We start from the raw sequence: 72,089 nt of genomic DNA, 5'->3' as shown, positions 1-72,089 counted from the left end.
TATGCTCTAACAATATCCCCCTTTGTCACTTTTAGTGACAAAACTATTAATACATATGGAATACAAAAAAGATAAACTTTAGTGGCTCCTATTCCATAGTCTAATCTTCAAAGTTCCCTGAAATCTTCGTCCTTCCAAGTACTCCAATGATCCCAAAGGTTGTGAGTTTAGCATCACTGGTGGGTTTTGAAAACAACCTACAAACTGACCTGCAAGTGCACAGGGTCAGTTGTAGCTAGTGATGGGAAGAAAGGGTTTGTCCACAGGGACTTGGAGGGGGCTATTGAAGTTTCCTAGATAGTCTGAGCTAGTGACAGGCAGTGAACTAAAGAATGAAGGTACTAGGGTCTTTGAATCTACTTCTTGATCCTAAACTAAGGCAGATACTAATCAACCATGTTCTTGTTTCATCTCAGGGCAGATTGTAATGGATGATTTATCAACTAATTTTACTAGCATACCCCTAGCATCAGCTGTCTTTCTACAGTACAGCTGATCACAGGTTTGCTTGCACAACCACTTAATCTATCAACTCTAAGGCATTTGGGCTCAATCCTTCTAATGTACTGAATTTTTAACCATTATCACTTACTTACCCCTAGCATCAGCTGTCTTTCTACAGCACAGCTGATCACAGGTTTGCTTGTTCAAATGGATACTAGCAGTCCTAACTCATTTGTAGCACTACAAGAACAATGACAAATTACTAACTATCTTAACATAAAATCAAGAGTTTCATCTAAACCCTAGCACATGAAATTAAAACATGATAAACATAATTAACATTTGAAATTAACTGACTTCAAAACATGAACTGAAAAGAACTTGGAGGCACTGGCTATTCCAGGCCCCTTGGGTGAAGCTCTGGCTAGCCCAGGCATGTCTTTAACACAACCCAACAATACATATTTATACCCACAGACCCAATTTCCCAAAACTACAAAATTAGGGTTCTTCCCCAAAAATCAGTTGAATTAGGGTTACCTAATTTTTTGAAATTGATCCTTGAAATCGTCGACCCATGCTTTGTAATTGCTCCCTGACCTCTTCTCATGCGCCAATTGCAACTCTAGGTTACCTAATTCATCAGTTTTTCACGCCTAGGGATTCAGGCAAAGAAGCGTGAAAAAGTGAGAAAATATGGAACTAGAGGGCTAGGGGGGAGATGGGTTTTGGTTGTTGGTCGATAGGGTGATGATGGTGGCGGAACTAGGGTGGCTGTGGCAGGGAGAAGGTGGTGGCGACAGTTGCAGGGAGAGGTGGTTTTGCAGCAGGGTAAGGTGGAGAAGAAAGAGGTCGACTGAGTTTGGGGTAGGGGGCGTTTGGTAGAGGTGTAGGGTGTTTGGTACTGTAGTGTTGAGCGGTTTCAGCGAGGGATGACGTTTCGCGATCTGGTCTGTGGGATGTGACGATGGTAGGTGGATCCAACGGTGAGATGGGAGGCTGTGGGTAGCGACCGTCGGATGGAGGAATGCAACGAAAAGGACGGCCCAAGATGGAGATGGGCGTTGCGATGTAAAGCGGGAGCTTCGGAGTTTGATGTGCGATGATGGAGCGACCGTAGGATGCTGAAATGCTTCGATCTGACGGCTGAAATCCGAGACGGGCTTGGATAGTGGAAATGGGTTTGAGAAAGGGTTTTGGGCCTTGGGTATACCAATCCCATATCTTCTTTAAGGACAATTCTTCTTCTTCAAGCCCATTCCTAGCCTCTTGGTCTTATGCACAACGTTCTTCGCGGCTTCCTTGCGTAACTCCTCCCGGCTTTTCACTACTTTTCTGCTCTATTCCGCTCCGCAATTCATCCATACTTGATTTATTACCTAAAAATGCAAAATTAAGTAAGAAAAATATTTATTCTTGAAAACAATGAAAATACAGAATATGGGATAAAATGTAGAATTAATGCACAAAAGATGAGTTAAATGCCAAGAAAAATATATAGAAATATGCACTTTTTAGGACTCATCAAATACCCCCAAACCTGAATTTTACTTGTCCTCAAGTAAAACAAAACTAAGGAAATCCTACCTATACCACTGTCGCTGGTCTCTCGAATGCATTTAGCGTATGCACTAAGCCTTTTAAACCACTAAGTGTCCCTAGTGGACGAGTCAAGTCTCGTGAAGGTTTGCTTAGAACGTACCTACAAAGTTCTAGGTCAAAATATAAGCTCAGATTCCATCAAATGTGACATGTGCAAGTCAGTTTAAGCTCACAGCAAAATGGAGATGTCAATCTAGCTATCAAAGGCACAATCCTAGCACTGATAACAAATAAAGACATGTGATAAGAGTGTAAAGTGTATCTACACATGTGTAAAGAAAGATCTGAAGTTATGACTACTAATCACCAAGAGATAGTTTCTCAGGCTAAGAACCAAGGTCGAAATCTAGCTAGCTGTCCGGACTTTACGAGAATTGTGAATGAGTTGGAGGTATTTCACAATTACTCGCGTTGTACATCAATGGCATACACCCTCCTTGCTTATTACAATGAAACAACAAAATGACTATTTACATGACTCTTATTTACATTGACTATTCTCTTTTTATTTTTGGAACAAGAGAGATGGAATTGATAAATACTTGATTTTTTTGTATTTTTCTGATATGTTTTTTTCTCATATTTTTTTTTTCTGAAATATACATCGTTTTTTTTTTTTTTTTTTTTTTTTTTTTTTTTTTGAGAAGGAAACACTTTGATACATACAAAAGAAACAAAAATTACATGACACTTTGCAAGAGGTAGCCCTTTTTGATGCACCCAGTTAAATTCGATGGTTGTTTTCTTAATGTAACCTCCACCTTCTATCCCAACCAACCAAAGAACAAGCTAGTCAAGTTTCGTTCAGTATTCTAAAGTGATTGGCAATCGTAACTTCCTATCAAACACCTTGAAGATCGAGGCCATACATGTATTGGTAGATCGTGCGCGTGCAAATTTCTTATCACTATGTGAATTGTGCTAGAATCAGGGTGCCTAAATATCTAGACTAAGACTCCTAATAAAAATACATATTTGCACAAGAGTCAACATTTCAAGGTAAATGAGCTCCATTTTTATGATTTTTTCAATTTTTTTTTTAATTTTTTTTGAAATTTTTCAATTTTTTCAAAAAGAAGAAGGAGTTCGTTTTCAATTATAGCATATTATCGTGGTATCTACTCTATACCCCCAAACCTAAACTAAACATTGTCCTCAATGTTTCAAAATATGGAAAGAATTAAAATGCATCATATGGAAAGGGACATGCTGAGTAGAGTAAAAGGAGAGAGAATACCCGATTTCGGCGAAAGCAGAATTAAAACTCCGTTATTCAAGGCAAAAATCCAACATATTTCAGCCGAGATCATATTGGATTAGCAAAATATATACAAAAGGAACAAAAGGGTTTTTAAGAAATTTTAACTACTGGATTATATACAAAAAATTCACCATACACCAAAAGTCTAAAAGTTGAGGATCAACCCAAAAGACAAAGTGTAGAGGTTTCAACAGCTTCAAATAATAATAGGAAAGAAACGCAAGTGAAACTGTGAAACAAAATGAGCTACCCCCAAACCTGGATTTTACAGAAGATATAATTTTGAAAACAAAATCGCGCAGTTTCGGGGGTTCATCATGCAAAAGGTCTAGCTCGAAATGAACTGTGCTAGGGACGGGCAAACATGCTAATTCCAACTGTGGTTCCTCAGATGTATTATACTTAGAAGCAAAATAGTCCAAGAGGACTTGGGAAGCACACAGTTCCAAACCTAGGTTGGGCATTCTCAGAAAAATTGGTTTTACAATATTGGTACAAACCAAATCTAGGTTGGGTGGAAGGCCATCAGATTGTGACTCGTGTAGGAGGATAGGCACATCATTACTAATCACATCAACATCTCCTAAGTCTTCTACAAGTGTCACAACATGCTCACAATCATCAAACAAATTGGCAAGATCACAATCAGAGTCATCAACATCATTAACAGATTCATTCTCATGCATTGGCAAATCAGGAGAAATATCACAATGTGACCTAGGTAGAGAATCAGACACATCAAATATATTTTCATGCATATTGTGTCTACAGAAGATTCAACTATTCCTATGTCATGTTCATCTTCACAGAATAATTGTACGAATCCCATGTCAATATCAAAATCATATGAATTACAATGAGTATTAGAAAAAACAACATTCATGAAGGTCGAGGGCGAGAAGCCATATGTTATTGAACCAACAGGTTCCACAATAATTTCATGTTCTTCTAACACATCATCATAATCATCATAATCATCATCATGGTAGTATGCATATTGGTCCTCATTAAAAGTTGTGGTGTCGTTAGTCGATTCATGTTCCTCTAAATTAGGTTCATATTCAACATCATTTACATGAATGGGACTAGACACTTCATTAGGGACAACATACATTTCCTCATGAATTTCCTCCTTTTGTAGGTGAAGCAAAATCTGATCTAAATATGCCTGAATTCGTGATGTAGATCTATCGAAGTTTTGCTCACTGAGTCTGAAAGCTTCTGTGGTGGAGTCTAAATTCATGGGAGTACAAAATTCTTCATGTTCAAATTGTGGTGATTGGTACATGTGTACATGGTCATTAGGGTTTATAAAAGATTGATCGCAACCCTCAAAGGATTGATTATGGTCCCAATGACTACCATTCTCACAATTTATGGGCATTTCATACCTTGGATTTTCTCTAGATTGCCTAAAATTATGCAAAATATGACAATTCTCAACAGGGTGGTCTAAACTACCACATGCGGGACATGCATAGATTTTAGGTTGCCTAAGAAAATTAGATGTGACAGATTCCTCATGTGATTGCATTTCTAAAGCTACGATTCGAGCTTCTAATTGATCCACAAGAGATGATTGTGTGAGTGAGGCACTAGCAAAATGTTCATTTTCACGTTGTGGCGAATGATGCATGTGTGAATAGTCATTAGGGTTCATGTATTGAGGCTCGGGACTTTGAAAATGTCCATAATAATTCCTATGACTATTGACATCATGGTCTGTGGGAGGTTCATAACGTGAGGTTTGTCCATACGCAAGTTCTCTAAGGGATTCGTTGTATTCCCCAACTGTAGAAAAAGATCTAGACATGATTGGGCTCAAAGGCTAAGTAAAGAGTTTATAAAGCTCAAAATTTGGTTTTTAAGGGATTGGACTTTTTGGAAAAATTTGGTTTTGTTGGGAAAAATTTGGTTTTGGCGGGAGACATTTGGTTTTGATGGGAAAAAGAAAAATTTTGGTTTTTAATGTGGGAGCAGAATAAAATTTGGTTTTTTGAATTTGGGAGCAAGTAAATTTTTTTTTTTTTTTTTTTTTTTTTTTAAAAAAATTATCCTATCATAAATTAGCACAACCCATAAAAACAACAATAATAATTACAAACCCATAAAAGAAAGAAAAAGAAGAAAAAGAAAATTATTACAAGCCCAAATAAATAAAAAAAATAAAGAAAAACAAAAATTATTACAAGCCCACAAATTAAAAATGGAAGCCCACAGGTTGGGTTCTCTTAATGGGTTTAGGCTTACCTTTGAAGCACAGCCCAGCTGTTCAGTTAGGTTGCAAAAGCCCAGTTGGGCTTTGGATCATCCTAAGCTTTGGCTTTTCTGAGGCCCAGTTGGGCTTTGGTTCACCTTCTGCAGCTTACAGCCCAGTTGGGCTTTGGTTCACTTTCTTCACCTTCTGCAGCTTACAGCCCAGTTGGGCTTTGGTTCAGCAAAGCTGCAAGTGCACAGGGTCAGTTGGCCTGGCACCAGGTGCAGCAGCTTTGGTTCAGCAACAGGTGCAACAGCTCACAGGATTCTTGGCCTGGCACCAGCAGGAGCACCACAGCAGCACAAGAGCATCAGCAGCAGCAGGTGGTTCAGTTCAGGGCTTGCAGGCAGGGCAGCAGCAACAAGGGTCAAGTTCTTACAACCCAGCAGCTTGGCAAGCTCAGCAGCAAGGTTAAGAAAGGTCTAGCAGCAACATGCAACAGTTAGCTAGCTAGCTAGCAAAGGATAGCCAGCAACAAGACCTGCACCAGCAAACAAATGCAGAGAACAGCAAACAAAGGTAGAACAAAAAAAAATCAAAATTCAAAAAAAAACAACAACAGCGCCGCTAACCGAGTCCCCGGCAGCGGCGCCAAAAACTTGGTGGGTTTTGAAAACAACCTACAAACTGACCTGCAAGTGCACAGGGTCAGTTGTAGCTAGTGATGGGAAGAAAGGGTTTGTCCACAGGGACTTGGAGGGGGCTATTGAAGTTTCCTAGATAGTCTGAGCTAGTGACAGGCAGTGAACTAAAGAATGAAGGTACTAGGGTCTTTGAATCTACTTCTTGATCCTAAACTAAGGCAGATACTAATCAACCATGTTCTTGTTTCATCTCAGGGCAGATTGTAATGGATGATTTATCAACTAATTTTACTAGCATACCCCTAGCATCAGCTGTCTTTCTACAGCACAGCTGATCACAGGTTTGCTTGCACAACCACTTAATCTATCAACTCTAAGGCATTTGGGCTCAATCCTTCTAATGTACTGAATTTTTAACCATTATCACTTACTTACCCCTAGCATCAGCTGTCTTTCTACAGCACAGCTGATCACAGGTTTGCTTGTTCAAATGGATACTAGCAGTCCTAACTCATTTGTAGCACTACAAGAACAATGACAAATTACTAACTATCTTAACATAAAATCAAGAGTTTCATCTAAACCCTAGCACATGAAATTAAAACATGATAAACTTAATTAACATTTGAAATTAACTGACTTCAAAACATGAACTGAAAAGAACTTGGAGGCACTGGCTATTCCAGGCCCCTTGGGTGAAGCTCTGGCTAGCCCAGGCATGTCTTTAACACAACCCAACAATACATATTTATACCCACAGACCCAATTTCCCAAAACTACAAAATTAGGGTTCTTCCCCAAAAATCAGTTGAATTAGGGTTACCTAATTTTTTGAAATTGATCCTTGAAATCGTCGACCCATGCTTTGTAATTGCTCCCTGACCTCTTCTCATGCGCCAATTGCAACTCTAGGTTACCTAATTCATCAGTTTTTCACGCCTAGGGATTCAGGCAAAGAAGCGTGAAAAAGTGAGAAAATAGGGAACTAGAGGGCTAGGGGGGAGATGGGTTTTGGTTGTTGGTCGATAGGGTGATGATGGTGGCGGAACTAGGGTGGCTGTGGCAGGGAGAAGGTGGTGGCGACAGTTGCAGGGAGAGTTGGTTTTGCAGCAGGGTAAGGTGGAGAAGAAAGAGGTCGACTGAGTTTGGGGTAGGGGGCGTTTGGTAGAGGTGTAGGGTGTTTGGTACTGTAGTGTTGAGCGGTTTCAGCGAGGGATGACGTTTCGCGATCTGGTCTGTGGGATGTGACGATGGTAGGTGGATCCAACGGTGAGATGGGAGGCTGTGGGTAGCGACCGTCGGATGGAGGAATGCAACGAAAAGGACGGCCCAAGATGGAGATGGGCGTTGCGATGTAAAGCGGGAGCTTCGGAGTTTGATGTGCGATGATGGAGCGACCGTAGGATGCTGAAATGCTTCGATCTGACGGCTGAAATCCGAGACGGGCTTGGATAGTGGAAATGGGTTTGAGAAAGGGCTTTGGGCCTTGGGTATGCCAATCCCATATCTTCTTTAAGGACAATTCTTCTTCTTCAAGCCCATTCCTAGCCTCTTGGTCTTATGCACAACGTTCTTCGCGGCTTCCTTGCGTAACTCCTCCCGGCTTTTCACTACTTTTCTGCTCTATTCCGCTCCGCAATTCATCCATACTTTATTTATTACCTAAAAATGCAAAATTAAGTAAGAAAAATATTTATTCTTGAAAACAATGAAAATACAGAATATGGGATAAAATGTAGAATTAATGCACAAAAGATGAGTTAAATGCCAAGAAAAATATATAGAAATATGCACTTTTTAGCACTCATCAATCACTGTTGTTGAAGATCCGTAGCTATAATAATGAGAGAAATCGAGATTCTCAATTATTATTATACAGTGTCATAGTATTATTATGTAATATCAAAGTCCAATTGTATCACGACTTTAACAATAATACTACGGTGATATGTATCACTCCTCCTTAGTCAATACTCCATCTCGATCATGGAAACCACTCCCCCTTACACAATGATCCGAAAACCATATGTATTTGTAGTGTGAACTACATTATTTCTCCCCCTTTTTGTCAATAAAATTGGCAAAGGTACAAGAACGGGATCATAATGAAATTTCCACAAGAGACATTTCATAGACTAAAAGAAAAATACATACCAACTTAATTTAGATGCAATCATAAAGCCGAAGCTAAATGCATTCATCAAGGAGTTTTAAGATACAAGATAACCCCTATAAAATTCCACAGCCGCACACCCCGTAAGATATTACCATTAAGCACAAGTTCAAAAGAACTCTCCCCCATTTGATGTCATTCCCGAAAGAACAACAAGAGCGACCTAAATTTCGAAAGAAAAGAAGGATTTTTTAATTGGACACCAAAAACCATAGGAATGATTTTCTATATCCAAAGCTCAACCAAATTAATCACAATTAAACCCATGATTAATTCAATTGAAAACGAAACTAAATCAAACCACAAAAGAGATCTATTTAATTGAAAGTGATCAACATAAGTAAACTTACGGAGCTACGACTAAGGTAATCATACGGAGATGACTAACTTAATCGTTCACATACTCAACATAAGGAAAACCTTACGGAATATACAACTACATTAACCAATAGAACATGATTAGTATAGCCGTTCATATACTCAACACAAGAATTTGTGGAATATATGAAAACTCAACTAGATTAATTACAAGAGAACCTATAATTAATCTAATTGGAATACAAACAACCAAACTAATCACCGAAGTAATCAATTTAATTATTTTGGGCTCAACATAAGAGGATTTATGGAACCCCGACTAAGTTCATCATAGAATATGACAACCTTAATCGTACATGTACTCGACATAAGAAAGAAAACTTATGGAGTACAAACTAAATAACCAAACTGGTTGATTAATTTAGTTCCTAATGCTCGACATATAGCATCATATGGAACAACCAACAAGCCAATAAGAATAATCGACTTAGTTGTATCGTGCTCAACATAAGACACTCCATGGAGCCTTCACGGTAAAACATAACAAGATGGATCAATGAAGATCAATACCGTGGATAACATACAAGGATCTAATCTATCTTTCCATCACTATATGCATAATGATATAATAGACTTTATCCTTGTCACACAAAAGATTTTATCCTATTTTCCATCAAGTAAAATGACTGCATAGGCATAACTTTTGTATTTATCAAAAGTCCATTCGTCCTTTCATTAATACGAATACCAATTCATGAACGACTTTACTTTTGACAACATATGGTACCTTCAAGTTCACAGAAGCAAACAATACATATCCCATAAAAATATTGCAATACTTTAAAATCAAACAGATTAATACTGCAAAAATCATCTCCCAAAAAGTTTTAGAATTTAAACAAATAAATCTAAAAACACGAAGATGAAAACGTTGGACATAGATATGTGTAATCACAATATTTGCTATTCCAAACTCTAGTAATCCTTCTCAAAAACAAGAATAAATTCTCATAAGAAGTTTCCTAGGCATCAAGACAAACTCGTAATGCACATATAAGATGATTTGTCCTTAGAGGGTAGAATCAATCTTTTTCGCCCGTATTTATACCAAGAATAGCTACCAAAGACGTATAAAAATAATTTCTTAACAAAGAAGAATATACAAATTCAATAACGACCATGCACCATAGTTCACATAGGATGATTGTGAACATTCAAGAATTCCATAGCACTGCGTACTACTTTCCATTCTTGAACATCCTTCTTTGTGATTCACCAACAACATTCTTTTAAAATCTACAACTTAGCTTAGAAGAGTAGTACTCCAAGAATCCAAGTGCCCAAGTTCAAGAGAAGTGGAACAAGTGCAACGAAACGGAGCAAAATACTCAAAAACAAGATACAGGACAAATACCAATCTTAAATCATCCAAATTCAAGGATTCTCATCTCCATTTTGAAGATAATTCAAAGAGGAAGAGAGTTAAAAAAGAATGAGGTCAATCCGAGTTCGGACGAAGAAGTTACGACCAAAACAAGTTTACCGAATATCGACGTCAAGTATGCATACAGGTTTGTAAAAGAATTTTCGTATCCTGGAGCAGTCTGCAGACGGGGTTTTGCGAACTTAAACACCTGGATTTTGGTTTTAAATGATGTTATGCATACTTGGTATGTGTACCATGAAGTCCAAACATCCCTAACTAATGTTTTCAAACCTAAACATTTAAGAACCTTAAACACAGATCAAGTTAGGTAGAAATGAACGATAAACAAGGTACATGTATCATTATAAGTACTCAAACAAGTAATAAAAACATAAAACTTGCTCAAGTTTAAAGAAATACCTTTTTAGAAAATTCCAATTGAATTCTACAGTCTTACCGAATATAATCTGTGTGCCCCAATTGTTGTGCTTCCCTCACCATATACATAGCAGGGCATTTCTTGGTGAGGATGCACTTTCAACACAAACAAGTTATGTTGAGGTGAACAATTTCTTGCTCACCATGGCACCAAGAAAGAGTTTCTTTCCAACAACTCTTAAATCTTGTAGTGTTGAGAAACACCCAAGGAACTGTTTTTATAAGTCTATCAAAGAACTTCAAGAGAACCCAAAAAGATTTGTGTTTCTGATTTCTTATTTTCCAACTTATAAAAAACAGTTTCTGCAGATAGTTTTTAGTACTGCGAAGGGAAACTCTTTTGATAAAAAAGAGACGTCCTAGATTCTTCCTAAAAGAATACAATACTACTATCTTGGTAGGAAGTATCAGGAATTGAGCAACAAATCAATTCATGCTTTGAGGTGATACACTCAGATAACTGAGATTTAAACTCCTCTTGTAATTCGTTTAGTTTATCACAACTAATTGGATTACGCAGAGGAGGAGCATTGCTCTCACTGATTAGTAAATCAATATCAACCTCAACATGAATATTATTCATCATAACTTGATTTATCCTGTCAAGAGATTCTTGCTCTTTCTGGAGGTATAACTCAACATCAAGAGATAAGCTCTCAAGCTTCTTTTCAAGCCCTGAAAACACTTCAAGGTATTTTAAACCCGATGGAAGTTTAGATAGAATTTCTTCTACAGATTTTATTAAATCAGTCATGGAAGAGAATTCTGAAATCCCTGGATCTGGTGGTGCATTTATAGAGATAGCACTACTGTCCATAGAGTCAGATCGCTACAAACACAGACTTGTAATGTCTTGAACGTGTTTGCTTGCTCTGATACCAATTGAAAAAACGGGGGTCTAACAACACTACCCAATAATTCGATTAGCAATCCGTATGGTCAAACTCCGAAATACTTTGCTATAGAATCAAATAGACAGTCAGACTCAATCTAGATTAAAGTATCTCAAGGAGTCAATATCTCTTACTTGTTTTGATTTACGAGTCTCAAGGAGTCAATATCTCTCAATAGCGAATCTTTAATCAAGGACAAGGAATAACTTGGAAGGTACCAAAGACCAATATCCAAGGATCAATCAATATCAATCAACAACCAAAGGTTGGATTTCCAATTGATGATCTTAACGCACAACCTGTATTATTTCAATTATATAAAATATAATGCGGAAAAGAAATAACACAGACACCAGAAGTTTTGTTAACGAGGAAACCGCAAATGCAGAAAAACCCCGGGACCTAGTCCAGATTGAATACACACTGTATTAAGCCGCTACAGACACTAGCCTACTCCAAGCTAACTTCGGACTGGACTATAATTGAACCCCAATCAGTCTCCCACCGATCCAAGGTACAGTCGTACTGCTACGCCTCTGATCCCAGCAGGATACTACGCATTTGATTCCCTTAGCTGATCTCACCCACAACCAAGAGTTGCTGCAACCCAAAATCACAGACTTGATAATAAACAGATATGTCTCACACAGAAAAGTCTATCAAAGGATAAATATATCTCCCACAGATAAACCCTAGGTTTTGTTCTGTCTTAAGATATAAAATTAAGGTGAACAGGAACCAATTGATAATCCGGTCTTATATTCCCGAAGAACAACCTAGATTAATCAATCACCTCTCTACAATCCTTCCTGACTACACAGGCGGTTTGTCGAGGAATCACAAACAGTGAGACGAAGATGTTTGTGACTTCTTTATGTTGCCTATCGGAGAACTCTCACGATCTCAAGCCAATCAATCGATTGTACTCGTACGATAGAATATGCAAGATCAGATCACATAACTACGATAAAGGTAGTATCGGTCTGGCTTCACAATCCCAATGAAGTCTTTAAGTCGTTAACCTGATTTTATATAAGAAAATCAAAGGTTAATGGAGATCGACTCTAGCGGGCGCACTAGTAGCTCACAGACGTGTGGGTATTAGTTTTGCACAATGCTAGATGTCTCCTTTATATAGCCTTCAAATCAGGGTTTTTCCTTAGTTACAAAGCAATCTATATTCACCGTTAGATGAAAACCTGATTTAGATTCAAGCTAATATTTCTCAACCATTAGATCGAAACCTGATTTAGATCCAACATACTTGGGTAGACGTTTACTGGGTTCGTGAAAACCATTCCCAAACGTGTACATGTATGTTGGTTCAACATAGTAACCCAAAAAGGTCAACCATATGAGCATTTCATATTAACCTTGTTCTTCTTCACCATAACTAGTTCAATTGACTCAAATGAACTAGTTAAAGAGTTGTTCAATTGCTATGAGATCTTATGTAACTACACAAGACACAATTGAAACAAAGATGATTCAATTCGATTGAATTGGCTCATGAACATTATAGCCACGGTTTTCTTAAAGCATTCCTTAGTAATTTAATGTTTCATGTTCAGAGCACATATTTAGATCATAACCTCTTAAGTTCACAAACAAGTTCGCGTACTTAAGTTAATCGGTTGAGTTTTCCAAACTCAGCAGAAATTCTCGGAAAGAGAATTTCCGCCAGTTAGCGAACTGGGTTCGCGGACTGAGTTCGCGGACTTAGCACACAAACGAGTTTTGGAAAATCCATCAGAAATTCTCGGTCGAGAACTGCCGACAGTTCGCGGACTGAGTCTGCGGACTGGGTTCGCGGACTTGGCAAGCCAATTTCACAATCCTCCCGATTTTTCTTGATCAACAAAGTTCGAAAACTTCGGTTCAAGGAATACATGGTTATGTAATCTAAACTCTCATTTCAATAATTGAGACATTCTCAGAGGACGCTATGTAACCGTTATTCACAGACCGATTCACGTCAGAGCAATTCTCAAAGTGATTGAAACTTTTCATGACTTTCGTCACTAGGTGAAGATAAACTTGATCAAAGCGAAATGCTTTACCAACACATGATTTCGAGATAAAAGATAAGCAATGAATGCTCAGCTCGAAATGTCAAATATGTATGATCTAGTCTATATAGCATACGACTTTTGTCTCATAAGAAGTAGGAGATAGAAGAGATAGACTTTTGAGTGATAGATAAGTTCAAGTCTCCACATACCTTTTTGTTGATGAAGTTCCACGGTTCCTTGTATAGATATTCGTCGTTGTATGATGAATCGCCATGAATTCCTTGAGCTCAACTACACTTTTCTATCCTAGTCTGAGACTTAGCTATGTAGGATAGAAATCAAGACTCATAGTTTTGATCACTAACATTGAAAAACATGCTTGAGATATCAACGCATGCGAGGTCGACCGAGCTATGCTCTAACAGGATGCTCCGGGATCTGCTGGTAACTCCATAGCCACTAGGACCAGGAAAAGAAAGGTTTCGGCTTAAGCAGCAACGCCAACACCTGCGGAGGTAAGGATTATATCCTAGCCATGTCGTTTTGCTTGTATGCTTCATATTATCTTGCCCTTAATCCTTGGCTTGCACATGTGTTTTTCCACAGTATTCCAAGAGAAAAGGCAAGTTGAAGGCTGTGATTAATCTTGAGGATCCCAAGGTTAATGAGGAGGTGTCGGATGACGAGGACATGGAGGACGTTGAAGATATTGCCTTTAGTCCCCATTTGGACGATATTGAGGAAGATTTTTCCAAGAATAGCCCCAGTCCTATCCGTGATGGCTCTATGGAGGGTGAGAACTTCCCAGTTGGTGGTGGTACTTCACTGGTAAACCTAATTAGTGTTCAAGCTGCAACTCCTGCTTCGTTTCCTAAGGTACCTTCGTTTTCTGCTCCAAGCAGTATACTGGATGTTGTCTCGGCTACTACTAGTGTTGTAGTTGTATCTTCCAAGAGCGTTCCATCATCTCTTGCTACTTCGCTCCATTCGAGTGGTTCGTCTGCGAAAAATGGTACTCCGGTGGTGAGGATTACAGCTCAGACTCTCAGTCGAAAAAGAAGGTTGTGATTTCACTGGCCAGCTTCTCCTTCAATGCTAGGCCCACCTCATTGGGGAGCGATCAGTCTGTTTCTACTGCCCATGTTAGCAAGGTTGTTGGACTTCCACCTTCATCACCAGATTGGACCGTACTGGGAAATATTTCTTCTGCTGGTGATATGGACTTAGGTGGTGTTCAAGATTTTTCTTCGGTTCCCAGCTCGTCCACCATGTCGTCTCTTCGTCGTGGTGAGGGTTCAGTACTCGTGCCCCACGCTCGGTCTCAAGTGATTGGAGGAGTTGTTGCTGAGTCTGAGAAGGGTAAGTTGTCTGAGAGCTTGAGCCTCGGGAGTTTTGACGATGTTATCCTTGAAGACATTCTTCGAGATTCAAAGGGTCCCTTTTCTGCTGAGGTTGATCGTCACCAACTGGCTGGTTCTTTGGAGGTAGCTTCGCAGTTAGATGTTTTGTCTGCTCAGTATCGTGTGGCTAAGGATCTATTCTTTGACCCGGACTGCCTTCGCTCTAGTCAGAGATTTGGTGAAATCCTCAGGGGTAGAATCCAAGATATGGAGGCCTTCATGGACACCTACGTTGATTTCCTTCATCGTCTTTCGCTGTTCTCAGTAAGTGATTCTTACCTTACTGTTTCATGTTTTTTTTTGAACCTCTATATGTTCTTATGCTCTGTTGTTTGCATCTGTGCAAACAAATCGATGTTGGTTGTACCTTTTTCTAGTTCTACAGGGCTAAGTGTACTCACTTGAGTGCTCTGTTGGAGCGTCCTTATCACGACTATGCCTTTTCTAGTGCACAACAACCTTCGTCCATTGGTATTGTTGTTGCTGCTAGAGTATCTTCGTTGGAGGATGATCTGAAAAAGACTCAGAGATCCTTGGAGACTTTCTTGTTGGCACTTGAGAGCGCTAACAATGCTTCTAAAGTTGTTGAGGATGGGCGCAAAGCTGCTGATTCTGCTCTGGCTGTTGAGTCCTCTAAAGCCATAGGTTCATTTCTTCTTTATCTTCGTTTTCATTTTTGTTTGGTTGCATAGTCCTGAGACAACCTACGCCTGCCAGCTGATATCTCTAGTGAGCTTAGACATCTCTGGGAGCAGGTATCCAAGTTGACCTCCGATGTTTGCTATTATCACAAGAAGTCTGACAAGTTGATGAACGTGATTGTTCATAACGAGGCCCAAATCTCTATTGAATCTGCTCATGACGCAGATCTTGTGAAGCATATGGCTTTGCTCCATGAAGAGCATGACAAGGCCCTTAAATGGAAATAGGGTCTCATTTTAAAGCAAAAGGAGGATATTTCCTTAGTTGAGAAACGCCTCTCAGCCCAAGAAATTATCTGTAAAAAGTATCATGCAGATTTCAAAGATGCATGTGCTTCCTTGGATAAGGTTACTACAGAGCGTATTGTTTTGTCTTCTGAGGTTTGTTCTCTTAAGAATAGACTTGTCGAGGCTGGATCCACGTCTTCTTCATGTCTCGTAAATCTTTACTAAAGAGATTGGAAGAGTTAGAGAATGTTTACCAAGTTTTATCCTCTGAGAATGCTTCGCTCCGGATTGATGTTGAGGATCTCCGAACTGAGCGAGATACCCTTGTGGAGGATCTCGAAGCCGCTGAGGTTGACCTTGCTGAGGCCCAGTATAGTTTAGAAGAATCCCTTAGCCATGCCAGAGGTAGCTTAGGGTTCTTATATTCTATCAGCATTCTTTGTGCCCTTTGATGCCTTTTCTTATTACTTGCACCTTTCGTATTCGCAGGTCTCCAGGAGCAGCTTGTGGGTGCAAATGCCAAGATTAACCGTCTTGAAGGCCAAATATCTTCATTGGAGATTTCTCGTCAGTTTGATGCTGCCGTTAAGTTCAAGGATGAGTCTCTCCAGCAGGCTAACGATCAGCTTAGCGCTCAGATGATGGATCTTCATCGAAAGTCAGCTTCGGATCTGGAGGCTCATTCCTCCCAGATGAAGGTGCAATTTGAGCGTTCGGCCATTTACTACACGAACAATGCCTTCGCGGAAGCCGAACTCCAAGATGAGGGTGTTGTGTTTACTCGTCGTATCCGACTTAGTTTAACCAGACTCTTTGTTGTACTGTGCCCCCAGTTGAGGTGCCCTTGTATTGTCTCCTTTCTTTAAAACAATGTTTTGTGATGGTTTGAACCTTCTTTATCTGCAACTTTTAAGACATGTTAGTCGTATTTTGGTAACATTATTATTTTACCTATGTTACTACATGTACATTTTTGTTTGTAGACGTATTGTGTCTAATTGATTGCAAAATCAAGTTATCACAAGGTGCTAAGGTATGTTTAACCTCTGGTGGAAAATTCATCGTCCTACCTAAATATCCTTTGGCCAGAAGGTACCGTGGGGGCGAAGGTTCCTACGTGGGTAATAGTTTTCCTGTAACCCTACGCGTTCAGCGCAAAGACTGTTTTACTTCGACAAGGTATCTCTACAGGGGATATCTTACTTTTTCTTATTGCCTAATGAAGGGAGCTATTACCCCGAGGATCCAAGTATTGACATATGCGCAGTTATGTCTTGCCTTTGTCTCATCGTCAATCCTGACGAAGGGTGTCTATTCTAACCCAATTATATTAATCAAACTGACTTTTTAGCAAAAAGTTTCTTTCATTGATTAGTAAGGTTCATAATACCTTTGATCAGGGATAGAACATGGTGGGTCATGGCCCGTTCCTTTCTTCTCCTGAGTAATCACCATTCTCTTATGGGTAGTACTTTTTTAGGTACATTGCATTCCAAAGGTGTTGTAATACTTCAACTTTTGGGGTCCTTAGGTAGTAAGACCCTTTTCCGGCGATATCATGTATGATGTAGGGCCCGTCCCATGTCGGAGCTAGCTTTCCTCTCTCCTTTTTTCTTTGATATGGTGGTATCTGACGTAGCACGTATTCCTCGACCACAAAGTTTCTAGGAATGACTCGTTTGTTGTATTTCCGTGCTATCCTTCGTTGGTAATTCACAATCTTTTGAAAAGCTACTTCTCGTCTTTCTTCAAGATCATCCAACTTTTCCAACATCAAGTATGTTTTTAAATTCTTCTATCATGCCTCCATTTTTGTTGTTGGAAGTATTATCTCCATTGGGATGACTGCTTCAGCTCCGTAGGTCCGTAAGAACGGAGTTTCTCCCGTGGATGATCTTCTGGTAGTTCGATGGGATCATAGGACGTTGTGCAGTTGTTCACACAATCTCTTCTTGTATGCTCATAGCTTCTTCTTCAAGTTCATTTGTTATGGTTTTGTTGGTCGCCTCCGCTTGTCCATTGCTCTTAGGATATATTGGAGTGGACTTGTTCTTCTGAATGTTGAAAGTATCAAACAACATGTCAATGTTTTTTCCTTGCAACTGCTTTCCATTGTCAGAGACTGTGGCGGATGGTATTCTGAACCTGCATATGATTTGCTCAAATAAGAATTTAAATACATATGTGTATCTAATTCTTGCCAAAGGTTTTTCTTCCACCCACTTGGTGAAGTAATCCGTAGCCACAATGAGGTACTTCCTTTTTGAGATTCCCTCTATCAAGGGTCCAACAATATCAACCCCCCATTTGAAAAATGGTCAAGGGATGATGACTGAATTAAGCTATGTTGTTGGTGCTTTGATCTTTCTGGCAAAGCGTTGGCATCTCTCACACCGCTTAGCCACGTTCTTTGAGTCTTCGTCCATGCTTAGCCAGTAGTATCCTTGCATTTTGGCTTTGACCGCCAAGGACCTTCTTCCGCTATGATTACCGACATCTCCGCTGTGTATATCGTGGAGTATTCTCCTCCCTTCGATTCGTGAGAGGCAACACATTAGAGGTCCGAGAAACGACCTCATATACAGTATTCCATCACGAAGGTTGTACATTGCTGCTTTTGATTCGAGTTTCCGAGATTCCTTAACATCGGTTGGTAAGGTACCTTTGTCGAGATACTGCTGAATTGGAATCCTCCAATCATCTTCCGCTTCTTCTTCGTTGCCTTTATCTGACATGGATTGGTCTTTGCAGATTCTTCGGCTTCGTTTTCTGATTCTATTATGTGTTCGTCTTCTTTTTCTTTATATACTTCTCTCATGGCTCGAGTTTGAATGGCCAAAGCCTCCTCAACACCTGAGATAGGTCCTTCTATCGAAGGTTCGTATATTCTTCCAATTTGTACGGCGGTGGTGTTTCTATCCCTTAGCATTGATGATATGAATGCTAAGGAATCTGCATGTCTATTATCTTTTCGACATAATGTCTGAATGTTATGTTGCTGAGTTTTGACGCATGCTCCTGATCTAGCTTTAGGTATGAAGATAACACTGGATACAGAGTTTGGTATTTGAGATCGATTTGTCTAATAACCAACTGTGAGTCACTAGTCAACTGAACATCTGATAATCCTAGTTTTCGTGCCAAGCATAGACCATGTATGACAGCCTCATACTCTGTGATGTTATTGGTGTATTGTTCGAATTCTAACCTGAATGCGTAGATGAGTCGGTATCCGGTAGGGGTTGTTATCACAATCTCAATGCATGCGCCTTCTCCGTTGGAGGAGCCATCTACAAATATCTCCCATCTTCGTGAATTCTGAGGTTCCAGGAGATCTTCTGGTTCTTGCTTGTCTTCCTCCATTCCTGGGATGTCGTCTATCTCTGCTTCGTCGCTGGGAGGTAGGTCTGCCAGAAAATCCGCTAAGATCTGTGATTTCTCATCCTTCCTAGTTTCAAAGATTATGTGAAACTGTTTGATCATGGCATTCCATTTTTCCACCCTCCCGATTTTCTCCGTGCTATCGAGGATTTGACCAATCCGATCCTTGGTGAAGACTCGGATGGTATATGCGTCAAAATATATCCTTAGCTTTTGTGTTACCACTACTATGGCATATATAAGTTGCTCCACCTTGGTGTAGTTACGCTCCGCTGAACTGAGCGTCTTGCTGATGTAATATATGGGTTTTTATCCTTTCCCTTGGTCTCGTACCAATATTGCGCTCACAGCGTAGCTTGTTGCTGCTAAGTATAAGGTGAGTATTTCACCTGGATCCGACTTCTGTAGGATGGGTACTGAATCCAAGTATTCCTTGATCTTTCAAAAATCTTGTTCGCACTCCGTGGTCCACATGAACCTACTTCCTTTCCTTATCGTATCGAAAAATGCTTTGCATTTATCCGATGACCTTGTTATGAATCTCCCTATGGACACTAGGATTCCATTTAGCTTTTGTACTCCTTTTAGCATATGTGGATATGGCATTTCCATTATTTCTCTGACCCTTTCGGGGTCCACTTCTATTCCTCGCTTAGTCACCAAGTATCCTAGGAATTTCCTGAGGTTACTCTGAATGTGCATTTCTCCGGGTTTACTTTCATGTGAAAGTTTCTCATGACTTCGAATATTTCCTTTAGGTCTGACAGGTGGTTTTTCGCCTCTTTGCTCTTGACAAGCATATCGTCCATGTAGACCTTCAGTATCTTGCCTATCCATGGCTTAAAGATTTTGTCTACCAATTTCTGGTATGTTACCCCGCGTTCTTTAGTCCAAAAGGCATCTTTGTATAGCAATACAAGCCTCGTGGGGTAAAGAACGCAGTATGCTCCTGGTCTTCTTCTGCAAGGGCGATTTGGTTGTAACCGGAGTATCCATCCATGAAGGATTGCCTCTGATGACCTTTTGTTGCATTGACCAGTTGGTCAATGTTTGGCAGCGGGTAGCTGTCCTTACGACACGCTTTGTTGAGATTGCTAAAGTCGATGCAAATGCGTACGCCTCCGTTCTTCTTAGGCACAATCACCATGTTGGATATCCACGTGGGAAACTTGACTTCTCATATGAATCCTGCTGCTAGAAGTTTTTGCAACTCCTTTTCTACTGCTTCCTGGTAGACATCCGCCACCTTGCGGATACGTTGCTTGAACGGTGTCATTTCCGGTTTGATCCGAAGGTGGTGGGAGACCAGATTCGGGTCAATCCCTGGAATGTCTTCCATTGACCACGCAAAGACATCTACGTAGTCCCTTAGTAACCTTTGTAGTTGCATCTCCTCTTCCTCTTCTAGTAAAGTTCCGTTGTTGATCATCTTTGGCTCTGCCTCTGTTCCGATGTTGATTATCTTTGTTGGTTCCACCGGCGAGAAGGTTTTCTTCTGAGGTCGTAGAGGAGTGCATTTCTGTAATTATCATTTGGCAGAGACGTTCACTCACGGAGTGGCGGAGGTGCTTGCTTCCGGAACTGAGGTGGCTTCGGTTACTAGAAAGGCCCCGTCCTTTACTTCCTTGGTGTTCGCTTTTCGTCTTTTACTTTCGTGTTGCTGTGCAGCGTCTCTTTCTTCGTTGAGTCTGACCTCTGCTAGATTGCATATCCTTGCATCCTGTTGATCACCTTTGATTTCCATTTCACCCACAGGTGTAGGGAATCAAAGGTACTGGTGATATGTCAAAGTTGTTCCTCATAATCGATGGACCCATAGTCTACCCATCATTACGTTGTAGGGAGAAGGTGCTTCCACAACACAGAACCTTTTATTGGTTACTAAGGGTCATGCGTGTACCTGTAAGAAATTTATCCTTTTGGTCTAGAGACTGCTCCGTTAAAACCGTATATTGTGCAAGTGGATGAATCCATTTGCTCAGCTGCCAAATCCATACGTAGGTAAGGTTCGTAGAACGATACATTTAATGTGCTCTCCCCATCAATGAGGACCTTCGTAACGTTCCATCCATGTATTGGAAGAGTGATCACAAGTGGATCATTGTCCATATCGACCTCCTGGTTGACATCTCTTGTTGAGAATGTTAATATCGTAGTCATACATTCTTCCCAAGTGCTACTAGGTGGTCCACTTAGTTTGAACACCTCGTGGGATTCTAGCTTTCTTCTGTTTCGAGCTAACTTGAGGATGTCTTCGAGTAGCTCCTCCTGGCCTCTGCTGGAGAAGGTGATCATGTTGATGTATTTGTTGTCCTGAGGTAGTTCTACTCTTTTCTTGGGGGCTACCTCAGTGTCAGCTGGTTGTATCTGCACGTACTCCATGAATTTTCCTTCCTCTATGAATCTCTGAATCATGTTCATTAGGTGATAGCATGTATCAGCTGTATGCCCATAGTACTGGTGGTATTCACAGTACTCCTTACCCTCCTTTGTTTTATTCGGTTGCTTCCCCTAGTGTTAGGGTACGGAAAGCCCGACTTTTCTCCTTCCTTGCTTAGAATATGGGATAATGTGGTGTTTAATTTTGTGTAGATCTTATCTACAAATTCTTCTCTACCGTTGCCATCTCCGTATTTTGATCTTTTGTCTCGAGAGCTGGTTCTTCCCCCGACTTCATTTTGCCTCTTAGGTATCTCCGGAATTGGTTCCAGAGAGTTGGTTCGTTGCGGAGCTATTGTTGTCTTTGCTTGTGCCCTGGGTTGTCCTTCTGACTTTCTTCAAGTCTGATGTAGCGGTCTTGGACAACCCTAAGCTCTCATTCGGAGTCAAGGGCTCGGTTGTGGATCTCCATGAAGATAGCTGAGGTTCTATCAAGTCTGTACTTATATCAATTAATGCTAATTTATGGATTGACTTTCTCGATTGCTTGGCATGTCTTCTGCCACCTGTCTGTGTATTGCATCAATGTTTCGCGAGGTCCGATAGCTAAATCAAATAGCCTATCTAACCCTGCCTTTGTTGACTTGTGATACATGTATGTCTCCAAGATCACCGTAGACAATTGCTCAAAATAGTCAATTGAGTTTGTTGGTAAATTGTCATATCATGCCAATGTTGACCCTGTCAAGCTTGCAGGAAAGTACCTACAAAGTACTACCTCATCTCATTCCCAATGGGAAAGGACACGAGTGTAGTATCGTAGGTAGGATGCTGGATCAGAGGTACCAATGTATGCCTGAAATGTAGTACTGGGAATTTCGCAGGGATAGAATCCCTTAAAATGCGAAAAGACAACGGAGATGTTGTCGCTTCCTGGAGCACCTCTTCTAGCCTTGCTCCTGCGTGACCGGTTTTCAATCCTTGTATCTCCTTCCGCATTTTCTCCATTTGCTCCATGACCATGTTCACGTTGTGAGCATCTCTAGAAAATGTATCATCATAATAAGACTGAGGGGTCTTGTAAGTTGGATCTATTTCGTTTGGATCATGTTGCGTTCTCCTGGATCCCCCTGGTGGGTTAGCCTTTGGTGGGTTAAGATCCATCCTTCGTCTTCCTGATATAACTCTGTTCTCACGCCTCTTTAACGGAGGGTGAGTTTGGGAACCTTCGATCTGTACATCCAGCATATCTTTTAGGTTCAGGTTCTCATGGGCCATCACGTGCATTGCATCCTCATGCTCCTTGTTACGGAGTAGCAAAGCTTCTGCTTGTGCTGCCATTTGATCTTCATTGTGGATTCCACCACCCTGAGGAGTGCTGTCGGCCGGATCCTCAGAGTCATCCACTCTTTCTTTTATGACCGTAGCGTCGGGATATAGTTGGATTGGGGTTAGGTTTCCCAACCCCCGCTCTGTAGGAGCTAAGGTTCTGGGTAACCCTGCGTTGGCCGCATGTGGCTTTGTTACATTAGGATGCTCCAGTAATGGCATGCCGTAAAGTGGTTGAGCTCCCGATGTTTGCCCCATCCCTTCAGCAAGAATGGGTGGCTTGTTAGCAACCGTTCTTCTTGCTATTTCACTTTGCCCGTCCTCTGCTTCTGTGCTTTGATTCGCTTGAGATGGGTTTTGAGATCTTCCTCTCGTAACTACTGGTCGTGAGCTTGTTGGTACATCACTTGGTTTCTGCATGCCTTCGGCTTTTGCTATCCTGCGGTCAGTGAAAAACGACAAAATCTGCTACTTGGGTACCTTTGTTAAAAAGTAGCAATTAATGCTCTGACATAGAAGACGGCTAAGCATCTTTTTAAGAAAAATGACTGAAATGATGCCTGGAAAGACAGGTATTAAATTTCTTATGACACCCTTGGAAAAACAACCTTAAATGTTGAAAACAATTGAAAAGGGTGCCAGGTCTTTTCGAAAGATGGGGTATTAAATGCTTGAAAAGATTTTTGCTTCCTTAAATTCTTGTTGAGATTCCTCAGTGCTCAGAGGTATTCAGATCTTAGGGATACTTTGTCGGAAATGGTTTTTTCTAGTACAAAACAAAAGTTTTAACATTTTGTGAGTGCATTTTTGCAGAGTTTTTTGTAGATCTGTAAGATTGCGAGTCTTTAGAGGCTATGAACTCCAAGAACTTGCAAAAACAATGAACGAATCACTAGAAAGTGAGATTCATCGCAGTTGAACTCAGATCTCTTCGTTAAAGAAGATGCGTAAGTTAAAATAAATGACGGAACATAAAAACTCAAGTTGGTGAGCAAAACCTTCTAGCGCCAAACTGTGACTACTAATTTTCCCATAGTCTACATAATGTATACAGCTCAGAGAATCGGATACTAAGTAGTATTGATGCCTCTGTTGAACTGATAATGCTAAGTAATAAAAGATATTCGAGGTCACAACAATAATGAAGAACAAAAATATAACGTAAATGCTACTAAGTTATCAAGAGACACAAGTGATTACGTGGTTCGACTTTCGTCTACGTCCACGGGGTAATGAGTGATTTTTTGCTTTAAGTTGTGGTGGTTACAAAGATCTTAAATGCTTCCCAAAGTAATAGACAGAACTCAAGTTGAAGTAAATACTTAAGTTCTAAACATTAAAGAGGTATAAGCTTAAGACTAGTGAAAAGGCGAGGGTACCCAAATATACCTCAAGCTAAAACTTTTCCTACCTATAAGTCTTTTCTCCTAAAGTGATTGTCTATGGACTGAGTCGAGACAATACAACTAATCGGTTCACACTTCGTTTTATCGTCTATGGATACGAGATCGAGACAATACAACAACGAAGTATGTTTACTTAATAAGAGGTTCGGACTTAACCAAAGACAATAGGATTACTATCAAGTAAAATAGGAATTAGCGTTTGTGCAATTTACTTTAAATTATAATAACAACAATTATATTTGCAAAAAATAAAAGTAAACGACACAACAAGATTTTGTTAACGAGGAAACCGCAAATGCAGAAAAACCCCGGGACCTTGTCCAGAAGTGAATACTCTCAGGATTAAGCCGCTATACAAAATCAAACCAACTCCGTATAGTTGAGACCAAGCAACTAAACATATAGTTCACCTAGTTCTGTCTGTATTCCCACGCCTCCAACTTATGAATAAGTCACGTACTTGGAACAATTCCTTTGGTTCGTGTTCCAAACAGTAGAGAAACAACAAATCTGTTTGGTATCAACTCTTTTCAACCAAGTGATGTGAGTTCGGCAAAGGCTCTTCTGTTTATCTCAATAAACTCCTTCGTCAGGTTCTTAGATCTATCTTATGATCAACTACCAAAGGTCATTGTTAAGATTTTGTAATCAATACTTTTAATCACAAAGAATTGTATTGATGTCGATCTACACAACTAATCAATCTAATCTACCACAAGGATAAACCGATTATAGTTGGATCCTCTATATCGAAACAAGTATTGTGCACACCAAAGATTATGAACCCCAAATCAGAAATCTTCAATATCTTCTTTGTCTTCAAATCTTCTTAGATCTTCAATAAACGCCTGCACACAAAAACTTGAATCTCTTGTGATCAATCACGCACAGAACGGAGTCTGTTAACAATGGATTATCACAAGACGTCTTTAAATCTACAAACAGTCTAAAGATCCCTGTCGAAATTTCGATATAGTTTGAGTGAATCTTATATCAAAAGAGAAGATTCTCAAGCATAAACAAACTAGGTGCAATCAAAGTTCAACCTCCGTTAGTCAATCAAATCAATCGAAAACAAAAGATAAACCGCAATTATCTAGTTTCCAACCAACGGTACTAATAGAGCTTGTCAATCCTAAAGAAGAATTTAAACTGAGCGGTCGTAAGAGATGTCGCCTAATTTGGTTACTCTCCTCTCCGAATAGGCGGCTTTACCAGTAATAACACAATCGAGGAAGTTTTCTATCACGAAGGATTAGTTTGCTAGAAATGCAAACTTCAAGTATTTATAGACAAGGAAGTTTGGACACCAAGGAATTTCCAAAACCGAAAATATTCTCAAGATATGCAATATATTCCAAATTCGGTTTCCATAATTCCTGGAAATGTTCTGTCCAAAATATTGACCGAAAATCTCTTTGGAAAATCTTCAACTAGTAAATGCACATTACTAATTCTCATTTTCCTAAAATAAAATTAAAAACCTTAAATAAAAGATTCTTAACTTATTTATGTTTCGATCCTGGGATTTTCTTCGTTTAGTTATTAAGGAATAACTTTGAACAGTTAAAGATTAGCGTTACTGCACATGTTCAAAGTATGTCGACATCCTTACACTGTAAGTCTTTTTTCATACTTATAACCTTGAAACCGATTTGCCACACTTACAAACAAGTTTATAATTGGTTCATTTGACTTTCAAGTACTATGTGATTGATCAAGAACACTCAATCACAAATCATGGGTTTCATGGTTCTATCAAAACAAGTTTTGGTTCTACCTCCACGTGAGTATTGTGCATAGTCACACTAGATTTCCAAAATTTGGTTGACTAAGTACTAGGATCGGTTCCCCACATATGTATGGTATCTAACTTGAATGTGTTGCACATGTCCATAAGATCGGTTCCCCTTTCAGCTAAAACATGTTGCACCCCGTATAAGGATCGATTCCCCTTTGTGATGTGTTGCACCTCTTACTAGGATCGGTTCCCCTTTACCCAGAGTCGGTCTTACACAAAACCACAAACTCGATCATACCATCTCAGGTGATTACTTAAGATTGGTTTCACTAATAAAAGTCATACTAATACAAAAGTCAGGCCTTTGTGAATATTTTTAGCAAGAAAACAAACAAGTCATGAGTGGTTATACTAATCACACATATTGGTTGTTCACAAGATATGCAATGAATATCAATGCCAATAACGCCTGGAGGTTTCCTTTTCGATTCACAAAACAAGTTCATGAATTTACTTCCTTAAAACACATGTAAAAACATTGTTTCCTAGGATGGAATCCTCACCTCATACCCATACATAATCACAATAGCATTTAAACGATTATGTCGATGTATTATCTACAAAGTTTAATGGTTAAGCAATAAACCTCGTATTGTATTCCTTAATACTATGTCTATCTAGAGTGTTCATGCTTCGCAGTTTTGTTTTCAATATGCACGACTTGAAAGATACGTTAGGGAATGAAACAGTTCAAGTCAAATATCACTAACCTCAAGTGGAAGGATGATGTTGTCGTTGTAGCTTCTTACTTGTTCACTTCTTCAGGTCTTCGTAATACTTGTAATGTCTAATATCCTAATACTTTCAAGCTAACCTATACGAAGTTGACTCTAGTACATAATCAAGCGACTCTTTAAATGAGTTTTGATTCACTAAAATATGACAATCAAACTTGACATACCAACGCTTGGTGGGTTCAACCGAGCTATGCTCTAACAATCTCCCCCTTTGTCAATTTTAGTGACAAAACTCTTACATCATATGGATGAAAAAAATTACAAGAATTCATCACACATACGCTTGATTCCCGAATTCAACAACACAATAACCTGTATACATTCAATCCTTAAATTCTACTGTTGACATTATAATAACAAAGAATATTACTCCCCCTAAAGGTAAGATAGGTAGATTTTATCAATCCGCACGTCTTTGTTATTCCTTTGTAATGATATGTTACTCCCCCTTAGTCTATGCTTTCACTCTTTCGTTAGATTAACGTTTAAGCACCAATGTCCTTTTTCTTAGTGATACCAATCAATATAAAATCAATGCCAGTATCACTTGTTTACTCCATATATTTCTCCCCCTTTTGTCACAAAACGACAAAGAAACGAAAAAATAAAGGACAAACCGAAAAGAATCTTACAAATATCAAAATAGACTTGCAACCTATAGAGTTAAGCAGGAGGGTTCCACACACCATTTTTGATAACCAATATCAAAACCGAAACTATAAAGTAATTATGTTTTGATATGTTATCAAGGAAATAATTGCCCGAAGCAATTTTCCCTAATAGTTTAGCAAACCCAAAATAAACTAAGAACCTTAGTTCCTTTGCTAAACCGATTGTACAAATACAATCGCTTGTTCGATAAGACCAAAATAAAGATAACTCTATTTTTCTTATCAGGTTCTAATCATCCATATAACTTATACCTTTAACTTTTAAACAAGACAAGTACTAGGTTAGTTAACTAGCATTTCCTTTTAAGGCATTCGATTAGACTTGAATAACCGAAACCTCCACTTTGATAAGTCTAACTAAGATCAGAATTAACTTAGTTTCTCTTATCCGTAATCGAATTGGACTAAACAATTCATCTCGTAAACCTTTTCTTTCGTTAATCCATAAAAAATTCATACAAACCAAAATGAATCAACTTGCATAATTATTCACCTCAACCGGAAGCAATTGAAACAACATAGACATTAAAGCACCGCAATTCCACCGAAATTTTGTAAGCCTAAGCAATTGATTCCACACAATAAAGCAAGATAACAATAGTTTTTCTTAACCGGAAACAATTGAATCACACACACATCCATACACACATAATGGAATAAAACATTAATTTTACCGAAATTTTGTTAAGCAAAAGCAATAAATATATGAAATAACATCAGGCTTTTCTTAAACAGGAAAAAAATTAACTAACAAGATTGTTACCTCAAATTTCGCATCCTCTTCTCCAATATGTTTGCATCTTCTTCCAGGGAGAATTGATATCGAAATATCATTATGTTGTTATCCTTATGCAAAACAAAAGAATAACAACGACCAACCTTTACCAGAGAAAGGTTGAAAACCGGTTTTTAACTATTTCAAGCAAAAGTTGAAAACCCCGAAACACATATGTTTTTATGCTAAACCAAAACCGATTCAACATATTGTGACTTTTTCACATATTGTTTCTATCAGAACCCCTCGTGATCCTTTGATAAAGCCTACCAACATGGGATAGAACTTAATCCTGCTAAATCAAAAAGTCACCCAAACCATAAGGGTTCACAACATTATGAGATCGAATATCAAGGTAATAAAACCGAAATCAAACATCCTATAAACATACATAGCAATAAGAAAGCATTCAAGCACAGGCTATGTAAATCAAAAACAATCATAAGAAAAATTATAAATCAAATAATTTTATTCATAATAGACTTAGTACAATTATTGAAAGAAATAAAAAATTGATGTCTATTTCCTTTTGCAACTCAGTCCTTCATATCAGTGTTTAATGAAGGCGGATTACTATTTTCAGTATCCAGCTTGTGAATTTCTTCAAGTAGAAAACCTTGTTGCTTGACCAGAATTTCTTGCAGGTGAGAAATTTTTGTGAAGGATTCTGCAAGAGCATGTAATTTTGTCTTTGATTGAACATAAAAGTGTGTCAATGCTTCAATAAACTGGTTTTTCCTCAGCGTATTCTCTCTTTCCTTCTTGCTAAGCCAGTATACCCTTTTGATTTTACTCTTAATATCAAGAGAAGATCCAGACTTAATCTTAAGTTGATCTTTCTGATCTAGTATCTTGCCATAAGAAGATGTTGGATCCAGACTCATGGTTCGGACAAGGAATGACCAAAGAAGGAGAAGGATCTTTTTATAATTTTCATACTTCCGAAAATATAATATTCTTATAAATCTGAATATATCAAGTATTTTCAAATACTAGATTTTATTCCCATAATCTACACATAAGTGCCTTGATTTTCCTTCTTCCTCACTCAATTCGGCACACAAGGTGAGGAAAGAATTCTAATACCGATCAAGTGGTACTAGTATGAGATTTTCTCTCATTATGGGGTTTCGAACAACCAGAGTGTCCTTGATCTAGTATCGTATGAGAAATTCTCTTCTTGTTACCCCGAACTAGCGAAGTATCTTGAGATTGACTTGGGTTGCCTATGCAACTTTTAGCAATTCTGTTTTTGAGACAATTTTTGAATCTTGTCTTATTTTTCCCTTTAGCATTAGATGATTTTATAACATCGGAAGACATGTCCATCTTTAAATTGGGTAAATCATTAATGGAGGAGGAAGAAATAAGATTGACAACTAATGCAATATTAGTTGTTTCCTCTTCTTCAGAATCGTATGAATCAGAGGTCTCATCTAGAGTTAGAGCCAAAGCCTTGGTTCGAGTGTATTTCTTAAGATTGGGACAGTCTTTAGCAATATGACCAAACCCTTTACACTTAAAGCATTGCGGTTGATATTCATCATCTTCTTCATGATCCTTTTTGACAGGAACTCGATCATGTGGACGAGAAGATCGATGAGTATCCTTTATGAATCTCTTATTTCTTTTCTTTAAGAGATCTCGAAATTGTCTGGTAATCAATGATAATGATTGTTCAATTTCATCATCACAATTTTCTGCAATCTGTTCATCTGAATCATCCATCTGTCTATTCCTCTCCATTGGAGCTTTCGGAATTTTTGCAGCTTTAAAAGCAATTCCTTTATTTTGAATAGACTGTGATTCATGATCAAAGATCTTTAACTTTCCAACGAGTGTGCTTCGTGAGAGAATTGAGAGATCATTTGCTTCTATGATTTCATGCTTCTTAGAATCGTATCTTGGTGGCAACGATTTGAGAATTTTGCACACTATATCTTTTTCAGAGATAGTCTTTCCAAGAGAGAAAGAGGCATTAATTATCTCAGAGAGTTTAAGATGAAACTCTTCAAAAGTGTCATTATCATCCATTCGAAGGTTTTCCCAATCAGACGTAAGAGTTTGAAGTCTAGATTCTTTCCCTGAAGTGTTTCCTTCGAATACGATCTGAAGATTATCCCAAGCTTCTTTCGAAGTTTTACATGTTGATACATGATGTTGTAGATCACGACTTACAGCATGTATTATAGCATTCAAACCATCTGAATTCTGCTTTGCAAGCGCCTTTTCTTCGTTTGAAAAATTTACTAAGCATTTAAACTCAGTTTCTGAATTATCTATCTTTGGACGAATATAACCATCGACGACTAATATCCAAGTATTAAAGTCTCGTTATTGAAGAAAAGATCTCACAGCAGATTTCCACCATAGATAGTTTGTTCCGTCAAATCTTGGTGGTACGTTTATTGAAGTCGATTCATGAGAACTCGATTTCATTCTTATAAGTTGGATCGCACCAAACACAGATTGTTAGATATTTTTGTGTTTTCCTGCTCTGATACCAATTGAAAAGGCGAGGGTACCCAAATATACCTCAACATAAAACTTTTCCTACCTATAAGTCCTTTCTCCGAAAGTGATTGTCTATGGAGTGAGTCGATACAATACAACTAATCGGTCCACACTTCGTGTGATCATCTATGGATACGAGATCGAGACAGTACAACAACGAAGTATGTTTACATGATAAGAGGTTCGGACTTAACCAAACAAAATAGGATTACTATCAAGTAAAATAGGAATTAACGTTTGTGTAATTTACTTTAAATTATAATAACAACAATTATAATTGCGGAAAATAAAAGTAAATGACACAACAATATTTTGTTAACGAGGAAACCGCAAATGCAGAAAAACCCCGGGACCTTGTCCAGAATTGAATACTCTCAGGATTAAGCCGCTATACAAAATCAAACCAACTTCGTATAGTTGAGACCAAGCAACTAAACCTATAGTTCACCTAGTTCCGTCTGTATTCCCACGCCTCCAACTTATGAATAAGTCACGTACTTGGAACAATTCCTTTGGTTCGTGTTCCAAACAATAAAGGAACAAAAAATCTGTGAGTTCGACAAAGGCTCTTATGTTTATCTCAATAAACCCCTTCGTTAGGTTCTTAGATCTATCTTATGATCAACTACTAAAGGTAATTGTTAAGATTTTGCAATCAATACTTTTAATCACAAAGAATTGTATTGATTCTGATCTACAAAACTAATCAATCGAATCTACCACAAGGATAAACCGATTATAGTTGGATCCTCTATACCGAAACAAGTATTGTGCAGACCAAAGATTATGAACCCCAAATCAGAAATCTTCAATATCTTCTTTGTCTTCAAATCTTCTGAGATCTTCAATAAACGCCTGCACACAACAACTTGAATCTCTTGTGAAGAATCATGCACAGAACGGAGTCTGTTAACAATGGATTATCACAAGACGTCTTTAGATCTACAAACAGTCTAAAGATCCATATTGAAACTTCGATCTAGTTTGAGAGAATCTTATATCAGAAGAGAAGATTCTCAAGCATAAACAAACTAGGTGCAATCAAAGTTCAACAACCGCTAGTCAATCAAATCAATCGAAAACAAAAGATAAACCGCAATTATCTAGTTTCCCACCAACGGTACTAATAGAGCTTCTCAATCCCAAAGAAGACTTTGAACTGAGCGGTCGTAAGAGATTTCTCCTAATTAGGTTACTCTCCTCTCCGAATAGGAGGCTTCACCAGTAACAACACAACCGAGGAAGTTTGCTTTCATGAAGGATTAGTTTGCTAGAAATGCAAACTTCAAGTATTTATAGACTAGGAAGTTTGGAAACCAAGGAATTTCCAAAACCGAAAATATTCTTAAGATATGCAATATATTCCAAATTCGGTTTCCATAATTCCTGGAAATGCTTTGTCCAAAATAATTACCGAAAATCTCTTTGGAAAATCTTCAACTATTAAATGCACATTACTAATTTTCATTTTCTTAAAATAAAATTATAAACCTTAAATAAAAGATTATTAACTTATTTATGTTTCGATCCTGGGATTTTCTTCCTTTAGCTATTAAGGAATAACTTTGAACAATTAAAGATTAGCGTTACTGCACATGTTCAAAGTATGTCTACATCCTTACACTGTAAGTCATCTTTCATACTTACAACCTTGAAAGCGATTTTCCACACTTCCAAACAAGTTTAGAATTGGTTCATCTAACTTTCAAGAACTATGTGATTTATCAAGAACACTCAATCACAAATCATGGGTTTCACGGTTCTACCAAAACAAGTTTCGATTCTACCTCCATGTGAGTACTGTGCATATTCACACTAGCTTTCCAAAATTCGGTTGACTAGGTACTAGGATCGGTTCCCCACATATATATGGTATCTAACTTGAATGTGTTGCACATGTCCATAGGATCGGTTCCCCTTTCTGCTAAAACATGCTGCATCTCATGCAAGGATCGATTCCCTTTTATGATGTGTTGTACCTCTTACTAGGATCGGTTCTCCTTTACCCAGAGTCGGTCTTACACAAAATCACAAACTCGATCATACCATCTCAGGTGATTATTTAAGATCGGTTTCACTAATAAAAGTCATACAAATACAAAAGTCGGGCCTTTGTGAATAGTTTTACCAAGAACACAAACAAGTCATGAGCGGTTATACTAATCACACATATTGGTTGTTCACAAGATACACAATGAATAACAATACCAATAACGCCTGGCGATTTCCTTTTCGATTCACAAAACAAGTTCATGAATTTACTTCCTTAAACACATGTAAAAACATTGTTTCCTAGGATGAAATCCTCACCTCATACCCATACATAATCACAATAGCATTTAAACGATTATGTCGATGTCTTATCTACAAAGTATAATAGTTAAGCAATAAACCTCGTATTGTATTCCTTAATACTATGTCTATCTAGAATGTTCATGCTTCACAGTTTTTTTTTCCAATATGTATGACTTGAAAGATACGTTAGGAAATGAAACAGTTCAAGTCAAATATCACTAACCTCAAGTGGAAGGATGATGTTGTCGTTGTAGCTTCTTACTTCTTCACTTCTTCAAGTATTCGCAATACTTGTAATGTCTCATATCCTAATAATTTCAGGCTAACCTATACGAAGTTGACTCTAGTGCATAATCAATTGACTATTTAAATGAGTTTTGATTCACTAAAATATGACAACCAAACTTGACATACCAACGCTTGGTGGGTTCAACCGAGCTATGCTCTAACAACTAGATATTTTCTCCTAGATAATGAATGCCCTTAATTTGTTGGTCAAGCTTGGTATTTATAGCCCCTTCTGCTCCAGGTATATCTTTGTTGTCTTTGGATCCACCGTTCCGTGATATACCTTCCGTACAAATGGTACCTTCGTTCTCCGCACGCTTTCTCCAGTCGGACTCTGCCATCTCAGCTGACCCACGTTCCTTCGGGGACTTCCCATCCTCAGTACAGATTGTACCTTCGTTCACCGCTAGCCTTTTCCAGTCAGATTCCGCCACATCATCTCTCTCCACGTGCTTTGGTTATGCGTGTAGATAAGAGATTTGTGCATTTAGTGCTGATTAGATATGTCATCTACCTCTGTCCCTTCGCCAGCGGCCTCTCTCTAGACTAGGATTTACTGTCTCCATCTTGGCCGTCGAGGTATCCCTCATTGGGATGAGATAAAGTAGATCTGCGAAGGTATACCCTGATACTCAGGTTTCTCTGTATAGCGAGGGCTACACAGTTATCTTGTACACGACCACTAAGATCGTGATACGTGCTCCGCGGAATATTGGTATTCACATGTTTGATAAAATGTTTGAATCAGTTACAGATATGTAGAATGTACAATTTAGTTTATAGCCCAAATGGAAGCATATTTTATGGTTATCATCCATGTTTTTGTTATATTATTGCTCTGATTTTTATGTTGAGATACACAAATAGACATGATAGAACAAGAATTAATTGAAAATTTATTGCCCCTCTTATTTTTTTAGGTTTATAAAAAGAACTAAAAAAATGGCCTCATCGTGAATTCGAAGGGGTGATCGACTGCCAAGACAAGAGGTTGCAAAAGAGATAGGCCAAAATATTGTGGAAGAGAGTGAAAAAGATGAAAACAATGAGGATTTGTATATGAAAGAGGGAAACAGTGATGAGGTTGATGATGTCAATGGTGATAAGGATGATGAAGACATCAATATTTATGAGAATGACAGCGAAGCCGTGCGGTCAACACAAAACGAACTTTTCTTTCGCCTTTTATTAAAGAATACCGTGTGCTTGCCGCATATAAACGGCATACGCCTATTTTTGAAAGGATTTCTCTTTGCTAAGAGAAACCCGATAAAAAAAATGAGAATGATGATAAGGTGACGAAAAGAATATAGGAAAAATGGTGGTTGAAGCAAGTGAACTCTCCAAACTATTTATCCACATCTTTTGCGCTACCATAAAGACCACATTCCACGCTAGTATCACTACATGAAAACCTCAAATAGCTGAATGGGCCAAAATTGTCGGGCTGAAGTAGATTTTGGCTACAACTAGGATTTGCTGAGTGAAATTGACAGTTAGATCTAGTGTTGGTCAAGCCATTCATGCCATGGGGATTTTCCAACACTGCAATCGCCTGAAGTTTGGCCCACTACAAGTTTGTGAAAAAACTGGACGTGACATAAACTTGGTACTTCGAAAATAAGCAGCGGCCATGTGGTTGCTTAGGCTATGGTCGACTCCATTTGAGAGTTGGAAAAGTATATTCAATCAGGGAAATAAACTTGGTACTTCGATAATAAGTAGTGGTCATATTTCTTAGGTTATGGCTTACTCCATTGAGTTGGAAAGTTATTTTTGATCAGTTGGATAAAGATTCAGCCACTCGATATGGTAGAGGGTAGGCAGTCGGTTATATTTTAAACGACCAAATGTGAGACTTGGAAAGTAACTTTTAATGAGTTGGAAGATCGATAAACAACTTATAGTGGTAGTTACTAAGTAGTGGGGTTATATTATGCCAAGTTAATGTGGTTGATGGTAGAATATGTTTAACCAGTCGGGATGGATGATTTTGCCTTTGATCTTGAAAAGACGTATTTGCTCGTTACCCAAATTTCACCATCTACAATGACTTTATTTACAGAATAAATCAATATTCACCTCTGTAAAAAGTTCTTATAGTAGAGCCAGCGCTTGTTGAAATACTCCCAAATATTATAAATTTTTTACAGGAAAAATGTCAAGCCCCTATATGAATTTACTACTACTATAAAGAAATTTGAGTGTTCTCTAGTATTATATTTCACATCTGAATTACTGAAAAGAATCTTATATCAATAATCATATTGCATTGAATGATAATTATTCATTATAGTGCCTTTGCAAGCCTATATAAAATTATGTAGGAAGTTGCGCATGAATATACCTGATGAAACACCGTGTCCAAATTGTCATCTTATAATCTTGTAGTCTCAAACAAGTTATGGTAGGATAGAAAGGAAAAACGAGGACTTTCCAAGAAGTCACCCATCTTGGTATTGCCCCCTGTTTTCGAAAAGGAATGGATGGTATTCAACCAAACTTATGTACACAAGAACTCTAAAATCGGTCACCCATCGTGGTACTGCCCTCGTCCTCTGTTATTATATTGATTGCTCACCACGCCTATCGCGACTCTATTTTCATAAGGAAATGGATGGATTTACCTTTGGCTCGCCACACCAATCACTTACACTCCTCCTTTATCCTGGCTTGCGACATGTTACTAGCCAATACCTTACCTTGTCCGATCTTAAGAATCACATTTCTCATGATTGGTTGTACAAAAAACCTAATAATGGTCTTGGAATAGCAAAACCCTATTTTTGGGCTTAAGAATGGGCCGATTAAAAAGATCTTTTGTTTTCCCAACTTGGCCGGCCCCAAAATTAATTTCAGGGAAGAACAACTTGATCGGCCAGCCCTCTTCTTATATAACCAAGTTGGCTGGCCAACTCACGGTTGACCAGGTTGGCCAGCCAAACTCCTTTACAACCCGCGAATGTCGCAGCTGGTGAAACAGAAGTCTACATCACAAATAAACGTTGCAATTATAAGTTTAAAACCTATGACGAGTGTCCTACCCCTATGTTAAAGTTGTAAAAAATCATTGTAAACCTAGGGATGGATCCCACCCCTTTGTAAACGTTGCAAACCTAGGGATGGTGTCCCACCCCCTCCATATACGTTGCAATTTCTTTGAAAGGGACATATAACATTCTTTCCTTATCGAATTTGTGTGACTAGCACATGCGACAAGCGATGTTCTTCTTAGCTCATGTGCCTTCCCAAATTCGACGGATTACGTGAGTCGTCCACTACTTTGGCCGGGCATTAATGTCTTCACAACATAAGACTTACACGATGAGTTATTATTCATAAAAAGACGTCCCTCCATAAACACCTTTTTTTCTCCACTTCCCATATATGACAAGCCATATGTGTTTGACCACATGTGTCTGGCATGCTAATCCCTATTTCCATAGAACGTGACTTATCACATGCGACTGACCATATGTGTCAGGCACGGTAAATCCCAAAACATTTGCTTGTCATATGTGACTTCCTACACATGTCAGGATACATATAAATTGTATATGTATGACTTTCATATATATACAATTTATTTTATACGACTGATTATAAATAACTTATCGTAACACCTGGACATGGATGTCGTATTCCATATAGCTAACATACAAGTCTTGTTATATATGGTAATCACTCTAGTTCTCATGTAATTTCTTCTCCTATTTTTGATGACCATCCATCACCTCACGTTGATGTTATGAAGTAAAGTGATTGACTCACTCAATGACCATATCAGGCATCACCTGTTCACTAAGACATGTCATGCGGATTGATATACCTAAACTCTTATTGCACATTTGAGTTTTTCAGAGACTTGACATAAGTATTAAATAACTACGTATTTATTTTAGTTTTCCTATTCTCCACAAGTCTCTCCATTCTTGTCAAACTCATCAATACTTATCAGATAAGACAAGTCCGTAGCCAATTGATCTATTATGCAAGTCTCATCTGACTTCAAATTGTAGTATTTAATTTTATTAAAAATAATATGAGACATCAAAGATGTCATAAATGGGGGATATTATTTTTGGTATTGGTCTGGCCTTCTAAGACATACAGTGTAGCAATACATCCATTACGAGCAAGTATCGGGATGTGTGAACTGTTGACAGAGTAGAGAAGTAACAGGTTTGATACCGTGCAGTCTTCCCTAACAAATGGGACGCAGTTTTCAATATATTCACCACGACCTCCACTTTAACACTATTTCACATCTTCTACTTCTTACGACCATTTTCCAAACACAACCATGAAAATTCTCAACCGAAAACGTTCTCAACCAACATCATATTTTCTAAAAGCAACGGAAACAAGTTACATATGTGGAAGCAAAAGAGTTTGTCCATTATGTTTCATGAATGACCATATTATGATGTAATTCCATTTGATGTATTCTAAGTATACGCATGTAGGTTGTTCAGCTAACAAAAAGGTCCTTGAATCACAACCAAAAAAGCTCGGGCATTTGCAATGTCAAGATCCTAACTGTCGTGAGGAACCACGAATGTTAGTTTATGTTATAAAGGAGCAAGAAGATGAAAAGATAGCTGCATTGTGGAAAAGCTCAAAACTTGAAGTCATGTTGAAGAAGCCACTGCAAGACCAATGCGCGGAAGTAAAGTCTACAAAACAGATGATTAATGAATGGTCAAGCCTTGGTTGCAAATATTTTATGCATTTGCACATTTTAACAGAAGAAGACACATTTGGAAAACACTTCTAGTAATGTCCGTCGTGTTTTAAGTTGGAGTGAAATGATTAAGTGTATGAACTGATTCCAGCATCGTTATTTAGTCATGTGCTTAATTAATGAAAATATCTTTGTCTTTGCACCATCAGTGTACTAGCATAACCAATTTGCACATTTCTATTTTTGAATCAAAGTACATTAGATTAAATAATATTATGTTAGACTCAATTACAGTAAATCATAAAAGCGAGATAATCAACATCTAGGAGGCAGAGGGTTAAACCTGTGAAGTTCTCTAAGGATTTTGAAACAAGCTAAAAACTGAAAAAAAAGTCTTCCGTTAGTTTGCTTCCAAGTCGTTGTAGTTCTTTGGATCACTTCAGCTTCAGTTTCACTGTTAAGCCTATTTCGGTTAATCTGCATTAGCATACCAATAAATTGGTTGACAACACGACAAATTGATTAAAAACGAGCACACAATCCATTAGGTTCACGGTTTCTCAGATTCCACGTTTCTGCAACGAACTTTGCGAAAACTTGTTGCCAAAAAATTATTTGGGAAAATTCGTAACACTGTGAATATTTTCACTATCTTGAATATCCATGTGTCTACGAACGTCTGGTCACGCATATGAATTCCATGACAGATATCACTATCTTGAGTTTCTTTACCGATGTAAAGTCTTAAGCACTCAACTCCATTTGATCGTCTTCTGAACAGTAAAGGAACAAAGTTGTTTGGTAACTGCTCCAATAATCTTTTAAAAAAAGATTCGTTGAGTCTTGACAAAGGCTCTTCCGTTTAAAATAGTAAACTCATTTGTCGGATTAGATCAATCCAAATCAGTAACTAAGATTCGGATTCACAACTATCAGATTTGGATATTGAAGAATACCACCAAATGATAGTTGCCGACCAAAACGACTATAGGATCAAATCTTTCAAAAAATAAACCGGATCTAAGTCGGATCCTAGCCGATCAAGATGCATGCACAAATCACGAGATACTAGAACCAATAACAAAAATATTCTTGTCTTCAAATCTTCAATTTCCTTTTTATGTACTTGCACACCACAAACTTGAATCCACTTATGATCAATCACACACAGAACGGATTCTGTTAACAATGGATGATCACAAGTTGTCTTTATATCTAAAAACAGTTCTAAAAATCCCGTCAATACTTTGATCTAGTTTGAGTGACTCTTATGTCAGAAGAGAAAGCTCTCAAGAATAATCAAACTACGTGCGATCAAATTTTCAACAACCGTTAGTCAATAAAAATCGAAAACTAAAATAACAAAGAAATTATCTAGTTTCCCACCAATGGTACTCGTAGAGCTTCTTGATCACACAGAAGTTGTTAAACGAGCGATCGTAAGAGATTTCGCCTAATTATAGTACTTTTCTCTCCGGATAGATGGCTCCACCAGAAACAACACGAATGAAGTTTTCCTGGCTCTTAGGATAGTTTACAACAAATGCAAACTCAACTATTTATAGACCAAGGTTGTTTTTGAAAACACGAGGGTACCAAAATACACCACAATCTTTTAATGATCCACATATAAGTCCTCTTACCTAAAGTGATCGTGAATGGACAAAGTCGAGACAATGCAACAAATCGGTATTTACACTTTGTGTGATTGTCTATGGATACGAGATCGAGACAATACGACTACCAAAGTGTGATACTTGGTAATAGGTTCGGACTTAACCAAACTCTATAGGATCACTATAAAGTATATCGGAGTTAACGCTTGTGTATTTTACTTTTAATTATAATAAACAATTATAATTGCGGAAATAGAAAAGTAAAAGACACATCAAGATTTTGTTAATGAGGAAACTGCAAATGCAGAAAACCTCAGGACCTAGTTCAGATTTAAATACTCTCATAATTAAGCCGCTTTACAAAATATAAACCAACTTCGTATAGTTGAGACCAAGCAACTACCCCTAGTTCACTTAGTTTCCTCAGTATCCCTATGCTTCTGATTTCGATGAGTGCACGAACTGGAACAACTTCTTTGGATCGTATTCCAAACATTAAAGGAACAACATATATGTTTGGTAACAACTCTTTCGATTCTTTCAAGATAAAGATATATCAAGTCATACGCAAAGGCTCTTCCCTTTAATCTAATAAACTCCTTTGCCTGGTTAGATCAATCTATCCAGTAACTACCAAAGTAGTCAAGTTTAGATTCACAATCAATCAGTATAGATCTCAACGAGAAACTATAAAGCGATGTCGATCTCACGCAACTAATCATTCGAATAAATTCGATTCTAGTTGGATCCCAGCCGATCAAGGTTTTGCGCACACCAAAGATATGAGAACTAAATCGTCTTCGTCTTCAAATCTTCTTTGATCTTCAATAAACACCTGCACAACATCACTTGAATCTCTTGTGATCAATCATACACAAGACGGAGTCTGTTAACAATGGATTATCACAAGATGTCTTTAGATCTACAAACAGTTCTAAAGATCTCGTTGATACTTCGATCTAGTTTGACTGAATATTATCTCAGAAGAGAACATTCCCAAGAATAAACAAACTAGGTGCAATCAAAGTTTCAACATCCATTAGTCAATTAAATTAATCGAAAACTAATAACACTGCAATTATCTAGTTTCCCACCAACGGTACTCGTAGAGCTTCTTGATCCCACAAAAGTCTTTAAACGAGCGGTCGTAAGAGATTTCACCTAATTAGGATACTTTCCTCTCCGATTAGACGGCTCCACCAAAAACAACAAGAATGAAGTTTGCCTGGCTCTTAGAATACTTTGTTAGAAATGCAAACTTAGGTATTTATAGAACAAGGATGTTTGGACACCAAGGAATTTCCAAAACCGAATATATTCTCAAGATATGCAATGAATAGAAAAATTCGTTTTTCCTAATTCCAGTAAAACCACATTACTAATTTTTAATCTCTAGATATATGCATTTAATTGCTGGTAATTAAAGTATATAAAACCAAAAAACTTAATTAAAGGATTATCAATTTATTTCGGTACAGGTTCTCCTTGAGTACTAAGGAATATCTTTGAACAATAAAAGATAAGAGTTACTATAGGTGTTCAAAGTATGTTGACATTTCTTCACTATAAATCCTTATTCATATTTACATGGATTTACATTCTGGGAATCGGTTATACCAAACTTCCAAACAAGTTTAGAATTGGTTCACCTGTATTCCAAGATTACTATGTGATTGATCAAATATTAAATTAAATACATGGGTTCAATCGGTTATACCAATCACTAGGATCGGTTGTAACCTAATATGGAAACACTTGTGATCGGTTACACAAGTTACCAGAACCGGTTACATCAGTTACCAGGATTGGTTACATCAATTACCAGGACCGGTTACCATATTCTCATGGTATTTCTTGTGATCGGTGTCACCGGTTACCAGGATCGGTTACACCAATTACCAGGACCGGTTACACCAATTACAAGGATCGATTACACAACACTCTGTGATCGGTCACACCAAATACAAATATCGATCATAGCATCTCATGGTGATTACTTAGGATCGGTTACACTAATTAATAGAAACTAGTCATACCAAATCATAAGTCAGGCACTTGTGATTAGTTGTACCAATATACATAAAAATTTACGATCGGTTCTACCATCTCCCACATATTTGTAATCCAAGGATTTGCAATGAATAGTCGTACCAATAAGACTAACGATTTCCCTTTTGATTCATAAAACAAGTTCATGAATGTACTTCCTTTAAACAAATGTAAAACATTGTTTCCTAGGATGAAATCTTCACCATAACACATTCACATAATCATAACAGTATATACAAGATTATGTCGATGTCATATCTACGAAGTTCAAAAGATAAGCGTTATACTTCGTAGTCTAATTCCCTAATACTATGATCATACAAATATGACCATGTCACATCAGTAGAGTATTATACAATATGTACATTATATAGAGCTTCTCATTCATGTTTTCAATATAGCACGACTTGAAAGATACGTTAGGAATGAAACAACTCAAGTCAGTATTACTAACCTCAAAAGGAAGGATGATGTTGTCGTTGTAGTTCGCTTCTTCTTCACATTCTTCAGGTCTTCGAAGTAATACTTGTATTCTGAACATTCCTAGACTTTCTAATCTAACCTAAACGAAGTTGACTCTAGTTTACAATCAAGCAACTTTAGATGAGTTTTGACACACTAAATTATAACAACCAAACTTGACATACCAACGCTTGGTGAGTTCAACCGATCTATGCTCTAACCATCTCCCCCTTTGTCAATTTTAGTGACGAAACTCTTATTACATATGGATAAACAAATTACAAGAATTCATTTTACATACGTTGGATTTCAAGTTTCAACAACACAATAACCTACATATATTCAATCAATATATGTCGTTGTTGACATTTGAATAACAAAGCTTTTACTCCCCCTAAAGGTAAGAGCTCAGTAAATATTCAATCCGAACATTTTTGTTATTCCCCCTTTTGTAGTCAGAATACTGCAAAAATCACATAAGGTACACTGTTGTAGTATTTTCCTTAGTGATTACAACAACATGATATGTTTCTCCCCCTTAGTCAATGTCTTACTCTTTCGTTAGATATAATGTCTAAGCACAATTGTCCTTTCATTAGCGATTGCAAATCACTTATTTACTCTATATATTTCTCCCCCTTTTTGTCACAAAATGACAAAGGTTCGAGCAAATAAAGGACAAACCGAAAGGATCTTACAAATCTAAAAGACTTGTAAAAAACCTATAAGAGTTAAGCACGAAGGTTTCACATACCATTTTAGATAACCAATATTAAAACTGAAACTACAAGTAATTTAGTTTTAGTATGTTATCAAGGAAACAATTGCCTGAAGCAATTTTCCCTAATAGTTTAACAATTCGACTAAGAAACTTAATTCCCTTGTTAAACCGGTTGACCAAAAAATTTGATCAATGCATACGCAACCGGTTGTTTCGATAAGACCAAAACAAAGATCAGAATTAACTTTATTTCTCTCATCAGGCTCTAATTATTTAGACAATAACTTAGACCTTTCTCTTTAGACAAGACAAACACTAGGTTAGTTAGCTAGTTTTTCTTGTTAAGGCATTCAGTTAGACTTGAATAACCGAATCCTCCGATTTGATAAGTCTAACTAAGATCAAAATTAACTTAATTAGTTTCTCTTATCCAGAATCGATTATGACTAAACAAATGATCTGGTATTTCGTTAAGCCATAAACAATAGATACAAACCAAAATAAATTGACTTGCACAATTATTTTCTTAACCAGAAGCAATTGAAACAATCATAGACATTATAGCACCGCAATTGCACCGAAATTTCGTTAAGAAAAAACACTTGATACCCAACAATAAAGAAGATACCAAACAATAAGTCAAATAAATTGACATAGTTTTTCTTAACCGGAAACAATTGAATCATACACACACACATCCATACAAAATAATGATATATATCAATTGTACCGAAATTTTTTTAAGCAAAAGCAAAATATATGCAATATAAACAGGCTTTTCTTAAACAGGAAAACAATTAACTAACAATTTGTTACCTCAGATTCCGCAACCTCTTCTCCCCAAAAAGATATATCATTAAGCGCAAGTTCAAGTAAGAACTCTCCCCCAGTGTGTTGTCATCCTCTCGCAAGAACAAAAGAAAAACAACAAGAGAAACCTTTACCAGAGAAAGGTTTAAACGGTTTTAACTAATGCGTGCCAATAACAAAAGTTGAAAACCCGAAACACATATGTTATGCTAAACACAACTCATGTAAACATAAAGTGATTCAACATATTGTGACTTTTCACATATGAGTTTCAATCTGAACACCTTATGATCCTTTGATAAAGCCTACCAACATCGGCTAGAACTTAATCCCACTAAATCAAAAAGTCACACAAACCATAAGGGTTACATCATATGAGATCGAATATTATGGTTAATGAAAATATAAATCAGACATCCCATAAACCGAATACACATAGCAAAAATATAAGCATTCACTCAGTGGCTATGTAACCGGTAACTATCACAAGAAAAATTATAAAGAAATAATTTTATTCATAAATAATGATAGTTTTATTCAAAATAGACCTTATACAATAATTGAAATAAATCAAACATTGATGTCTATTTTTCTGATTAAGTATTACAACATATAATTTAATCCCTAGTGGTGCTCTGATTGTTCACTGAGGTTTCTTCAATGTTCAAACTCTTGAAGCATTTCTCGAGAGACTTGTCAGCAACCACTTCTTGTTTTTCAAGCTTTTCAACTTGAGCCTTCATATCTGCAAAATCAGCTTTTGTTTCCTCAATCATATCCTTGAGCCAATCTTGATTTCGAACCGTTATTATGAGATTGGTTCTTAGTTCTTCAAAACCATGGATATAGTCTATCATACTATCAGAAGGAATCCACTTGGTTTTTGTTGGATCTTGAAGGTTGTAAGCCAATGGACATGACTCATCTTGAGATCCAGCAAAACTATCAGAATCATAATCAGACATGATTTTTTATATGATTTTCTTCTTCCTTTCTGTATTAATTCCTTGACAATCCTTAACCTTTTGATCTTCCTACTTATTTACCTTTGTAATACTGCGAGTTATTTGAGGCATTCTCAAGTATTTAAATAAGAATTAATCAGGGTTTTCCAATACAAGCAAGAGAGAGTTTCTCTTTAGAAGAGACAACTTTCGGACCGAAAATACAAAGGATTTTCCAAAAATATATTAAAAAATATATTTTGTTTCATGTGTCTGAACTTCTCAAGCTGGAAGGTTTATTAAAATTTAAAAATTTAAAATAAAACCTAATTATGGAAGATCATGATAAACATGAAAACTAATTTTTTAAGACAAGATGGATTCACAGCTTATCCAAGAATTGTCACAATTTTTCTGATAAAAACACAATAACATGTGCTCTCGTTTTATGTGCTTTCTCATCCCACAAAGTGAGCACGAATTTGGATGAGGGTACACATTCTCCATACAACTAGGTTGTATCGGAGTAAGCCTTATCGAGCTTACAACGAGCATCATAAACATAGTTCATGTTTCTCTTTGGAAGTTTTTGTCCAAAGTATTTTTCTCCCAAGAAGATGATCCTTTCTTGATCTAAAGATATGATCATGAGGAGAAACCATACTGATATGAGAATTTTTAGAGATAGATAAATCTCTCTTAATTCTGTCAATGAGATTTTCATAAGATTTTCTCATTCAAAGGATTTCCTTATTATGCACATCCGTTTGATTGTCTGAAAAAAATTATCGGAAATCTTCCCTGATTATTTCTTTTGGCAGAAATTATTTCCTTCCATTTCTTCTGAAAATGTTCTTTATGTAAACAAAGACTGTTTCGACATGACTGAGGAGGAAGCTTTTTCCATAAGTGATTATCAACCCTTTCTTATGAATTTATTGAGTTGATTTTATCAGTTTGGGGTATATTCTGTCTTTCTACTGAGGAATGATCTTTCAGTTTTTTAAGATAGGAAACTTCTTTTAATACTTTTACCACGGTATTTTGAAGAAGTATAAATTTCCTGTCAAGTGACTGAAAGTTGTATTCCTTAAGATCTTTTTCACGGAATCGGTTCAAAGTTTCTCTTGGACAAGATTTCGTTTGATCATCGGTAGTTGTAGAACATGGTTCTTCATTCTCTTCTGACTTAATGTAGTTAGGCAAACTCCCATCATCATGATCTAATTCAGACATGATCAAACAAGTCTTGTTATCACGATCTGTAAAGGTCGAGCAAGGACTTTTGTTTTCCTCATCAGAAGAAATTATAAGAGAATCATTAGTCAGAGTAATAGGATGAATCTCTTGATCTCGAGTAAGAGATCTACCAAGAGCTTCAACTTTGACAGTGAGATTCATATTCTCTTTGGCTAGAATATTTAGTTGAATGTATTTTTCTCCGATCTCTTGCTTAGGAAGATTAGATTTTGTCTTTAATATCAAAATCCTTGCAGACAGAGATCTTATAGGCTTTAGGAGTTTTACAAGCTCTTTATCATCATCTTCTTTTCCATCAGAGATAGACTCAGATGTACTTTTAATTTTCGTAACTTGATGAGTGCCAAATATTGTATATATTTATCCCTTTTTGTTGGCATTTTAACTCATCTTTTGTGCATTAATTCTACATTTTATCCCATATTCTGTATTTTCATTGTTTTCAAGAATAAATATTTTTATTAATTAATTTTGCATTTTTAGGTAGTAAATAAAGTTCGGATGAGTCGTGGAGCGAAAAGAGCAGAAAAGTAATGAAAAGCCGGGAGAAATTACGCAAGGAAGCCGCGAAGAATGGTGCACAACCTCATTTTCCACACACAAAAGCGCCTCCGTTCTCAGCCATCAGATCAGTTCTCGGAAGCATCCGACGGTCGCTCCTTCATAGAGCATCAGAATCTGATGTCTCTGCCGAGCACCACAGCGCTGAAATTCCAAGCCTTCAGATTAGATGGTAGTTGAATCCAACGGTCGCTCCTATGCCTGTGCATCAACTCCCGATGATTCCGCCTTACACTACAGTACCTAACTCCATCTGGTGCCGTTAACTTCGTTGCACCTCAGAATCCGACGGTCGCTTCACACATCCTTCCATCTACCCGTTCGATTCCACTCAGATCCAATGATCCAACATCTCAGATTCGCCAACATCTAAATTTGATATCCCGCCTCACACAGTAGCAGCCTATACCTATATCCTGAACCCGACCCAATCTTCTCCTCTTTCTTTCTTCTCCTCCACCCGACAGTAGCTCTGCAACTGCAACTGCACCTCCCCTCTCTGCCATGCCGCTGTCGCTTACACCACCATCACCTCCACAGTTCTGCCACCACCACTAGTTCCATCACTGCCACTACCATCCCCAACACCCTAGCCTAGCTATTTTCTTCATCTCACAACCTCTGAAACCCTAGGTTTTTGGGTGAGTAAAATAGCTAGAAATTAGGGGACAATAGGAGAAGGAAAAGCATCAGAGAAACATCAAGAAGCATGGGTCGAGCAGAGGAAGCTAAATTTTGGGTAATAATTTAAACCCTAATTGTACTGTGTATTGATATTTTTGGGGAAAATGTGTTTAAACCCTAATTTGTTAATTTGGGTATAAATAGAACTGATGTATGAGATGTAAAACTGGTTCTTGGACTAGCCAAGTTTCCACCCAATTTGGGTTAGCCTAATTTCAATTGTTCATTGTTAGTGTCTTGTTTCTGTTAGTGTCTTGTTACTGTTAATGTGCAATGTGCAATTTTCAATTGTTCCTGTTAGTGTCTTGTTCCTGTTAGTGTCTTGTTCATGTCATTCTTAGATGTGTGAAATGTTCTAGGATAAAATTGAATCAAGGTAAGCCACATTTTACTCTCACAGTGCATATCATGTATGCTTTGTAGTTAGGATAAAACTATGTGATATTACCACAACTCATACCTTATTGACATTGTCAAATTCTTTGACTAATTGTGCTTTAGTCAGACATTTAGTGCTTAGGATTGACACATTAGTTGTGATTCAACTATCCATTGGTGAAACACCTTAGGTAAAAGGCAGACTTGAACCTTACCTTTACCTGCTGTAAGGAAGAATTGGCATGATCAGTTGAATTCATCCTCTTGTCTTCACTGATTTGTTTTGCTCTTTTTCATGTTTAGAATCATTCCATTGTTCACTGTTTTCTTTCTTTCATTTGCTATTTTCTTCACATCACTGCCCTTGGCCTTAGGCCTTGGTTCACCTTGCATTGATTTCTGATTGTTGTTGCTGTGTTCTTTCCCTTTGCTAATTTACATTGTTCTTTGCTTATAGTTGAGGTGTTCTGTCACTTTTTCCTATTGCTTTTACTCTTCTGCCCTGTTGTTGCATTCTCTGCTGTGCAGCACTTGTGTAGCTGCTTCTTCTTCTCCTGCTGCAGCTCCATTCTGCTGCACCACTTCTGTTGCTGCTGCAGCTTCTTCTGCTGTAGCTGCTGTTGCAGTACTGCCTTCTTATCTTGGCCCTGTGCACTGCTTGTGCTGCACTGCTACTTTCCTCTCCTGCTGCCAGTCTTTGTTGCAGCACTGTTGTTAGCCCAGCTGCTTCTGCTTGCATCTGCTCTGCTGTGCACTCAAGCCCAAAGTACAGTTCCTACAGCCCAAAGCTCACTTCATTCTTGAGCCCAAGTTAAACTCAGTGAAGCCCAAAAGCCCAGAACACAATTTGAGCCCAACTGTAAGACCAATACTAAGGCCCATTCCATTAAAGCTCCAAGCCCAGTTTGGGTTAAGGTTGAAGGCCCAATTCAAATCAACTGTGGGCTTAACCCAAAGCTCAATCAAAGGCTCAAAGCCCATTTGCACTTTAAAGATAACTGAGCCCAAGCTCAGTTCATTTTATGTTTAACAAACCCACTAAGCCCAATCCATTCAAAGGGCATTCAAACCCAATAGTACATTAATCCCAACACTTCCAAAGGGCTTCTAAGCCTAAAGCAAATCTAGGAACCCAATTAGCTAAGACACATTTCCGAAATACACCCGATCTCTGCGGATCGACCCGTACTTGCACGAGCTACAACTGACGACCGTGCACTTGCGGTATTACTGTAGGCCCGTTTCCATTGCATCATTTTTATAAACACTTTCCGGACCTGCCATAACTCCTGGATCATGAGTTAACAAAGGAGTAACATCTTCAACTTTTGAGTATTCCTACTCTTGCATAACGTTAACTGAATCAGACATAAATTCAACTCTTATAGGTTGGATCGCACCAAACACAGATTGTTATATCTTTTCGTGTTTGCCTGCTCTGATACCAATTGAAAAGACGAGGGTACTCAAATACGCCACAATCTTTTAATTATCCACCTATAAACCCTCTTACCGAAAGTGATCGTCTATGGACAAATTCGAGACAATGCAACAAATCGGTATTCACACTTTGTGGGATTGTCTATGGATACGAGATCGAGACAATACGACTACCAAAGTGTGATACTTGGTAATATGTTCGGACTTAACCAAACTCTATAGGATCACTATAAAGTATATCGGAGTTAACGCTTGTGTATTTTACTTTTAATTATAATAAACAATTATAATTGCGGAAATAGAAAAGTAAAAGTCACATCAAGATTTTGTTAATGAGGAAACTGCAAATGCAGAAAACCTCAGGACCTAGTTCAGAGTTAAATACTCTCATAATTAAGCCGCTTTACAAAATCTAAACCAACTTCGTATAGTTGAGACCAAGCAACTACCCCTAGTTCACTTAGTTTCCTCAGTATCCCTGCATTTCCGACTTCGATGAGTGCACGCACTGGAACAATTCCTTTGGATCGAATTCCAAACCGTAAAAGAACAACAAATCTGTTTGGTAACAACTCTTTCGGTTCTTTCAAGATAAATATATCTCAAGTCAATACGCAAAGGATCTTCCGTTTAATCTAATAAACTCCTTTTCCTGGTTAGATCAATCTATCCAATAACTACCAAAGTAGTCAAGTTTGGATTCAAAATCAATTAGTATAGATCTCAACGAGAAACTATTAAACGATGCCGATCTCACGCAACTAATCAATCGAATAAATCCGATTCTATTTGGATCCTAGACGATCAAGGTTTGTGCACACCAAAGATATGAGAACTAAATCTTCTTTGATCTTCAATAAACACCTGCACCACACCAATTGAACCTTTTGTGATCAATCACACATAGAATGGAATCTGTTAACAATGGATTATCACAAGATGTCTTTAGATCTACAAACAGTTCTAAAGATTTCGTCGATACTTCGATCTAGTTTGAGTGAATCTTACATCAGAAGAGAAGATTCTCAAGAATAAAAAAACTAGGTGCAATCAAGTTTCAACAACCGTTTGTCAATCAAATCAATCGAAAACTAATAACACTGCAATTATCTAGTTTCCCACCAACGGTACTCGTAGAGCTTCTTGATCTCACAGAAGTCTTTTAATGAGCGGTCATAAGATATTTCATCTAATTAGGATACTTTCCTCTCTGATTAGACAGCTCCACTAGAAACAACAAGAATGAAGTTTGCCTGACTCTTAGGATAGTTTGCCAGAAATAAAAACATAAGTATTTATAGTCCAAGGATGTTTGGACACCAAGGAATTTCCAAAACCGAAAATATTCTCAAGATATGCAATGAATAGCAAAATTCGGTTTTCCGAATTCCAATAATTGCTTGTCCAAAATTTTCGAAATCTCTCAATACAAATCTCCAATTAGTAAATGCACATTACTAATTTTTATTCACTAGAGATATGCATTTAATTGTTGGTAATTAAAGCATATAAAACCAAAAATCTTAATTAAAAGATTCTCAATTTATTTCGGTACAAGATCTCCTTGAGTACTAAGGAATATCTTTGAACAATAAAAGATAAGAGTTATTGTACGTGTTCAAAGTATGTTGACATCTGTTCACTATAAATCCTTATTCATATTTACATGGATTTACATTCTTGGAATCGGTTATACCACACTTCCAAACAAGTTTAGAATTGATTCACCTGTATTCCAAGATTACTATATGATTGATCAAATATCAAATCACATACATGGGTTCAAACGGTTCTACGAATCACTAGGATCAGTTATACCCTAATATGGAAACACTTGTGATCGGTCACACAAGTTACCAGAACCGGTTATGATAAGCACGTAAGTGCTACATTTTATACCCATATTTATATTAGCTAGGACTTGATATTTGACTAATATCATTATCCTAGACTATTTGTAGAAAATGCAAGCAAATCGAATCACCGGAAAGATAAATGACTAAACGAAGGCAAGAGAGCTTCAAAAGTGGCTGGCCTGGTATGTTTATATATCAGCACCACTCAAGCTCGACCCATTAGTGGCTACAGAGAAACTATGGTCAAGGATGAGCATGGGCCGGTATGGACCGGTTTTCACCCCATCCGCATTCAATCCAATACATTACGGATTTCAAATTTAGCATTCGCAACCAATCCAACATCCAACGGATTCGCATCTAATGGATGCACGGATTGGATACGGATAATCCAATGGATTTGTTTTAGTTAAAATTTATAATTTAAAAATAAAGCCAACATAAGTAATTTCTTATAGGACCTACATATCCTATATACGCATGCAAATATATAAGTGCCATGGACAACACCTCGAGCAACCACGTTGAAAATTCTCAATTTATCTATAGTATATTCTAAACTATATTAATGCCCTTAACTTAACGGATATGGATGCCCAACGGATTTTCAAAGTTGCATCCGGACCCAATCCATCATCCGTTGGATATTAAAAATTCCATCCACATCCAACCTATTGGCGAACGGTCTAGGCATCCATCCGCAAAAATACGATTGGTCCCAGTTAAATCCACGGATTACGTGCCAAATGATCATCCCAAGTTCCCAACATTTCACCGCAATTCTTAGTGAAATGTTCAAAGGCATATCTGAACAGCATATTTTGTTCCTTTCTAAAGTATAAGAAATTCATTTCTAAGGCAAGCAGCTCGGGTTTTATCCGAGAGAATGAATCTGAGCTTCATTTCTTCCTCAAGCCGCAGCTGCCAACGAGATGGAGACTTCAACTATTGGAATTTAGGTCATTATCTACAGCAGCAACTGATCCAGGGAGTTTCTATGTGGCAGTGGTGGAGATCATATTCTCAAACTGTTGATTGATGGAGATGGATGAAATCGGTTGGGGTTTAACCTAAATTGAGAGGATTTCAACTGATTGAAGATGATAACTCAAGCTTCCATGGATTAATGTTGCTGAAAACTCTTCGCAGGGGTTGCTGGAGTGAATGGAGATGGCTGCAGTCAGTGAACGATGAATTGTGAGGCATGAATGGTAAGATTCAGCGACATGGGATCGAAGGCTGAAATGGGTATTGACTGAATTGGATTGATGTGGGCTTGATGGAAGTGTTGAAACGAAGAATTTAGATGCTGATGCTATAATTTTTGTGTTTGATTTCGAGAGTTTAAACTTGGGGCTTAGCTGAAGTTCTTAAGACAGCAGACATGCTCGAAGAAGTGAGCTGATTGCAGCCCGTGGTTTGGCAACTGACGGACCTCCAAAAGCACCAAGAATTGCCTGCACCGGCAACATGTTTGTAAAAAGGCCGAGAAGAAAATAGAAAGAGATGTTGTTAACCAACCCAGCTTTCAGTGGAGTTAAGTCGAAGTTCTCCATGAAGAATTGCACAATAGTGAAGAAGAAAAGTGTTGGAAGAATGATGTTGTGAGAATAGAGCTCTTCTGTAGTTCCATGAGCTTTACCGTTGAAGACGCAAGGCAAAGGGAGGAAGGTGATTAGCTGGTCATGAAGATGGAACTGCGGATTATGGGATGGAATCAGGAAAGGAAGAAGATGTTTATTGCTACAGCTGTTGGTGGTGTCTGCCGGTTGAGAATCCAGTTTGAAGGCTCGTCATTTTGTGATAATTTTACAGTAACAATAGCAAAAGATGTTTGGTGGTTTGTCATGGATCAGAAAACTTGGGTTGGTGTCAGTTCATATTGTGGGTTTTGGTGTCTCGGCTATGAAGAGTATTTAGAAGGTCAGGGAATAGTAGTGCCGAGCTGGTGCAATTGGTGTTTTGGCTAGAGTTTTGAAAGGAGTTGGTGCTGTAGTTGAGAAGATATTTGATATTGTGTCTCATTTGGAATTTTAGTTCAAAATATGGAAACAAAATCTGTTGATTTGAATGAGTACGAAATGGATTTGGAGTAGGGTGGTGTCAGAAGGGATGATGTGGCACGTTCTCATTGACTGATATTTGCGACGTGAGGAAGAAAAGAAATAAAAAGAACGGAAATCTTCAAGAAAAAGGGGGTTCGGCCATAGTACCGCAATTAGAGAAGGATTTTGAAGTTTTGTTTTCGATTCTTCGTTTTTCATTAGCTAAGGTTTCATTTATTTATATTGATTTATGGTTTTTGAGAAAACCATGTCTAGCTAATCCATATTAGGATGAAAGGATAAATTTGTAGGTGATTTATTTTTCCTGACATTTTTAGGGGCGACCCAAAAGAAATTAGGGGCGACACTAAAACACAAAAAAGATCACCCAAACGTAATTCTAAGCTACCCCTTATCTCTGTTTTTCGAAACGACCAATATGTCCTTATATAATCGGGAGCCTACACCATAATCGGTAGGTTAGAGGTGAATCGGTAGGTTAAATTGAAACTGTACCTACCGATTGTAGTGTAGATACTTCGGCTAATAATCCCTTTATAATCTGTAGGTTATCCAACATATATGACTACCGATTATAAGTTTCCCCGAAATGAGTTTTTTTTCTAAAATCCTTCATGTATTGAATTTTGAAACCTGGTATAATCGGAAGAGAATACAACTTAACAACCTACCGATTCTAAGGAGCCCCAGATCGAACCCTTGCCATATTCCATAGGTTTTGAGTGTACACAGCCAGCCATAACCACTTGGTTCGTGTTTTGGATGCAGCGTTAATCGGGAGTTAAATATATTACAAAACCTACCGATTATAAGTTGCCCCAAAATGAGTTTTTTTCTAAAATCCTTCATTTATTGAATTTTGAAACCTGTTATAATCGGAAGGGAATACAACTTAACACCCTACCGATTATAAGGAGCCACAGATCGAACCCTTGCCATATTCCATAGGTTTTGAGTGTACACAGCCAGCCGTAACCACTTGGTTCGTGTTTTGGATGCAGCGTTAATCGGGAGTTAAATATATTACAGAACCTACCGATTATAAGTTACCCCAAAATGAGTTTTTTTTCTAAAATCCTTCATGTATTGAATTTTGAAACCTGCTATAATCGGAAGGGAATACAACTTAACAACCTACCGATTATAAGGAGCCACAGATCGAACCCTTGCCATATTCCATAGGTTTTGAGTGTACACAGCCAGCCATAACCACTTGGTTCGTGTTTTGGATGCAGCGTTCATCGGGAGTTAAATATATTACAAAACCTACCGATTATAAGTTGCCCCAAAATGAGTTTTTCTAAAATCCTTCATGTATTGAATTTTGAAACCTGCTATAATCGGAAGGGAATACAACTTAACAACCTACCGATTATAAGGAGCCACAGATCGAACCCTTGCCATATTCCATAGGTTTTGAGTGTACACAGCCAGCCATAACCACTTGGTTCGTGTTTTGGATGCAGCGTTAATCGGGAGTTAAATATATTACAAAACCTACCGATTATAAGTTGCCCCAAATTCAAATTTTGAAAGCTACCATAATCGGTAGATATGCTAAATAAAATACCTATCGATTATACGAAATCGGTAGATTATTTTGTTAAACAACCTACCGATTGTAATATTCGGTTATGTTATGAGTCAACTTTCTTTCCGATTATGGTGTTGTTTGGTTCCAGGAAACAATTTTTTTACATAGAATAATCGAGAGGGTAATAAAAACTAAACCTACCGATTATTATTATTCGGAAGTCAAGGTGCACATTTACATTCCGATTGTGGTGTTGTTTGGTTCCAGGAAACAAAGTTTTTTTACATATAATAATCGATAGGATAATAAAAACTAAACCTACCGATTATTACTATTCGGAAGTCAAGGTGCACATATACCTCCCGATTATGGTGTTGTTTGGTTTCAGGAAACAAAGTGTTTTTACACTGAAAAATCGGAAGGCAAAGTATATTAAAAAAACTCCGAATCTGACAAAATATTTTGAAAAATCCTTAGAATCGGTAGGTTAATAATATATAAAGCTTCTGATTCTGACCAAAAAATGCAAAATCCCCATAGTCGGTAGGTTAATATATAAACTTAGCTTCCGATTGTGTTCCAAAATTCAACAGTTTCATGTCTCTTCATGTGATTCGCTTGCGAGTCATCGTTAAATGCATAAACATAGAAACATAACCATTCATAATCCATACCGATTATAGGAAGCCCCAAATCGAACCACTGCCAAATTCCATAGGTTTCGAGGGTACAGAGCCGACCATAACCATTTGGTTCGTGTTTTGGATGTAGTCATAATCGGAAGGTATATGGATTACATAAACTTCCGATTATAGGTTGCTCCAAAATAAGTTTTCTTCTAAAATCCTTCATTTAATGAATTTGAAATCTACCATAATCGGGAGGTATTGTTACTCGTAGCTTTATGATTATGGGAAGCCCCAAATCGTTAGCTTAGACAAGTTTTAATTCGTCCGATTATATAGGAGCCCCAAATTTCACCATTGCAAAAATCTAAAGATTTCTAATTTCTATACTTTAATAATCGGTAGTCTCTTGAGGATCTTGTTACTCCCGATTTTTATAGAAGCCAGATACGAGTTTGGCACATAAACGAACTTAATCGGTAGTGTAATCTAGTTAATAACCTTCCGATTAGGTATTTACAATCGGGTACAGTATAGCTTCCGATTATGTAAGGGCATTAACGTATTCTCCGCGTTTTTGGACATCCCTTAACGTAGTGTATAGGTTGGGAATAAAAAAGTCGCCCCTAATTCCTTTTGGGTCGCCCCTAAAAATGCCAGGTTATTTTTGTATTCTTGAATAAAGTCTCTACCAATTGAACTTATTGATAATGTTTGTGATTCTCTTTCAATGTTTTACCTTCTAGCTATATTTTTCATGTTCTATGTCATGTATAGTCCATAGTAGAAGAACTCATTGAACCTTTGCAATAATTAAAGTTCAGTTATTCTTTATATGTGCGAGTAGTATTACATATATGAAGTTAAATTATTGTAAAACTGCTCAAGGATTTGGATCTGTAACTTGTATCCATAAACTTATTTATTAAGGTTTCCTCTTCTGTAATCAAACTAATGAAGAAATAAGATGTTTTTTTATGTTTGTCCGTAGTGTAATGGTAGTTTAGTTTAGGTTAAGAAGCCAAATCCTAGAAATTGGTATCAGAGCACTTTCCTGGCACCAATAATGAAGTCTGTACAATTTGGTTATATGGAGAATTCAGCATCTACAACAGAAGAAAGCAAGCAGGATGATGGAAAAGATGATCTGAAAGCCTCCATGGCTTCTCTCAAAGCGGTTGTATGGTGTATACAAAGAAAACTAGATCAATTACTCATTCCACCACAACCACCACCACCACCACCACCTTATGCCCCACCACAACCTCAAACACCATCTTATCAACTAAAACCGTTATATTACTCCCACAACAACTGCCAGTACTTCCGCTTTATCCTCTGCAACAATCACCAATTAATCCACCATCGCAGCTACCCATTTATCCTCCTCAACAACCACCAGTTAATCCACCACCACAAATGCCACTTAATCCACCAAATAAACAATAGAATTATCTACCACCAAAATAACCATTATGTGTACCATATCAACCACCCCTGTCACCACAATTTCAAGTTGCTCAACCCAACTTTACTGGTTTTCGAAGTCGTTTTCGGCTTAATTTTACGGAGTGTGATGGTACTGACCCTCGAGGTTGGGTGTTTAAGGCTGATCAATACAAAATTCTGAATGGAATTCCAGATGAGAATATGGTACACTTAACTTCTGGTCACTTGATAGGGGATTCCATTCCATGGTATCAATGGTTAATCAAAACAATTGGATTTCCAACTTGGCAAGAATTTTTTAATTCATATTATTCTAGGTTAGGTTCTAAGGGAGATGATGATCCGAGGGGTGCATTAGTGAAGTTATATCAAACGAAAATTGTCTGCGAATATAAAACCATATTTGAGCGACTTGTAAATCGTTGTTGCGCCTTACCAGGAAAATTTCTAATACGCTGTTTTGTTTCTGGTCTACGGGAAGATATCAAAGCAGGTGTAAATTTGTTATCTCCTTATTAACTAAATCAAGCATATGTTATGGTAGAGAGACAAGAAGATGCTCTTGGAACATTAAAATCCGCAATTTTCAAAAAAAATGCAAAAATCCTTCACCACTCATCAAATCAAACCAAGCATTACCTACAAAAACTACCCTTGCATTGCCTGTACCACCTACTAACCATTCGACAATTCCTAAATCACCAACCTCGGGAACCGCCGCTTGAGTATTGCTAAGCAACTTGAGAGACGAGCGAAAAATTTGTGTTTCAACTGTGATGAACATTTTAAACCGGATCATCAATGTAAGAAACCTCAACTGTTATTGTTAGAGATGGATGAAACTGCTGGAAATTGTATTACAACTACTGAAGAAGAGTTTGACGATCAATCTCCAATTGAGATAACGTTTAATTCAATGACGTGAACCCACCAATCTAGAATCATGAAACTCTCTGGAAGTGTTTATAACCATCCAATAACAATATTAATGGACTCTGGATTCACTCACAATTTTCTTCATCCTCGAGTTGTAGAGATATACGGGTTGGTTGTTGCTGATTCTGAATCTATAAGTGTTCCGGTAGCAAATGGGAGCAAAGTACACTCTCCTAGTCATTGTTCTAAGGCGCACTTGTCTATCCAAGGTCATACTTTTATTTTAAACTTTTATATTCTTCCTCTTTGTGGGTACGAAGTAGTTTTGTGAACAGAATGGCTTCAAAAGTTGGGAGTCGTTAATTGGGATTTTAAGAATTTAACTATGGACTTTACTGTGGATGCACAATCAATCACTTTAAAAGGAAAACCAACATTGGCTCTTGTACCTGAAGGAAGTGACTTTCGACATTTTTTTCATAACAAGGAAATGAGTGACATGATTGCTACTTGGATTCTTGTGCTCGAGTGGAACCTCAAATATCTACGTCAGTTCTATCATTATCATTGGAACCATGTTCAGATTTGTTTGAAGCTCCAACTAATACTGTAGATGAATTGTTGGATGAGTTAAATTGTTCTGTTGCATTCTCCAAGTTAGATCTTAGATCCGGGTATCACCAGATTAGAGTCGTTAGTTACGAGTTTCTTGTGATGCCCTTTGTTCTTTCGAGTGCACCAACGACATTTCAAATCCTGATGAATAAAAAATTTCGGCCTTACTTGCCACGTACAAGTGTTTTTTCTTCATCAATTCTATTAGTTAAGATGAGGAATGGCTTAATACGTGTGTTTGTTGACTACTGTGAACTTATCAATATCAGAGTCATGTATCATTACACAATTATTGTACACGATAAAATGTTAAAGGAGCTACATGGAACGCCAAAGTCAACAGTAAGTGATCGTAATCCTATTTTTATTTGACAGTTGTGGAAGGCTTACATTGGTCTACAGGGCACTGAACTATGTCGCAGTACCGCGTATCTTCGAAGTTTTACTGGTGACCATCACACTCAATGGACCTACTGGTTATCTTGGACCGATTTTGGGTGCAACACATCAGATCAAACTTCAATCTGTATGTCTCCATTCCAAGCTGTTTATGGTTGTTTTCCGTTGCGGATTGATTCTTCTATTCAAGGTACTATTAATGTACAAGTTGATTCAGCACCTTGTGAGCGTGACAAGCAACTTCATCAATTTGTGAGAAGAACAATTAAGTTGTTCCTAAGTTTTTTATTCTATGGGAAGGGAAGTCATTGGTGATTTAATGACTCAATATAATGCAGTAACGCCTTGAGGACAAGTCGTAATTTGGAGGGGACTGAAATGTTACAATAGGTGTACGTGTGAGTAGTATTATATGAAGTTCAGTTATTTGGTATTTCAGTTATTGTAAAACTTCCCAAAGATTTGGATCTGTAACTTGTATCCAGAAACCTATTTATTAAGGTTTTCTCTTCTATAATCAAACTAATGAAGAAATAAAATGTTTTTTTTATGTTAGTTTGTATGTGTAATGGTAGTTTAGTTTAGGTTAAGAAGCCAAATCCTAGCATAATCAAGTAATAAGGTCATATTTTTCTTTCATTTTTATGATTTAGGTACAATTTTAGGTTTGGTTGTCTGTGAGATTGGTTTCTGTTCTTTTCTATTTTTTTTCGATTTGAGTTTGAATGTTATACCCAATTTCAAACTCTTTGCAATTAGGGTTTTTTCAGTTTACTGTCTAATATAATTTATCCGTTTTAGGGTTTGTCAAGGTTGAAGAACTGAAGTACTTTGAAGAAAGAACTCTGAAGAACCGAAGAACATAGAAGGTACAAGTTTGATCTATTGTGTTTTGTTAGGTTGTTTTAGGGATTTTGATCTATTTATTTTCAGTTGGTAACGTTCATAATGTTTTCTAATTGAATTAGAAGATTTTTTTTGTTACTTCTTTTTTGTTGGTGGGTGTAAGTTTTAAATTGATTTTGTTTGATTAAATTACGAACAGGGTCAGAAGATGGCAATGGTAATTTGTTGTCTTATAGGGAATGTGTGTCTTCTTGCTTGGAACAGTATGTTAACGATGCAGGATTACTATGAATACTTGTTCATGGTATGTTTTTTAGTTTGTTTACCTTTTGCCTTACTTTATGCATTATGTATTTTCAAATTTGTCTCATCATTTTTTTAACATTTATTCGCTACAACTGACACATTTCTTGTAATAGGACAATTTTGACTGACATAAGTATCAGTTTCCAATTATGTCGACGACGACACACCTGAGTTGAACAAATTTTAATCGCGTATAATAATAGATGAGAATGAACTTTCCAACTATTTCGTTGTGTCAAAGAATCTATGTGGTTGTTTTAAGTTTTAACTTGTAATGCCCCATAAGAATTAGAAGTGAAGAGGCCAAAATTGCTTAAGAATCCAGGAACAAAGCCACCAAGAACATAAAACAAATAATTTAGAATACTAGAACATTTTAATATAAGGTCAGCATGTTAATGCTTTAAAATCCGGGAAAATTATAAAATAGAATGGAAATGATCATGATTGTCGATGATGCAACGATTTTAGTTGGTAGAGTAGTTTGACAATGATGGAAGATGGCAACGGTAATTTGTTATCTTCTAGGAAATGCGTGTCTTCTTGCTTGAAGCAGTATGTTAACGATGCATGATTACTATGAATACTTGTTCCTGGCATGTTTTTTAGTTTGTTTACCTTTTGCCTTAATTTTACGCCATATATATGCTTTGAATTGGGAGTTAAAGTGAAATCAGTTTGCATGAATTTTCGTCCTCTGCCCGAGGATGCAATGTGTTTAATAGCTTGAAGGTGCTTTGTTTAATAGTGTTTTTAATAGTCGAGATGGTGTTGTTGGTGACTTGTTGTCATAATAAGGTGGTTGTACTAGAGAAGGTGGTTGGGGATGACTTGTAATGGTGTTGGATGGTAATGGTGATGTTGGTGGTGGTGACTTATAGTAGTAGCTGGTAAGGAGCTAGCTGTAATATAGATGGTGGTGGTGATGACATGTAGAAGTAAGGACGGTGCAGCTAAGTTGCGGTAGGGCCACATACTTAAAGTATGTGGCCCCTTTTCTTTTCTTTTTTGACACGTATTATAAAGTAGAAAATAAAGTCCAAAACAGTTTTATTAGTGGAAATTGAATTATTGTCCTTACTTTTGACGGACTTCAAAAATATCCTTATCACACAATAAATATATCCTTCTCCATCTATAGGCCCATCAGGGGTCCATTAATATTTTTTTTGATTCCATATTTACCCTCCCCACATATTAACGAATATCCTTCTTCTTTGTTTCTATCAAAAATACTCGACACAAATCTCCCACCATCTCTGTCGTCGTCACCACCACCATCTCAATCTCCTCCACACGACCAGTACCATAACCTCTGTTACCACCTCCACAATTACAGTAGATCCATTGTGATTTATATGTTAGATTTCAACTGAGATTTGAAACCAGATTCAAAAATCTTTCTTTTGGGTTCGAGTTCACAATTTCGAGTTAAGATTCAGATTTTAATGGTTATGTTTAAACCAATAAATTTTCGATTCTGGTTTCATAATTTCGATTTCATTAAATTTTTAGATCTGGTGCTAATCGACATGAAGGGTAAATCGAAAGGTAAACAATCAATTTAATGTTTAATCTAGTTTACACTTCTTATGATTTTGATTTTGATTTAATTAAATTCAGCAAAATCAGTTTGTAATCTTCGATAATTTTAGTTGATTTGTGGTTTATTGGTATTGTAGTAGTAATGGTGGTGGAAGGTGTGGCTACCGTGAAAGTAGTAGCGTATGTAGTATGTGCAGCATCGGTGGTGGATGTTTTGCAGCACTAGTATTGGTGCTTGTTCAAATGGTGATGGTGGATGTTGTTTCTAGTGGAGGTGATGGTGGTGGATTTATGGTAATTATCAAATTGAATTGTTTCTTGTTTGACTTGGATTTATGTGATAATTCTTGCTTTGCAAATTTTCATGTTGTTCAAGCTAAGTAGAAGAATCTGACAATATAATGTGCATTTTGGTTCATTACTTTGTTAGAACATCTATAATATATCTTTCTTATTCCCCACAGTATGGGATATGGATTTTTATTGTTTAAGAACTTGATTTTTTTTTTTTTGTTACGCAGAACTTTTTTTGTACCTGATACTAGGTTTGTTAGGTGGAGTGGTAAGTGTGGTGTTCACTAGCTTGGTAAATTGTTTCATCAAGTTGTTCAAAAATACCTAGGAAAGTTTGGCCTTCCTCATGTTGTCCGCCTTGCTTAAGGAGCGTTAGGAGCTGGTAAAATTTGCATAGAAATATATGTTGAATTTTGAGCTGTTATGGGGCGATAATGCATGTTGGTAGTAGTTACTCATGGTGATATCTTACTTTGCTGCTATAATACATCTCCCATATTTCCAAAATGCATGTTTGTTCATTGCTATGGTTATTCGGCTGAATCGTGAAGTGAGAGGCCATCTTCATTGTGAAAAAATATTTTTGGACCTCAATTTTTATGGGGCAACTACTATTGTTTATCCAATTTATGGGATCAACTTTTGTTGTTGACCCCATTTTTTATGGGATCAACTACTGTTATTGATCCATTTTATGGATCAACTCATGTTGTTGACCCAATTTTCTATGGGATCAACTACTATTGTTGATCCTTTCAACTCCTATTGTTGACAATATTTCCTTGGTTGTAGTTTAAATCATGCAAATTTCTTCAAATGTTGAACTTGTGGTGCAATGGTAGCATGACTGACTCCGTGTCAGACGATGCGTGTTCGAATCACGCTAAGTTTACTCCATTTACATGGATCAACTGTCATTGTTGATCCAATTTAGGTAGGTCAACTACCATTGTTGATCCCCTAAATTGGACCAACTTCTACTGTTGATCCTTTTTTTTGGATCAACTACCATTGTTGGTCCCCTAAATTGGATCAACTTCTACTGTTGTACCTATTTTTATATGGATCAACTACTATTGTTGATACAAAAATATATGAACCAGTGGTGGCGGCGGTGGTGGTGGTGGCGACGGCGGACTAGTGATGGTGGCGGCGAAAAACTAGTGGTGGTGGAGGAATGGTGGTGGTGTAATGGTGGTGGTGGAAGATTAGTGGTGGTGGCGGTTGGTAGGTGGTGGTGGTGGAATGGTAGTTGAATGTTGGTGGTGGCGGTGCTAATAGTGGTGGTGAAGTGGTAGTGGAAAATTTTTGTTTCATTTTGAAATAAAGAAAAATAATATATGAGTGAGGGTATTAATGTAATCTAATTTTAAATGGTTAAGGTTATTAAAAAGTATGGACATATTTATTTTTGTATAAGAATATATTTATTGGGTGTCAACAGTAGGGACATATAAATAATGTACCCATTAGTTACACAATTATTTAACTTTTTTTTTTTGTTAACTTCCTATTTTTTCTTAAAAAATAAATCTTTTGCAGGCATTTGAAGAGGAGGGTTTTTAGTTTATATACGTGTCAAAGAAAGAAAAGGACGCACATACTTTGAGTATGTGGCCCGACCACATCGTAGCCGGGGCGAAGTAAGGAGTGGTTTCTGGAAATGACGGAGGTGGTGACTTTAATTTATGTGGTGAAAGCATATGTTTATCTAACATTTTTTTTTCTTTTTCTTCTTAATATGGAAACAGGAGGATAACGCTGTATTTCTAAAGCAAGCACTCACAATATCACTGAACGACCATCAGTCTATTCCATCTGGTGAAGACACCGACATGTCTGAGGCAACGAAAGAAGATCAAAAGCTGGAACTTGGTAAGTTACTTGCATGCCAATGATTGGAGCAGTTAAGTCTGTACTATGATGAGCCTTATTTGAAAAAATAACTCAGATTTATGAACCATTACCCTACAGATTCTCCTGTAGTGGTGATTTTTTAGCCCAATTGTCTATAGCTTTATTAGTAGGTGTCATTTGCATAGTTTAGAGCATGAAATCTACAATAGTATGTACCCCTGATCTATTGGACATGATTTTTTTATGATGTCCATGATCAACTTATCTTAATGGTTCACACTGATACAACATTAAACCTAGAAGACTTAGACCGATATATTAAAATTCCAATTTCCAATAAGTTCTGATTTCCATTTTTTTTTCAAAAATTTGCTTATGAAATACCATAACTTCTGCTTTCTACATATAGCACTCCAGATGTCCACGCAGGTAATGCAGAAAACAAAAATTCTATTTGAACCGAGAACAAAAACCAGGCCAAAAAAACTACTCACAAAAATTCCAATGGATCCCACCATAAGTGGCCCTCTGCTGTCCTCTGCGGGGCCCACAACAAAAAGAACAGTGAGATAAATACATCGCTCGGTTTTGGCGTGGTCTACAGACTCGGTCTGTTAAGAATCACTCTGCAGAAAAACCTACCGACCAGAGTGAAATAAACCAGGTGCTGGGGAATCATGCATATGTCTCATCAATACTTTCTACGGTATATGTAGTTTTCTATGTTAAGTAGTGTGATATACTCTTAGTTTTCTCAATCGGCGGTCCGGTAAAGAAGTCGTTGTCCACCTTCGCAGAGGGCGCTATGGTAGCGTCTTCTTCTCTATTGGATTGCCTCGAGAAGTGCGGTGTTGCTTCACTGCGATGAAGATTGCCTGCATCCCGAGTCCTCAAACATTTTTAGAAGGGACTATGATGGATTCGCGGGTTCCTCACACCCACCATCACTCTTACAAATTGTCTTATGTGCTATTCAAGTGTTTCACGATCTGCTTCGATGTTTTTCTTCATCTTTCCTAGAGAATGGGATTTTGTTTTATTTATTTTTCTTTTCTTATGTGCTATTGAACTGTTTGATGATTTTATTCAATGGAATTCCTTTTTTTTCTTAGTTTTCTAGCTAAATTAGAGATGTTAATCAGAACTTTTGGGAGTTTGGGTTGTCATTTTTTGTAATTGAGTTTTGTTTATATTACGTCCCATGGCATCATAAGAAGAAGCTTGCGCATGAGGTGGGACTTGAAGAAGTCTAGACTATTCATATTGGAAAGGTAAAACGATTGTAACCCTTTTTTGTTTTTGAGTTTTCATTAGGAATTGCTTAATCATTAATTTCTGCTTGTTAAACCTAAGACTGGCTTGTATGTTCGTTAAACCCAATGTTGTATGAAATAGCATCAAACAACAGCAACTTAGGTTTTGTATGAATAATTTGTTAGTTCCTTGAGTCAATAGTTGTAGGTTGTTCTTCATGTTAGTGCAGAATTGACGCTTCAAAATTCAGAATTCCCACTTTGTTGTCTTTAAATTCCAATGGGGTACAAACTTTAATTCGATGGTCGTAAAATCATCATGTGTTTGTTTGTTGAACTTGTTACTAGTTCTTTTGTATCTGACATGCTAGTTGGCTTGAAAACTTCATCTCTTAATTCTGTAGTGATCTACTACAAAGGAACTGAATAAAACAGATTAAGGAAGGAATTTAGATGAGATTTAGTTGAGAAGGAAGAACAGGAGAGAGAATTGATAATAAGATATTTTTTAGAGGAGAATAATTGGTTCATAAAACAACATAAGCATCCAATGCCTGATCAGCTACATAAGTAATGCCATTGGTTACTACAAGGCTAAGTTAAATACACCCAGTAAAGCTAAGGGGCACCCAACTGGGTTAGAGACAAAATACCCAACTACTATACAAGTGGGCCTAAGATCACATATAAGGATAGATGGGTGTATGAAAATACCCCCTACTCAAACTGATTCTTGTCCTCAAGAATCAACTTTGGAAGTTGGCATTTGATAAGAGCTTTGTCCTCCCAAGTGGTCTTAGCAGCTGTTGAATGCATCCAGTGTACTAACACCTGCTCCACTATTTGCTGATTTTTCTTCACAGTTCTAGTAGACAGGACTTGTAAGGGAGTGACCTTCATGCAGCCTTTAGAGTCTAGAGATGGCAATGTGGTTTGAGGAAGTAATCCTGCTCCCAATTTGGGTTTCAATTGTGACACATGGAATACATGATGAATCTTAGCAGTAGCAGGAAGTGATAGTTGATAAGCCACCTTACCAATTCTAGCAGTCACCTGATATGGATCAAAAAAATTGGCAGAGAGCTTCAAATTTCTCCTGAGATGGATAGAGGTTTGTCTGTAAGGCTGGAGTCTCTTTCAGTCCTCTTCTTATCAGCTTGCTGCTTGATTCCATGTTGTGCATCTTCAAGAGTAGATTTCAGTATAACTCCCATTGATTGTCTTCTTTGTAAATAATCTTCTACAGATATATTGGAGCTTGCTTGATGAGAGAAGAGGCCAAATTGTTGGGGACTGTACCCATAAAGTGATTGGAATGGGGTGGTTTTAAGGCTAGTATGGTAAGTGGAATTAAACCACCATTCAGCTAGAGATAGCCACTGCACCCATTTGGTAGGTTTGTAACTAGTCATGCATCTCAAATAAGACTCCAAACATGCATTGACTCTTTTAGTCTGCCCATCAGTTTGAGGATGGTAGGCTGAACTCATGTGTAATGCTGTACCCAATCTAGTAAACAATTCTTGCCAAAAATTGCTGAGAAAGATGCTATCTCTATCAGACACTATGGTAGCTGGTAAACCATGCAGTTCGTAAATATTATCAAGAAATACCTTTGCCACTGAAGAAGCTGTGAATGGGTGGCTAAGTGGAAGGGAATGGCTATACTTGGTGAACCTGTCCACCACCACCAAGATGAATTCTCTACCTTCAGATTTTGGAATCCCAGTGATGAAGTCCATTGAGATATGTTGCCATGCTTGGTATGGTATGGGAAGTGGTTGTAACAAGCCTCCAAGTGAAGTATTTGAATGTTTGTGTTGTTGGCAAATATCATAGTCTTTGATATATTGTAATAAGTCCCTCTTTGTACCTACCAGTGTAAGTAGGTTTTGGCTCTTTGATAACTAGCCTGAGTACCAGCATTCCTTCCCACAGAAGAAGAATGGACTGCAACCATCACTTGTTGCCTCATGGCACCATTAGAGCCAATGTATACTCTATGATTATATCTGATAACCCCTTGTAGAAGAGTATAAGGACTTCTGCTTGTAGGAGAAATGTTAAGTTGTTGAATGAGTTTAGATGCTAGAGATCTGATGTGTAACTAGCTTGTACTTCACCAAACCAAGTAGGTTGAAGTTGGGATATGAGCTGGCAGACATATGAAGATGAATTAGGGACTCTTGACAGAGGATCAACCACTTTATTTTCCACCCCTCTCTTGTAGATAACTGTGTAATTATATCCCAGCAACTTAGAAAGCCATTTTTGTTGCACCATAGTATGAAGTTTCTTCTCCAAGAAGTACTTCAGACTTTGATGATCTGTATAAATAGTGAAAAGGTTATCCAATAAATAACGTCTCCATTTTGAGACAGCCATCACTATAACAAGTAATTCTTTTTCATAAGTGGACATAGAAAGAAACCTTGTACCCATTCCTTTGCTGAAATAAGCAATAGGTCTTTTGTTCTGCATTAAGACAGCTCCCACACCTGTGTCACAAGCATCAATTTCAATCTCAAATGGTAAGGTGAAGTCAGGAAGCACCAGTACTGGTATGGTAGTGACAACTTTCTTAAGTGTCTCAAATGCAGATTGAGCAACATCATTCCAATAGAAATTATCCTTCTTCAACAACTCTGTCATAGGTTTACTGAGAATTCCATAACCTTGCACAAATTTTCTATAATACCCAGTGAGACCAAGAAAGCCTCTAAGTTCTTTTAAAGTTGTTGGTCTTGGCCAGTTGAGTATACAAGCAATCTTTGTTGGGTCAGCTGTGACTCCTTCACCAGTAATAATGTGGCCAAGGTACTCAACTTGAGGTTGTCCAAAGGTGCACTTACTGAGCTTAGCAAAAAGTTGGTGTTGTTGTAGAGTCTTGAGATTAATTTCTAGATGCTCCAAATGTGAAGTCATGTTAGGGATGTACACCAAAATATCGTCGAAGAATACCAAAATGAATTTCCTCAGATGTGGCTGAAAGACATCATTCATTAAGGCCTTAAAGGATGCAGGCGCAGTGGTTCAGCCGAATGACATTACTAGAAATTCATAATGTCCCTGATGTGTCTTAAATGCAGTTTTGTAGACATCAGGAGGAAATACTCGAATTTGGTGATACCCAGCTCGTAAGTCGATTTTGGAGAATACTTTAGAACCAAACAACTCATCTAAGAGTTCCTTTATGATAGGAATAGGGTATTTATCCTCAATGGTGGCTTCATTCAGTTTTCTGTAACCTACGCAGAACCGCCAACTACTATCTTTCTTTTTAACAAGTAAGATTGGAGAAGAAAAAGGACTTCTACTAGGTTGAATCACACCAGTTTTAAGCATCTTCTGCACCAAATACTCAACCACTTCTTTCTGAATGTATGGAATGCGATAAGGTCTTTGATTTGGGGTGGTGGTGAGGGGTTTTAAAGGAATATGGTGATCATGTGCTCTAGAGGGTGGAAGTGTGTTTGGTTCCTGAAACACAGAGTTATATTTTTGAAGTAAGGGTAATATGGGTGTTGGAGTAATTTTTTGTTCTTCGCAAGCAGTAATAGCGAAAAGTCGACCAGCCATGCCACCCTTGTTTTTCTTAAGCCACTTATGTAATGCTTTGCCAGACATCATAGAGAGTTGAGCTGTAGCTGAGTTACCTTGGAGTTTAATATGTTGTCCATCCTTGTCGAACTCCACAGTAAGTTTGTTGAAGTCAAAGACCATTGGACTCATTCCTCGCATCCAGTCCACTCTAAGAACCATGTCACAACCTCCTAGATTTAGGAGCCACATATCAAATCGAAAATCGTGCCCCTGCATCTACCAATTGAAGGAAGGACACTTAGCATCACTTACCATTTTGTTTCTATTAGATACAACTACCTGTAAAGAAGCTGTTGGAACCATCAATCCAGCACATCTTGTTGCTGCTGCTGGGTCCAAAAAACTATGTGTACTCCCACTGTCAATCAAAATAGTTAATGATTGTTTCTTAGCTGCCCCTTCGATACGAATGGTGTTGTGAGAGACATTTCCATCTAATACATGGACTGAAATTTCTACTTCTTCTTCTGTACTTGGAGATAAAGGTGTGTCAAGAGGATTGTCTTCTCTAGATTGTGTGCATTCATCATCATCAACAGCTAGCATATAAATCTATTGTTTAACACACTTGTGCCCTGCTTGAAATGCTTCATCACAGTTATAACAAAGTCCCTTTTCTCCGTGCTTCCTCATTTCAGCATATGATAGCTTCTTAATTGGTGGTAGAGAATTAACAGGAGTAGGTGAAAAAAAATTTGGGCTAGTAACTGGAGAAAATGAGTTCCTTTGAGAATAATTGTTTGGGACAAAGAGTGGTGGGGTCTAAAAGTGTGTTTATTCTTCTTAGCAGCATTTTCAAGGAGTGCCTCTTGCATTCTAGCCAAGTATACTACATTGGAAAGTGATTTTGGAGAAACATCTGAACGTGCAACATGTGTTCATCTTTTAAACCACTGATGAAACTAGAAGTAAAATATGTTTCAGTGAGGTGAGGATTTTTTGCTAACATTAACTCTTTCAATTCCTCAAAAACCTCCTGATAATCTAGGACTGATCCAAGTTGACTGAGTTTGTTAAATTCCCCTGCAACATCATCATGACCAAGCTCTTGAAAACGTAAACATATATCCCTAATGAAATCATCCCACGTAATCACTGGTTTACCAATTTGATAATCTTGAAACCATATGTCAGCCTTGCCTTCTAGATACATGGAAGCTATATTAACCATTTGTGGATCTGACATATTATGGAGAAGAAAAAAATTTCTACACTTACGGATCCAAGATCGGGGGTTGGTACCATCAAATTTTGGGAATTCTATCTTAGGTCTTGGTTGAAGAAATTGATTTTGCTCTTGATTAAAAGGATAGTGAGGTTGTAAGATATTATCACCTGAATTAAATGGGTTTCCGTTGGGTGGAGGATCCAAAACTCCATCAAAAGTACCAGTTTGTGTGTCTCGATTTAAGTTCCTCCTGTCTGAAGCTTCAATATAACGGTCCATTTGAACATTGAAAGCAGCATTAATCACACTCATGAACTCAACAGTAGGGCGCTTTTGAGCATCTTTAATTTCTGCAACCGATTTCATAATTGCATCATATTTAACTGAATCATCCTGAGCTGTAGCAAGCTCATCGATCTTCTTAGTAAGTTCTTCAACAACTGCTTTATTAGCCATAACAGGTCCCGAAGATAGATGATGCTCCTGATACCAATTTGTAGTGATCTACTACAAAGGAACTGAATAAAACCGATTAAGGAAGGAATTTAGATGAGATTTAGTTGAGAAGGAAAAACAGGAGAGAGAATAGATAAGAAGATATTTTTAGAGGAGAATAATTGGTTCATAAAACAACATAAGCATCCAATGCCTGATCGACTACATAAGTAACGCTATTGGTTACTACAAGGCTAAGCTAAATACACCTAGTAAAGCTAAGGGGCACCCAACTGGGTTAGAGACAAAATACCCAACTACTACAAAAGTGGGCCTAAGATCACATATAAGGCTATATGGGTGTATGACAAATTCACACGGAAATTCCCTACTATTGATTTTGTAGGAGTTGAGAAAATTCTGTGTCATAGATTTAAACTATCCAGAATTGAGAAGAAAATTCTTTATTGGTTCTTAATCATTTCGTGTCATAAATTTGAGCTTTCCAGATTTGAGAAGAAAACTCTCTATTGGTTTTTAATTATAGTTGAAGCCTTTCTCGTTTAAACTTCATGGCAGCTGAGCCAAGGGTAGTAAGTACCAAAATGATATATACGGAACCTGTAATGCCCCCACAACTTTCCACCAACGTATTTTTCTTATGTTTAGCCTCATATGTATGAATATTGTATGTATGCTTTAGAAACGATCTAATTTGATTTGCTATTTTGCACATTCTTATAATTTGAATGCTTAACATTATTAATCTAATCATATCCCTCAACTCTCGCTTTTCCGGGGGCGTTGATGCTGTTTTTGATGCCACAGATTGGAACCGGAAAATTAGTGTGCTTGTCACGGCAATAAGGCAGTTACTCATACAATGATATTTCTTACAAACTTCTTTCATGAAGGTTTTTTCTACAGGTTTGTGACATTCAACTGATTAGTTTCTTTCTTTGAATATATTGTTCATTTAGACCTTTTCCCAAAATCCAAACTGTTGGGGAAAGTATCAAAAATAATGGACAATTGGACCCAAAGCTAAAATGTAATGCCTAGTCCTTGAAGGTCTTGGAGGTGATATCTATTCAGTACTCAATGCACCCTTTAGGACTGATATCATGTATAACTTTGGCATGCATATTGATATGTCATTGTGCTGGTTGCTTACTTTTTTTTTTATGAATGACTACTAATACAACTTTGAACCAAAGTTCTTGGTGCAATATCATGTAAGTAGTATTTCATGTTTGTTATTTATTCATCTCACCGAGTTTAGATATATTGCTTTGCAATCTATACTGAGTGTGGTTGATATTAAATGGCGTCACTTGAAAGACTTCCGATTTCTGATGTATTTGCTGTGGACGTATTTCAGCTCAGTTACTGCATTCAGGATGGAAAATAGTTATAGAGCATTGAGGGATGCTTTGATTTCAGATGATGTTAGATCTCAAAGGTATTTTGCATTAACACTTGGTATGCAACTCCATACTCCTGATAATGACTCGATTTTATGTTTGTGCTTCAATTCAATGGACAATATAACATTGATTTTGATAACTTGGGCATTGTGCAGGTCTTGTGCTTGGAGAAGCAAGAAAGTGAAGTGTGCTTTCGAGTTATTTGTGTGTGCGTATATTGTTTCTAAATTCTATAACTCTTCAATAACAAGGATTCTATTCTAATTTCATTTGATTGTGTAAATTTTCAAACTTTTAATGGATTCTCAGTTTGTATGATTTCAAAAGTGGTTTATATGTCATGTCTGATAGTTTCTCATGTTGTTTGTATGATTTGTATTGGATTCTCAGTTTCACAGAATGAAGTCATGGCTTAGTAATGAATTTGTGACTTAGAATTAAGCGGTGGCTTAAAATCTAAGTTGTGGCTTGGTTCTAAGCCTCTCTTTTTTCCGTTGCTAAAAAAAATCGCAACGGAAAATACAAAATAAAAATTTATTCACAGCAAGCGCCGTTGTTGACTAAGATTCGCAATAGAGTTTATGTCGTTGCTAAAATTTGCGACAGGGGTTTAGCAATTGCAAAAGCCTGTTGCGACCCTGTTCAGCAACAATTGTGGTCCGTTGCTAATGTCTAAAAATAGTGTAGTGTTTGTAATATCCTTCTTTATGAGAAATTTTCCCCGGACTCTTCTCTTTGTTTTCACCTTAACATTAAAATCAATCAATCTTTTAGAAGAAGGGGTTAACTTTGCGTACCTTGGGATTGGACTTCTGAACAAGTTTAAGCACATCTGCCAAACTAGCCCTCCGTTGCCGTTTGTTGACATACCTTAGCTTGTGTTTGTACTTGAAACATTGTGTGAGTCCGTAACCCTCAATGGTACAATAAGGACATGTTGATTTGAAGATTGATTCAGGAACGACATTAGCAGCTAAACAAAGAGTACCTGAAATATTAACAGAGTTTTCAT

The 72,089-nt window shown here is 37.5% G+C and overlaps 1 non-coding gene across 1 annotated transcript; it reads left to right on the top strand.

Annotated features, from left to right (window-relative positions):
• The first annotated feature begins 34,457 nt into the window (after positions 1 to 34,457).
• LOC113284730 lies at positions 34,458 to 34,578 on the top strand. Its single transcript, XR_003328353.1, has one exon. It is a non-coding gene; the product is annotated as a U5 spliceosomal RNA (small nuclear RNA).
• The last annotated feature ends 37,511 nt before the right edge of the window (positions 34,579 to 72,089 follow it).

This window comes from Papaver somniferum, chromosome 5 (assembly GCF_003573695.1).
Source record: "Papaver somniferum cultivar HN1 chromosome 5, ASM357369v1, whole genome shotgun sequence".
NCBI classification, from domain to species: Eukaryota; Viridiplantae; Streptophyta; class Magnoliopsida; order Ranunculales; family Papaveraceae; genus Papaver; species Papaver somniferum.
This window is presented reverse-complemented; position numbering and strand designations above follow the sequence as displayed.